This window comes from Dioscorea cayenensis, chromosome 19, assembly GCF_009730915.1.
Source record: "Dioscorea cayenensis subsp. rotundata cultivar TDr96_F1 chromosome 19, TDr96_F1_v2_PseudoChromosome.rev07_lg8_w22 25.fasta, whole genome shotgun sequence".
In the NCBI taxonomy this organism is placed as follows: domain Eukaryota; kingdom Viridiplantae; phylum Streptophyta; class Magnoliopsida; order Dioscoreales; family Dioscoreaceae; genus Dioscorea; species Dioscorea cayenensis.
In genome coordinates this window covers 18,234,463-18,306,551 of record NC_052489.1, presented here as the reverse complement: position 1 = coordinate 18,306,551, position 72,089 = coordinate 18,234,463, and the positions used below count along the sequence as shown (strand labels likewise).

The 72,089-nt window shown below is 34.1% G+C and overlaps 5 protein-coding genes and 1 non-coding gene across 10 annotated transcripts; 4 read left to right on the top strand and 2 right to left on the bottom strand.

Moving 5' to 3' along the window:
* The first annotated feature begins 1,322 nt into the window (after positions 1-1,322).
* LOC120250100 lies at positions 1,323-3,861 on the top strand. 2 transcript variants are annotated; one of them, XM_039258876.1, is made up of 4 exons: positions 1,323-1,520; positions 2,599-2,754; positions 3,029-3,247; positions 3,450-3,859. In XM_039258876.1, the coding sequence occupies exons 1-4, from the start codon at positions 1,341-1,343 to the stop codon at positions 3,792-3,794; spliced, it is 900 nt and encodes a 299-aa protein (XP_039114810.1). In that variant the 5' UTR covers positions 1,323-1,340; the 3' UTR covers positions 3,795-3,859. The 2 variants fall into 2 exon arrangements, with proteins under 2 accessions (XP_039114810.1, XP_039114811.1); XM_039258877.1 differs by lacking the exon at positions 2,599-2,754 and having other exon boundaries at positions 3,450-3,861.
* A 21,072-nt stretch (positions 3,862-24,933) lies between these two features.
* Positions 24,934-27,053, top strand: LOC120250651 (DEAD-box ATP-dependent RNA helicase 21-like). 3 transcript variants are annotated; one of them, XM_039259481.1, is made up of 2 exons: positions 24,934-25,984; positions 26,064-26,228. In XM_039259481.1, the coding sequence occupies exons 1-2, from the start codon at positions 24,999-25,001 to the stop codon at positions 26,077-26,079; spliced, it is 1,002 nt and encodes a 333-aa protein (XP_039115415.1). In that variant the 5' UTR covers positions 24,934-24,998; the 3' UTR covers positions 26,080-26,228. The 3 variants fall into 3 exon arrangements, with proteins under 3 accessions (XP_039115415.1, XP_039115413.1, XP_039115414.1); XM_039259479.1 differs by adding an exon at positions 26,922-27,053 and having other exon boundaries at positions 24,937-26,848; XM_039259480.1 differs by adding an exon at positions 26,926-27,053 and having other exon boundaries at positions 24,937-26,852.
* Positions 27,054-28,422: 1,369 nt separating this feature from the next.
* Positions 28,423-28,496, top strand: TRNAI-UAU. The gene has a single exon. It is a non-coding gene; the product is annotated as a tRNA-Ile (tRNA).
* A 12,583-nt stretch (positions 28,497-41,079) lies between these two features.
* Positions 41,080-47,440, top strand: LOC120249742 (DUF724 domain-containing protein 3-like). 2 transcript variants are annotated; one of them, XM_039258366.1, is made up of 6 exons: positions 41,080-41,758; positions 43,943-44,380; positions 45,154-45,771; positions 45,856-45,949; positions 46,033-46,194; positions 46,282-47,440. In XM_039258366.1, the coding sequence occupies exons 1-6, from the start codon at positions 41,330-41,332 to the stop codon at positions 47,181-47,183; spliced, it is 2,643 nt and encodes an 880-aa protein (XP_039114300.1). In that variant the 5' UTR covers positions 41,080-41,329; the 3' UTR covers positions 47,184-47,440. The 2 variants fall into 2 exon arrangements, with proteins under 2 accessions (XP_039114300.1, XP_039114299.1); XM_039258365.1 differs by having other exon boundaries at positions 46,270-47,440.
* Positions 47,441-48,253: 813 nt separating this feature from the next.
* LOC120250701 (zinc finger CCCH domain-containing protein 13) lies at positions 48,254-52,963 on the bottom strand. The gene is made up of 8 exons (XM_039259536.1): positions 52,337-52,963; positions 51,257-51,302; positions 50,639-50,688; positions 50,516-50,557; positions 49,844-49,957; positions 48,907-48,985; positions 48,632-48,703; positions 48,254-48,537 (listed from the first exon to the last, which is right to left on the bottom strand). The coding sequence occupies exons 1-8, from the start codon at positions 52,876-52,878 to the stop codon at positions 48,490-48,492; spliced, it is 993 nt and encodes a 330-aa protein (XP_039115470.1). The 5' UTR covers positions 52,879-52,963; the 3' UTR covers positions 48,254-48,489.
* Positions 52,964-60,903: 7,940 nt separating this feature from the next.
* On the bottom strand, positions 60,904-63,318 carry LOC120250649 (pentatricopeptide repeat-containing protein At4g21705, mitochondrial-like). Its single transcript, XM_039259476.1, has 2 exons — positions 62,985-63,318; positions 60,904-62,425 (listed from the first exon to the last, which is right to left on the bottom strand). The coding sequence occupies exons 1-2, from the start codon at positions 63,285-63,287 to the stop codon at positions 61,169-61,171; spliced, it is 1,560 nt and encodes a 519-aa protein (XP_039115410.1). The 5' UTR covers positions 63,288-63,318; the 3' UTR covers positions 60,904-61,168.
* Between the last annotated feature and the right edge of the window lie 8,771 nt (positions 63,319-72,089).

Here is a 72,089-nt window from a genome sequence, read left to right as displayed (position 1 = left end):
GATTACCTATTTTTGTTTTAAAAATTTATGGCAACAATCATCATTTTTTTTTAAAAAAAAAACAACATTTTTATGTTTTTAATTTTTTTAAAAACGTTTTCAAAACTCTTTCCCCACCATGAAACCCTTTCTCTTCTACTCATCTCTTACTCTCTCTCTCTCTCTCTCTCTCTCTTTCTACTCATCTCTTACCTCTCTCTCTCTCTCTCTCTCTCTCTCTTTTGCTGCTTTTAATTTTTACTTCCTTCTAATTTTTAATTTAAAAAAAATCAATTTTTTTTATAAATTAATACTAATCTTAAAAATATTTATAAAAATTTATTATTTGGGCTTGATATTTTATAAATTATTTTATATAGTATAAAAAAAATTATATTTCAGAAAGTATTTGTTGAAATTATTGTTTGACCCTTGCTTTTTATAAACTAGAATATAACATATAATATAACATATAATATTATATATATATAATTGTAAAATGTATTGTTTGAGTTATTGACTTGATATCAAAACAAAAATTATGATTATGTCTCTATATTACCTTTTCTCTCCTTTTATTTATTTTTTTAAATCGGATGGATCCAATTTGAATATATTTATATATTAAATTTTTTAGGAAAAATCCAAAAATATTTTTTAGTTTCAAATGATGCAATTTTTAGGAGATATTTTTATCCATACAACCCAGTTTATATTATTAATTTTATTTAATTATACAATCAAGCAAACTAATATGAAAAATAAAGTTTTTTTTTTAAAAAAGTTTCGTAATAATTTTGTATTAACCAAACTTGTTTTTGTTTTCAGCTTTTTAAAATATACAATCCAAACATGTTTTGTTTTTAAAAAATTAAAAACAAAACAGAAATAGAAAAAAAAAACAGAAACAGTGCCAAAGAACCTCTAAATATTTAGAATGTAAAAAAAGTATAAAATATAGTTTATTTATTTTTATTAGTAAGTAATTAATTGGAGGGTGTATATATAAATATATATTTGAAACTATTGCTATATATTTTCAGTGCTGTAATAAGTGGAAAAAAAATCATTTACAATAAATAAATCACTCTTTTTCTTATTAGAAAAAAAACCATGTTTTATAAAAAAAAAAAATTTATACATTAAAGATTATTTCTTATTGCTTATTGATTAAAATTATAACTCTTTAATCTGAAATGTACAAGGGTTTTTATTTCTATCAAGTATTATTTTTTTCAGATATGTTTTTTAATTGAATGTAAACCCGAATCCGATAAGCCCATTAACGGATGCAAAACCAAAGATCCATTAAAGGAGCTGGAGGTCCATCAATGGCGAAGGAGACGAGAAGCAGTGAGAGAATGACTTCAGCTCTTTGTTATCCAACGACCCTGCCCAAGCTCTGCAGGGAATTCACTTTGAACCCTAAATGCTCACAGTTTTCCCCTTCTTTCTTTCCCAAATCTAGGTTTCCGAGCAGCGCTTCTCTGTTCAGACCGTGTTGTTCTAGGAATGGCTGGGGTGGTGAGGATCCTTTTGAGGTATTTCCTTTCTATTCCTTCAATCCAATGTGCTCTTTGTTTTCTTTGTTTTAAAAATTTGGTTTTTATGCATTTTTCTGCGAACTATTGTAGTGAGGAATTAGGATATCTTTGCTCTGACGCCCTTTAGGTGTTTGGCTTCTTCATCCTTCAATACAATGTTTCCTTGTTATTATTATTATTTTTTAAAATTGGCTTATATATATATGTATATATCTTTAAATCTCTACAAAATGAGGCAAAGGTTATCACAAAAAAAAATGGTATAATTGAAAGTGAGTTCCTTTTTGTGTTGTTTTAGTTTTATTTTTTTGATGAAGTTTATGGCTTCTCACTGTGCATGTTGATGAAGTGAAATGGGAACTGTTGGTTATGTGCCAATTGCCCCCCAAAAAAAAAAAGAAATGATAGGAAATTCAAAGTATTATCAGTTTTCTGTATATGGTTTGATTGAGGTGCTGGCTTCTCAATTTGAATGTTTGAGTTCATTATAGTGGTTTAGATGGTGGACAATTTGAGAAGATAGTTTGGGTTGAAGAATGATAAAAAGTGTCATTCAACAAACGGAATTAGTTCACTAGCTATGAATGTAGACTATACTTACAACTAATCTTCACAGGTTACATTTTGATATGCTGCTACATAACAAAATTAATGTTTTCGAGTCTATCAAGGATCACTCTTCTTGCATTTCTTCAACTTGACTGTAACTTTCTTTGTCTTTATCTCTTTTTGTTATTCACTTGGGCATATTCATCTGATGCTTTTATGCTTCATATTTAAAATGGTGCTTATGACCCGATTTTTCTCAATAGAAGGATAGCTTGGTAAGATCAGGATTTAGGTTCAATCATAGTCCAAAGTAAATTTGCAGTCTTTATCAGTTAAATGAAACCCTTTTGTTCCTGTTGAATTTTTCTGACTTGCAGTAAAAGAAGCAATTAGTCTTTGATTTCTCATGAATGTGAAGATGGGTTTTCGTGTTGATGAGTAAATGAAATAGCTTTTGTTGCTAATTGAGATTATTTGAATTTTCTAAAAATCGATTGTGCTATTGACCTCTCAATTGATCAAACAGAACTTCTCAGTGCTGGAAACTGATACTCCATGGGATAGTGCTGACATGTGGAGTACATTAGCAGGATACATCTTCACCTTGCACGTCCCTCTTAGCTTTGGTGGAGTAGCCTTTGTGGCTAAAACACTCCGGCCTTTGCTTGACCCACTTACAATGGTAAAGAGCAAACTGAAGTAATTAAAGTATCTACTAGAATAGAATCAGGCTACTACCTTTGTCACTGCTTCAAGTCCATATTAGTAATAAATCATTCACATGCACATATGAAAGTACATTTAGATTTATCGGATGAATAGTTTGAGGAACTCTTATGAGAAATAAACATTATGCATGTTACTCTTAATATTTTGTAACAGAAGTTCCTCTAGAACTTTTATCAATTTTAAACTAATATAAGAGCATCATTTTATGTCGTGATTGTGTCATGCAGGCGTTGTCAATAATTGTAATCCAAATGATGGAATTGACAGGGGCAATGTTGCTATTAAGTTTTACTGCAAAGAAGGAATATCAGATTTCAAGCTTCTTCATTGGAAAGTTGTTTTCAGAAAAAAGAAGCTGGATTAAAGCTTCAGCAACAGGAGTAGTGTTTCTTATTGGTTTGATGTTCCTCACATCTAGCATTGCCGATAGTTTACTCGAAGCAAAGGTTAGTTATGTGTTATTATGTAATTTGTAAGATCTCTGAACACTAAGAATTATCGTAAATTCTAAGCCCAAATATTAGTTAAATGTATCTAAACCATAACATGTTGCCAATTAATTTACTGACTACATCAGCATAATATATTTCTTTTTGTCTTTTCAAATACAAGTACTTAATTTAAATTCTGAAGAATGATCTCATGCAGGAGGATGTAAATGACCCAATAATGAAGGAGATGTTCTTGGGCAGTCCATTATCCGAGATTGCAACAGTATCTCTCCTCTGCTTCACAACGCCATTGCTCGAGGAAACAATATACAGAGGATTTCTTCTCACTAGTCTTGCCAAGGAAATGAAATGGTGGCAAGCCATTATAATCAGTGCTTGTGTTTTCAGCATTGCTCACTTCTCCTTTGAGAGTTCTCTGCAACTTTTCCTTGTTGGCATTATTCTTGGTTTTGTTTATTGTTGGTCAGGAAACTTGGCTGCTCCTTTTCTTGTCCATTCTTTGTATAATGCTGCAGTTTTACTGCTTGATTACATGCTTTAGATTCTGAAACAGAGAGGATTAACCCCACATTAGGATTAACCCAAAATTATATGTAAATTTTTTTTTTTCATATATATACAAGGTTTGGTGGGTGAAAGTAAATAAATCTATCTATATAAAGGTTTTATAATTAATTAAATTTTAATGATAAAGGTATGTCAGAAAAGATATAGATATATATATATATATATATTTATTATTTATTTTAGGTTTTTAGTTCACCGGTATCTTCAGAATCCATGGATTCTAAATTAATCTGATTAAGGTATGCACAGCCCTATAAAGGTGAAAACTGGGACCTAAGTTTTTACCGCTTGATTAACTCTTGTTGGTAATTTTTAACATATGTTAGCAATGCAATTTCCTTTATAAATACGATTTTATATCTGTGTGTATAATGTCAAAAACATCTATATATTAATGAAAACCAAAGATCAAATCACAATAAAATTAAGAATAAAATTGAAACTTTTGTCCATCTTATGTAGTCCCTTGACGCCGGCAAAGCACACTCACCGAGATCTTACCTTCTTGCAAAGGCTTTGAAAACCCTACTCTCTCGTAAGAAAGCTAACAAAACAGTTGTAAAGCACCCTCTTCAAGCCCCGCCATTTTGTTGAAGGTCTCTGTTGGAGGCCCATGTATATTGGGCCCATTCTAGTTTTCAAAACATTCCTATATTGTTTAGTACCACATTGTTTATTTACAAGAATTTCACCCACTTTATATATACCACTATTCACTAGTCTTTGACTTTGGTTATGCTCTCTCACGTGCAGGCGCAGGGAATTCAAATTTCATAGGTGGATTCAAAATTTGTCTTGGAAATTCTAAACTCGTGTAGGCCCATGCGGACACGAATTGTTGTTGGACCTTTTCATTCGTCTCAGTCAGCCTTCCAAGTGGAACCATGGGTTATTTTTTAAATTTCTGTATATCAATGGTCAGATCAATTTAAATCCATTTAATTAATTATAACCAATATATTAGTTACTGATTTGCTTCTAGTGATTATTGATCTTAAAAATGCCTCATAATCTATTAAAGGTCATTATAATTAGCCTCTAATATATTATGAAATACTCTTAAATATGGTGTACGGATCCATATAAATTAATACAATAATTAATTGCATGAACATGCAACCATTGAGACAACATTTAAGACTTTCTACAGTTGATGATTTGTAAATAATGCAAGTAATCATGTAAATCCTGCACAAATTGATACACATGAATCCAAATAATCTTGCAAATACTTCAGATCTTTCAAATTGGTATGATACATACAAAGTTTAATTACCTTCAGATCTTGCAAATGGGTATGATACATATAAGGTTTAATTACCTTTAGATCTTGTAGATCCTTTGAATCTTGCAAATTGGTATTCTACATACAAGGTTTATACCTTCAGATCCTACAAATCCTTCGAATCGTGCAAATTGGTATGCTACATTCAAGGTTTAATTACCTTCAGATATTGTAGGATTGTAATTTCTGTCAACAAATCCTGAAATTGCCTCTTTCACATGACAGAATTTACAATCTTGCAAATCACATTCTTGCTCATTTGATCATCTAAAATAAACAAATTAAATTTCATTTTCATCTCTGTTCACCAATCCCACAACAGTGTGCAAAAGTAGTGCAAAATCAAACTTAACTTGCCTCTTTGACATGTAATTACCCACAAAAAAAAAAGGTTACAAAATCAACCGTTTTAACATCCACTTAACAACTAGATATTAATTTCATTGTTGACACAAAATATGAAAACTAACAAAACCCACCCTTAGATAAATGCTTCCTTCCTTCACAGTTGAAGATTTCTTTTAGATGCTTCAGTTGATGTGCTCTGTTGTGTTGTCAAGTCTAAAACTTCATCTGGGATAGAGACTTGGGGATTCCTTCTTCATTTTGGTCTTCTTTTGCAGCAAGCCTCCTATTTTTATGAGCCTAATCATCATAATGACCAAAGAGCATGTATGATTAACCTGAAAAATAAATGGTATACCATGCAATTGTTAAAATAAAAATAAATCTTACCATTAGTTCACTAACACTAACAAATGATGATCCATGTTCCACTTCCCTTCCAAGAATTACCTTCTCCAGTATGCCACTTCTACAACATACATGGAACAGTTATGATTAATTCAACAATAAAAACAAATTATGACAAAATTGCTTGCCTTCAAAACTCTAATTGGGCCATAAGTAGCTCAAATTCTTGATGATGTTGTCTTCTCTTTTAAGTTTCTTTTCTTCCCAGCATTTGTTGTATGTCAACTTGAACTGACATTTTCAGTGTTGCCTTGCACAAACACTGTCACACCCCAACCCTCGGGTCCACGGGACGCGACAATCGCCGCATCAATCCTGAGGAGGGACTCCCCAACTCTTAACCCTCGGGATGCAACAAGGCTGCTCAACAAACCTGGAATTCAACAATATATATCACAGATATAGAGTGGAGAAGCATAGTGATACACAGCGGAAGTAACAACAACAACAATGACAATGAGTACGGAAAATAGAAAGATGCACAAACATGCAGGAAAGCAACGGCGATGACAGCAAGTGCTCATACACAAAATGTTTAAGAGTCGTTTAAATACAAAACCATGCAACATAGTTTTCAACCTACTAGTGGATCCAAGACTCAAATAACATGTTCATAACCAAGATAGCATACATGAATTGATAGAGAAACATAGAAGGTAGGAAGGTAATAAATGCTCAGCACGCTGCCACATAGCTACACCTACTACCTGCAACAACCTGGGAAGAAGAAAGATGAATGAGCAACCATAATTACTCAGTGAAGAGGGGAGCAACCATATTTACTCAGTGAATAGGAAGGGGGGGAGGGGGGAGGGGGTTTAGCAGAACTCTACCAGAATATACCAAAATAATAAACATAAATCACCAAAATAATACTTTACTAATAACATAACTAGTTTGGAATATAATTGCATATAATAATCTTTAACACAATAAAGCAAAACAATAGAGTAAGGAAGGCTTTTTACCTTAACTAGGGTTTTACAACATCAAAACCACTAAAATACCGAACATCAAACAAATCTTTCACCATAAAACATAATCAAAACAATTCTAAATATAAGTATTAACAAACTAAATAAAATGTGTTTCAAAATAAATAAACGCAATACTCATGCCAAATCCAATATGTGGGAGAATGCCCTCCTAAGAGCGACAGCTGGGCTTCGCCTCACCACAAATTCAAGATAACACTATAAAAGAAACACAACAGGATAAATCTCAATCAGTTGCATGAAAACATCAACTCCATACAATACCCAACTCTCATCACACACTCAGCAAGCAATGGTCTAGAAAATTCTCTAAACCTTCGCCATGGTGGCGGCTAGGTCTAGAGCCATCAAGGTATTCATGCCCTTGATGTTGACTCATCGGTTCACCTATGGTGCCTCCGGCTCTCCAATAGCCGTCCAATCAGAGTCCTACGCCCCCTCCTAAAATGGACGAACAATGATCAATCAGTCTAGCACGTCACCTCAACAGGTTGGCCATGAAGAGCACCTACTCCAGTAGGATACAACCATATAATCTCAACAAAGCAAGAACAACTCCACACGGAGTGCAATAGTGAGCTTAATACTCAATACTCAAGAAACACAGCCATTTCCACAAGGAAATGATGAACATGCAAGCATCTCCAAAGATTTTAACACGAATCAACTCACGACATACAAATCAAATATCAGCCTAGAAATCTTTTCCTTTGAACACAAAATTTTGCATAAATGACCCATCAAGCAATAAACTCATTTTAAGGTAATAAAAATCTCTATTCAAACATAATAACCAACAAAATCTAACTAAAGTAAGATAGTATAAATATGCAAATAAACATTGGTATTCTTCTAATAGAATTATACTTAATAGTCCCACTCAGTAATTTGATGATTTTGCTTCTTTGAATGCTAATCCTCGGCTAGCTCTTTACCTCGAGCCAAAGCTTCACCTCTTTGCCAAAACACAACAAAAAAACACCAACAAATAAGAGTTAAACCAAGCAAACCACAACCAAGGAAACCCTAGATTTCTCTACCAGACAACCCTAATCAACTTAAGAGTTTGCTCAACTAACTCCTCAGGTTACTAAAGAAGTTCTAAAGGTTTAAGCTTCCCTCTAAGCCAAAGAAACTAAGAAAACAAAGAGAACTCATTGGTGCACAATTTTTATGGAAAACAAACAAGGGCATCATACTCTAATAACCTTCTACACAACAACAAAAAGATAGTGCAAGAATCAAAGCTCAAATATGCTCATTCTTCACAAGAACTAGGTTCACCTATCAAAGATGAAGAAAACAAGGAGAAAACAAGAAGGAATTGGGTGTTTACCTTGCTAGCTTCAAGAGAGAAAATAGAAGGAAAGATGGAGCTTCAATCTATTAAGGGGAGGAGCATCATTCAAGGCCTCCTTCTTCTCTAAGAGAAAAGTGAAAAGAGAATGAAAAGATAAGGCATGGCTTTGAAAAGACAACGCATGGTTGGAGGTATGGCAAAAAAAAAAGGATATGGAAAATGACCAAATTACCTTTCTAACTCCTAAGTATGCAATGGATGAAGATTCAACCTTCAACTTACTCACCAACAAGGGCAAAGCTAAACATGATGGAAAAGTAAAAGAAATCTAAAGGTTGTCTCTTACAAAATTTATAGGATGCATGAATGTCTAAAAAAACTGGGGTTAAATAGGGCAATGTACAACAACCACATTAATTTGATTATGAGTACTGAATTCAAAATACATTAAAGATATTATTAGCATACAACTTGTGTAGGCCTTTTGGGACACCTTGACTTGTTGTGGCCCTCCAAATGGCAAATGTCACATCTGAAGACTTTGTCAAACCTTAAATTTTTTTTTGTACTTTTGCTCTTGCCTTCCGAAGGTTCTCTCCTCTTCTTTTTCATAAGTCCACCATGTATCCTTTTTGCTATAGGAGGTAGCAATGGACCTTGTTCACTTGGTGGCCAGAACTTCTTGCCTCTCACAAGATTGATATTATGCCGGAATGCCTTCATATAGGTATCTTTCTTGAACCATTCAGATACATAAACAAGTGGGTTTGCCCCTTGGAATGCAATTACTGCTAGTGCATGCTAATAAGGGATGCCACTCTTGTCCTACCTTCCACAAGAGTAGCTATTGTGGTCTAACTTCACAACATAGGTCTCCCTCATCATTTGCACCACATCATCCCCAATAGACTTCATGTTCTGTAGCACCATTCCAATCAACCTACCACTTAGCACATTTATTCCTTTCTTTGTCAAGTTTGACAACTATGTTTTGCCCAACATCAAAGTTTCACTTCATAATATACTTCTTTTTGAAACAATCCTTTGCATAACATATCTCCTTATTTCTTTAAGCATAGCTATAACTGGTTTGATTATGGCCTCTACCATCACACCATTGAATGTCTCGCACATGTTGTTGTCGGGGACATCACTTTTGACAATATCATTAAAAAAGGCCATGCAAACCATTAACTCGTCATTTTTCTAGCAACTCATCTACATCCTTTCTCCTCCCTTCAGATTTTTCATGATTTCTAACTGTTTCTATATCAGCTCAAGTTTAGTGGTAAACCTAGCAGTGTTCCAGAATTGCATTTGAAGCTCTTTGCCAAGGTGTTGCCTTCCTCATTTTACATATAAATGTCTTGCACACCTATGATGCTCAATTAGTGGGAAGAGGTCATTAACAGCATGAATTAGACCCTGTAAAAAAACTCCAAGTTAGAACACAGACTTACTGGAAAAAATAATATTTGCAGAAATTTTTACTTGCCATCTGCATGTCACTAACTAGTGATCAGCCAAGTCCATCCCCAATGCAGAGATATGATTTAAGCTCCTGAAGAAACCATGTCCAGCTTAAGGTTGTTTCGTTCTCTGTAATTGCCCAAGCTATGGGGAAAATTTGGTTATTCCCATCCCTACCCATTGCTACCAAAAGCTGGCCCTTCATCAAAACTTTAAAAAACAACCATCAATTCCTATGATCCTCCTATATCCAGCAATAAAGCCTTTCCTAACTGCTGAAAGGCAGGCATACATCTTCTGGAACATGGGTATTGCATTTGGGCTTTGTCTTTTAGATATGACAATGGCATTATTGGTTCGATTTGTTGTCTTTAACTCCAAAACATAGCTATTCAGATCCTTGAAGTCCTTAATAAATTGATGCTCACTTTTCTAAAGAACTAAACTCCTATCATTTTTTCATGCTTTGTCTGTAATGAATACACCAAGCTTCTTTCTAACAAATGACTTCAGATACCTGGGCTTCATGATGGGTATAGCAGCTTCACATCACCAAATATTTTAACAACTGTCACGCCCCGAACCTAACCAGGCACGTGGCAACCGCCACGACGACAAGAAGTGGGTCCCACAACAGCCTCATCTTCAGGTCGCCGTAAAGCTTAATATAAACCTGTTATCACAATCACATAGCTAGATGACAAAATAATAATAAGATCACAATAGGGTTCCCTGATACTAGGGACCCTAAACACAAGTAGCATCAACAACAGTACAAATCAAGGTTTCAGATACAACCAGAAAATACAAATACATGAACAACATATAAAGGTCAAGTCTAGTGGATCCATAAATTTTACATGCATACTATAACAAACCTAAACAAGAAGTACAGATAAATCACTCTACTGCTGCACAGCGCAACTCTGTCCAACGTCGTAGTCTGAAAAGATAAAAGAAAGGGAGTGGTGAGTAACAGATGTTACCCAGTGAGTGGTGTCAGCATAGATGTAATAGAGTGATAAAGTATTTCAAATAGTAATTCACATGAATAGTAACATATAAAATCAATTCCAAGTATTCAACATATTAACAAATAACACAAGGTTCATCAAAAGCAAATAACATTTTAAAACACAATGAACATAGCTCCAAAATACAGGCTGGCCTAAAACAATTCCCACGCTAATCGTGGCCGCGACTAGCTATGAGACCACCAAGGAGTTTTTAAAACTTTTTAAAAATTTAAAAAGGTTGCCTTTCCTTGGTGTTGGCCACTGAGATCACCGTGTGGTGACCCCGGGTTTCTCACATAAAAGAACCCCCTGTCAATGGCTCCGCACACCTCTTGACCAGGATAAACCAGGGTTAACCACGCCGCCTCCCATCAGGCCGGACCGTGGAACCCCACACTGCAGTGTTGGACTAAAGTCTGCCGTCACCATCAAAACTGAATGCCACAATATAATTCTTTCCAATTTCCAATTAAGAGAATCTATCATACAATGTTTAAACCAGGAAATGTACATCAAACCATGTTCCATTTGCATATAAATATGAAAATATACATCAAACCATATTCCATTTGCATATAAATATGGAAATATACATCAAACCATATTCCATTTGCATATAAATACGGGAATGCAAGTAAACATGTTTCTTTCAAAATAAATAGGTATAAGCATTCTAGCTTTAACCATTTCAAGTAAATTCGTACTCAAAATATATATCAAGGAAACCAATTTATCATCAAATTTATGTGATAAAACACATGAAGAAATACTTTAGTACTCTTATTAAATCTATGCAATTATAAATTTAACCACTCACAGAACCAGTCGTCTCGTCCTGAGAAGCACTCACTGTTCGGCGAGTTCCTTCCCCTTAGAGGATGCTTCGCCACCTAAATACAAGCAGGAGATCCAAATTCTAATGAACATAAGAATGATGGCCAAAAGAAAATGCATGAAAATATAATTATATATGTCTAATACGAAACCTTAGGGTTTTAGAGTAAGACAACGTCATTTTGGATCCAAACGACATCAGAATGGAGTAAACCTAGTTCTAATGAGTTCAGGGCAAGGAGAGCTTCAATGTGGACTAAAGAAATACCAGAAAAGACTCAAAATTTTCGGTGTTACAGTAACTTCGAGGTTGCTACAGTAAAACCGAACCTTATACTATGGTTTTCTCCCAATTTACAACACTAAATCAAAAAATTTCTTCAACAACATTCTCATACATGGATCATAAATCATTGGCTTCAATTTGAGCCTATAAATCACCAAATACATGGAGAATTCAAAGTTTTTATATATTTCTAAAAACAAAGAAATACAGGAGAAATACAAAATAAAAATATTGGATCTAAGGCTTACCAGATTCAGGAGTGAGGGAAGATGGAGTTTGGTATTTGAGTTCGCCGGAAATTCTTGCCGGAAAAAAATTTCTTCTAATGTTAGGTTCAGCCGAATGAGAGGAAAACAAATGAGAGAAAGAAATGAGAGAAAGATGAGAGAGCCACGTTGCTCTCTTATCTTTAAATTCAGATTTTTTTTAAGAAAAGAAAATGGAAATGACCACAATGCCCTCAAGACTAGAAAAAGAAAGAAAAATGTCCAAATGACCGTTTTGCCCCTGGTTTTCGGCTGGTTTTCACACACAACCTACAGTGCAATCATGCAAAGATGCCACCATTACAAAATGACCATTTTACCCCTAATGCAAGCATAAAAATCTAAATAGGCCCGAGGTCTAAATCAGGACAAGGTACCACAACAACTACATGAGTTGTTACTCTTATATTTATGGTAGCCCTAGAAGATATGAATGTCCTGACACATAGTGTTTGATCATGTGCATTTTCTTTGTATTGCACCATAAGCACAAAATTAGCCAAGTGCAATCTTTTAAAAAGCACTTGGTTCTCACTCTTACTGCATCATTCTTCACATATTTGAACTCAAACCCTTTCCGGGCAGAAAATTCAACAAGAACATTCTTGAACAATTTCAACTTTAAAAACCCAAGGTCTAGGAAGAATTCTTGAAAAGGGGCATTAGGGTTATATTTTCTCTTACTTGACTGTCTTTTTGCATCATCTACGTTAACCCACCACTGGTATCAATGTAACTCCAAGGGTTTATTGACTGCATATAATTACTCTCATAACCAACACTTTTCCATCCTCACCCTCACAAGTTAGTATAGAATGTCCTACAATATTATCAAGCCTTTTTCTCCTCTATCTTCCTTATCACTTTTTGTCATCATCATCCTATATAGTTTTCTTCCATTTAACATATTTGCACACCTTATCCCTACCCTCATCCCTTTCCTCATCAACATCTGAATTGTAATTGATACATGGGACATCCAAAAGACTTTCCTCATCATCTTCATCATCTACACCAGATTCACTTTTACTATCACTCTCATAACCTCCTTCTCATTCAACTATACATCATTTTTAGAATCATACAATATACTTTCAGGTATACTCTTATCATGCTTATCCCTTGAAAATCCCACAAAAATATTTGTGGTACTATGTTCTCTTAATTGATCAGCCAATTCTATAATGTCTTCATCATCAACAACTAGCTTCAATGTACCCTTATTATCCTTAAAGAAAAGATTGGCAGACTTTGTGACTTTATAACCGAACTCCTTTAGATCTCCTAATAAATCCCAATAACATATTTAATCGAGGTCAACGACAAATTCAACCACTGATCCATTGATATATTTAATCTCAAGTTCCCTAATTAATGTTCCTCCGTGATGATACTTGACAATATACTCATCCCAAGTAGCCATGCTATCCTTCATAACAAAGAAATACAAAATAATTACTTGTTGGGAATTAAATTTATTGTAGTCACTGATAGCTAAGTCATAAATATGTAATGGCTCTGCATCCCTATAGCAAACTACACCTAAGTCATAAATATATGGTGGTCTTACCTCTTCAAACTAGAAGGACACCCAAGTCATAAATATATATTATGCTCTAGCCTCCTAGACCTAATGTTTTTGTAAAATAGCCACATATAGAAACCAACTTGTAATCATATGTTAAATGAGTTCTTTAGACAAAACCCACTATAATATAATAATTTATTATTTGTCGACATCAAATAGTTTACAATTGTTTGTAGCAATTATAGATTCATGGGTAGATGCATTGAACTAATTTAACAAAATAGGGACTTCGTAAAGTACATTGCAGAGTTGCAATGAAAGAGGATCCTAACATAGCATTTTCTAAGTATTTCCATTTTGATGTCTTGCAGAACTAAACCAAAGCCCGGTATTAGTCAATATATCATCACAAAACTATGGACTAATTACATTCAAACACAAAACATAAAGACAAAAAATATAACATGACACATATGACTTGTCCTTATCTCTGAATATATGGCAGAACTAAAATAAACCCCACATTATGATTATGTTATAGTCAATAAATTATCTCAAAACTTTAACGAAGTAGACTTATTAGATTCAAACACAAAACATAAAGGAAAAAAATATAATATTTGTCCCCATCTCTAAATGTCTGGTAGAACTAAAACAAATCTCACACAATAAAGTGAACACATCATCACAAAACTTCAGTAAAATCGATTAATTAAATTCATGCATAGAACATAAAGGAAAAATATAATGACAAATGAGATTTTTCACCAACTACAAGACAATTACTCAATACCGAAAAATTGGAATAGACTTCCTGGGACGATCAAGGGCTAGCTTCGCGGATCAAGGCCTTTGCAATAAGGTGGGATGTCAGTGAGTGTGCTTTGCTGGCGTTGAGGTTTAGACAATGTCAAGGGACTAGATGAGATGGTGGCATTAGGGGCTTGGCTGGGTTTAGGGATTTCACAGATGGAGGTGGATTTAGATTTAGAAAGACCAGATCTGAATCTGATATTTTATTATCACATATTTAATTAGTATTTTTATTTTTTATAATTAATATTTTAACAATATAATAAGATGCAAAAACCAACTATGAGAGTAATGTCGGACTCTCCGTGGACTAATATTTTCAATTTCAAAAAAATAGAGGGATGCAATAGACCCAAAAAATAATAGAGACACTCAAAGGGGTGAAACCATGCAATTAGAGGGGACTAAACTAAAATTATACCTTAATTTTTCAATCTACATATGCCTTCACCTTATTTAAGCTGAAGTTCAAATTCTCCTCTTTATGAAAGACAAAAACATTCTATACAAAAGATCTAGTGCTAATTGACAAAGAGATTGTTGGCTATACAAGCAAATTATATCGATTACATTTTTCGTCAAATCTTCTATTTTTTCCATATCTATACTATATATTAATTCTATCCCTTGATGATGTTAGGATCCAACACGTGGAGCATCCTTTTTTTTATTTTTTATATGGAAAATGAGCTTTAGCCATTAAAGATTATTCATAAATATCCACTTCCCTTGACATCATCTCTCTCTCTCTCTCTCTCTCTCTCTCTCTCTCTCTCTATCTATATATATATATATATATATAATGATTTCAAGCATTATGGCTCTTTTGCCCCTAGAAAAAAAATCCTCTCAATCCGCTCGTAACTCTGCCAATCTCTAGCGGGGAGGCGTGCTTGCAGAGCTTCATTCAAATGACGAGGCCTTTGCAGGACGTGATCCAGACCTTCATTAGCATCACCGGCTCCACCGAGGCCGCCTCTATCCAGAAACTTTAGGTGAAACCACCCGCCAATCCTTTTTTTTTCTTTTTCTTTGGAATTAGGGCTTGGTATTGTCTTTGCCTTGTGTTGCTCTCTGTTTATGTTTCGATTAAGAAATTTGTTAGTTTATTTTGTGTATTCTGATAGATTTTTATTGTGGTTTTGCTTTTGGTGATATAGAGAGGAGAGCCTGGATTATGGTGGCAAATCTTGACCATGAATAGCCACTGATGTCTGGAGCTATGGGTTTGGATGTGCATTGGGGATTTTTTACTGTTGGATCGTTTATGGAACTTTATCGCCTGCTTCACTCTCCATTCCACACTCAACAACCTCTCCCTTGCCCAGATTTCCTCTGTCATCGCTAAAAAAAAAAAGCTTCATTGAGGAGTGGCTCACTAGAGTGGCCGTCTACACACTCAGTAACTTTGCTGGTGAGTTTATGCTGGTGTCCATTGCGGGGTCGGGGAAATCTGTCGGTTTTTTTTTTTTGAGAGGAGGATGCTCTGCCATTGCTTGATCAGATAAAGTTGATGAATAGCGACATGAAGTAGGGGTCCAAAGTTGTCGATGTTGGCCTGAATAAGGTTTGGAGAATGAACCGATTAGATAGATAGCTAAAATGTCCTTATTTTGAAGGTTTAAAAAAAATAATTTTTAGGTGTGGTTTAAGTGTTAATAGTTGATATATTTACTGTGATTTTCTGGTTTTTTTTTTATTCTTCAAATATTAGAAGGGATCTTGATTTAGTTTATGTTCATTAGTATCAGTTGTTTCCAATAACTAGACATGGTTGTTTATCACTGTAATTGTATTCTTTACAAGTTGATGAGAATGGCTGAATTAGATGAGTAGCTAAAAGTTCTTATTTTCATGCCAAAAGAATATTTGTTTTTGAAAAATGTATACTTTTGTTATTGTTCTAAATGTTGGAATGTTGTCTTAGCGTGTGACTAAATTGTTAATCATTGTTAAGTTACAGCAAGGAGTGGATCTGTGTTCTATTTAAATGTTTAACAGCTTTGTATGCTCCGTGAAAGGTAAAATCAATGATTAAGTCTAAATTAAGTACTTCTAATTCTTGCTTTAATTTGAAGCTTTGTGTTTTAGAAAGAGATCCTTGATTATTATTTATTTACAAAGTCACTAAAATTTTTGGTTATTTCTTGGTTTTGAAGATTAAAATAGTTGCTTTTATTGTTGTAAATTCAAGAGCATAATAATATACATATTTTCTTAATTTTGATGGTTCAACCATTAAAAGATCATGGCTAAATATCCACTTCAAAACAAATTTGGTATATACAGGGGCGGAACCATGGGGCTAGCAGGGGCTGAAGCCCCCCTGATGCCGGAGACACCACTTTTTACACAATATAAGATTTTATGGTTTTAGTTTTCTATACTAAAACTAATGTAAAATACACTATTTAGACATACAAAATTATGCAATGTAGTTGTACTTGCGTGGTTAGTGGGTCCAGGCATAAAGCTTGCGATCCTAACCCACCCAAGTTCAAATCCTCCTTGGTGCATGTATTTTTTTCACATTTTATTTTTTTAATTTAAAAATTACTAGGATTTCAAAATTTTAATAAAAAATTAAAAAAAACTTATATAAAAATTTTAGTAATTTAAAAAATTTTAAATTGATCATTAGACCTAGCAAATATATTATAACATATATACAAGTATATTTTTAAAAAATATAAACTTGAGATGTATTCTCATTAGTTGAATTATTGAAAATCTCATATATTTGCTATTGATAATAACAAAAAATTAAATTATACCTTATGTTTTTTTAATGTGTATTCAATTTTTTATTATATTAGCACATTATCTTCATTTAAAATAATTATTTTGTGAATTATTTTGTGAATTATTCTTTATTTTTTATTTTTTATTTTTTATGTTTGCCTTAGAGCTTCAGCCACTCCTAGCATCGAGTGCTGGTTCCGTCCTGGATATATATGATGTTAGGGTCCAACATATAGCACACTTTTAATTTTTTCTTTTAATGGAAAATGAGCTTCAACCATTAAAAGATCATTCATAAATTAGTTATATATATATATATATATATTATAACCCATATATATTAATAGATTTTTAGTCTTTTGTTAATTTTAGTTTTTATACAATATTTGTAGATACAGAGAATAATCAATGCCTTTACTTTTAAGTTTCCAAAATATATGACAATAAAAAACAGTATTATGTGAAATGCTCTTCCGCATCCCTTTAAAAGCACACCTAAAGTATTGTAAGAATAAAGTTAAAAAGATTTTAAAAATATAATTAGATTAAATTGATAACATAAATTATAATAATTAGTTAAAATAATTTGATTGTTGAAATACAAAGAATGTCCAATGGGAAGAAAAGGAAACTAAATAAAAGAATATATATATATATATATTATAAAAATATAATATAAATGAAACATATAGAGCATGTTAATTATGCTAAGCTTATAGCTCTATAGGTCCATGTTAGTATTAATTAGTTTCATTAATAAGACATGTAGCAAATCAACATTTGACTTGATTAATTTGTCTTCACAAGACATGATGTGAAATGTCTCCATGAATTGGCACTAATAATCAACCCAATGTGGCCTTACCTTATTGCATCGACTAGCTTTAATTTTTTTTTTAGGTTGGATCTAGAGAATGGTAATTGTTTTATTAAAAGATGGTCAGTGCAATGATCATGCCGCACTTCTATCTTTCATGTATGGAGTGTCACAATCAGTGATTTACATGCAAAACAAGGTCCAAAGATAGAGGTTAATTAATATGTTTAGGGTGTCTTTAATATAGGTTTAAAAAGTCAACAACTATTTGAATTATTTAACTTAAACTTAAACCTGTGATTAAACAATGTTTTTTTTTTTTTTTAAAAGGCTTACAGCTTTTGAAATCTTTCTATATATGGAATGAAAGAATCCACATCACTTTGCAATGAACTTTTAAAAATGTAATAAGCCAGGTATGTATATATTCTTAGTTAGTTTGAAATGTTGCATTTATAATATCTAATGTTATGTTTGGATTTTTTAAAAAAATATATATAGTTTAAACATGAACATCAAACTAACTAACTATATATATATATATATATAGTTAGTTAGTTTTAAATTTCATAAAATAAAATCTGAGCTTATATTTGGTTTTGTATAGGAATAATTTGTTGATTTAAAAAAAAAAATAGTTTAAAAGTAAACATATTATTTTTATTTTTTATGTAAAAAACCTAAATAAAAAAAATTCTTCTACTTTATTATTATCTTTCATTTATATTTGTTTATGATATTATGATAATTAAATTTTTTTTTTGCAGATTAAATTTAAAAAAATGGAAAATCAAGAACCTGTCGTTGTTACCTCGCAATTTAAAGTAATGTTGAAGGAAATACTTGAAAAATTAAAATTACCACCACCAAGTTATGAATTTGAGAAAAGTGGGCCAAATCATGGACCAAGTTTTGTAGTAAAAGTGAAATTTGAAAATAGCTTGGAAAACATAAGCAATCTAGCTTTAAGGTGCATTTACAGAAAGAAGCGGAAAATGAAGCAGTTTTATGGCTATAAGGCATCTTCAGAGTATTTAGTATATTGTCATTAAAGATATAAGTAAAAGAGAATTATATGGACTTAAATATGAAATGGAGAATTTGAAAGATGCGAATGAGAACTTGACAGTTAAACTTTCTAAATTTACTGATGAGATGGAGGAGATGAAGATCAAGATAAAAAAAGATGCTTCAAAACAATCGGGGAGTAATGAAGATTTACTTATTAATCATCCTAAAAGAGGAACACTAACGATTCTTAATTTCTCTCCTGGTTTTGGTTAAAGAATTGTCTTTATGTGTTAAATAAATAAAAAATATTTTTTGCTATATTTCAATAAATGGTCTCCATTGTTTATATATATACATCTTTTTTTTAAAAAAAATGATGATATTAATTATTATTATTATTAAAATAAAGGACCTTATTAATAATATATGTAATTAGTTATAATAAAAAAAATAACTAATAAACAACATTTTATAAGTAAACTAAATTTATTAAATATTAAGTAAATAAGTTATTTTCTAACATTTAAATATTGATAATATAAAACTTATTCATAAATATTATACAGTAATATGTATATAATATATGCATATCATAAATTTATTATATTACTATTAAATATATATTTATATAATTTCATTAATATCCATATTACAATTAGTTTTTATATACTCTTCATAGTAAATAAACTATATAACATATTAAAAAAAATATAATAGTACAATTACAAATTTAACAATATTAATATTTATTGGTAATATTATATATTAATGACTCATAATATAATATTAATATATATAGTCTTAAGAGTGTATATTTTTATGACTCCAGCATATTAATAAACATCATTATAAGCTTTTATTCTCTATTAATTTTTTTTATAAGAATGGATAAACTGGTGGATAACATCAATCTAAACAAGGAATTGTTTCAAATGACACCCAGTAAACAATTATTAAAACAACCGATAATTGTCCATGTCTTATCTCATTGGCCATGTCTAATTAGTCAATTATGGCTCAACAGACAAAAAACTGGGGGTTATTGTTGTAACTCTGGTTACTAACCATGATCCTGGGGTTATTGTTTTAAATATTTATTTTAAATTTCAATTTTTTAAAATATATTATGAAATAAATTTATTAATAATATTTAAGATTTTATTTAATAAATATGTTTTAATGAAACATATAAATGTAAATAGTTAATAAATTAGATGAAATGCTTGCGGGCCATTTTATAGTATAATTATTATGGGATATAGTTTAATGAGGAAGAGTTTAATGGATTGATTAGGTGAACTTTAAGGTAGTCTAACGATTAAAGATAGGTAGAATTGCCAAAAAAAAACCCCAAACTTTGCCATATTGCAAAAAAAACCCCTATAGTTTTGCAATCCCCAAAACCCCTTCCTTTTACACTCCATGATTTTCAAACCCCCAAAGTACGTAACGGCATTAAACAGAGTGTTTTTTAAATTTTATGGACAAAAATGCCCTTGAACGGGAAGTCGTGGCTGCACCCATTTCGGCGGTGTGAGAGGAAGTGGGTGTGTTTTTTTTAGGGCTACAGCTGCTTGTCTTCTCTCAACTCGCGTCTCCAGCTCTTCCCTTTCCACCGGCGTCTCGAAGGAGAAGTCCCGCGCAAGTATTCGGCATTTCATCAATTTGCAATCTAAGGTATTGATTATGGTTTTTTGTTAACTATTCTGTTACGAAGAGACATTTTTCGGTTTTGTTTTGTGATTTTGTTTTTCTTGGAAGACATTGAAGCCTGCATGGGGATTTATCGGCTGGGGTTTTGTTAGTCTGCAGGGAGATCTCTCGGCTATGGTTTTTGTTTTGTTTTATATTTTCGTCTGTGTACACGATCAAAATGGTTTTTTGATTGTTGTGATTTGTGTAATGTTTATAATCTATGTTTACCCTTTCGGTTGATATGGTTGCAGTTGTAAAAATGAGGTCTCCGTTTAAATAATGAGCTTTTACCGTTTAAGTTTTGTTGTCTCCGTTTAACTATTTGTATCTCTGTTTAATAATATAGGTCTCTGTTTAACAAATGATATCAATGTTTAAGAATTGAGAGTTTACCGTTTAACAACTTAAATTTCCCGCTGAAGAATTCCCGCTGAAGCATTCGGCATTTCATCAGCTCCCAGTCTAAGGTATTGAAACTCTCTATTTAAAATAACAAAGTCTCTATTTAAAAAAAATAAAGTTTCTGTTTAAAATACCGTTTAAGTATCAGTTTCTCCCTTTAACTTGATTTTTCTCTGTTTAAATTTCATTTTCTCAGTTTAACATTTTCTTATTGTATTATATCAACTTAATTACAATGTAATGTACCTAAAATACAAATCTCTGATAAAAATAGAATGTTCACTTAAGACAATATATATACAACATTCATTTTCTTATTCAATATCAACTTACTTAAAATAAAAATCTCTGATAACATTCATTCCCTTTAACTTTATTTTGCTCTGTTTAAATTTTATTTTCTCAGTTTAACATTTTCTTATGAAGTATCAACGTAATTACAATGAAATGTACTTAAAATACAAATCTCTGATAAAAATACATTTAATATAATACAATACAACATTCATTTTATTATTAAATATCAGCGTAATTACAATGACCTTTACTTAAAATACAAATCTCTGATAAAAATAGAATGTAAGACAATACAAAAATTCTCTTTTTAAGCTTCAAACTCTCCGTTTAACGCACGACGTAACCATCACGGGCCTCGGAATCGTCCAAGTACACCTTTGAATAGGGTGTCCACAACACTCGCTCCAGTCAGACCACATTTTTTTATAGATCAAGTTCTTTTTAAAGGATATGTGATGAACCTTCTTTTGGTAATCATACGCAATCAACTTGTAAGTGAAACCTTCTTTTCTTGACCCAAGGCGAAATGCACTTCCGTCAGTGCTTACCCGTAGAGCAAGAAGGCGAGCATTTCGCCTTGGGCAAAAAAAAAAAAAGTTTTCACCTACAGGTTGTTTACGGATGACAAGAGGAAAACAATCATGACACATCCTGTAAAAAGTCTATGTTCGAAAAAATGTGGTTTGAATGGAGCGAATGTCGTGAACACCAAATGTTCGACTCGACAGGATGACCATCACACAAGAAGAAGAGGAAGAGGAAGAGGAGTGGTTGCGCCAGTAGAGTATGTTCAACGAAATGGTTCTTCCTTCCCATTTATACTGTGAAATCCAACAGCCTACTGCCGCTTCGGCTTCCGATTTTTATGTGCGACGGGAGTGGAAACGCTTGGGTAACCGAGAGTGCATTAATTACGCTTGGGGAACCGCTGGCACCATCGCGTTGTATATTTTAAGAGGATAAAAATATAATTTAAACGATAAAAAAATAAATTTAAACAGAGAAGCCAATATTTAAACGGTAACAGATGTATTTAAATATAAAGTTCAATATTTAAACAATACTAAGAAGTATATACACAATGCCTACTCGGCAACAGATTCATTGCACGAACTGGGATTGTGACCGGAAGCGTGGCAATGGCTACAACGCAACTTGCGGACCGGAAGCGTGGCAATGGCTACAACGCAACTCACCGTCCTCGGATGCTTACGAGTCGATCCTCTTTCGTCTAGGACGCCCAGGTTGCCTTCTCGTCACAGGCATCGGTCTCGTTGTCGACGACACCGAAGGCGACGTGGAAAAAACCGTTATTTCCAGTAGGATACGATGCCACATCATCGGTCTCCTTGTCGACGACACTGTATTCGACGTGAGAAGTTAAACAATAAGTTAATAAGTTAAACGGAGATAATATTGTTTAAATGGAAACTTGATAAATTTAAACATAGACAGGGATAATTAAACAATAATTAGCTTCTACAACTATATAAACATAAACGAGAAGAAATTTACAACGAGCAAAACTCGTTTTCAGTAGGATACGATGCCACATCATCTGTCTCAACAACAAAATCAACAACAGTACATTTGAAGATGGAGTGCACGTGACGTATGAGACAAACCGTTTTATGTCCATTCGGGTGTGATAAACTTCACCCTGACACGGGAAATATTGGGACCCCATTGCGCACATATTTCAGCTAACACTGATTCCCAAGAAGTCAGCGCCGTGAATATTAGCACTCGACCCTCCCTGTTGTATCTAGCAATAGCACAAAAACTCTCCATAATTTAATCGGAAGAGCTAAAATTGAGTACACCAAATGAGAAGAAGAAAAAGAAGAACAAGAACAAGAAGAACAAGATATGAGCCTTCTAAACTTTGTTTGAGAAAAAGCAAGCAGGAGGCAAACAAAATTGGAAAACTATACATAAAGTTCGGACATGATATGATTGGGTGCCATTTTTCCCTCCTTTTGCAAGGGCAAAAAAGAAATTCCATATTATGGACCGACTTCAACTTACCGGCAGGGGTTAAAGGGAATGTAAAATATAACGGAGGGTTGTCCGGGGTGTGCAAAAGTTGGAGGGGGTTTTTGGGAAGTTTTGAAAATGACGATGGGTGAACAGTAATATTCCCTTAAAGATATCATTATATTTAATTGCTTTGAAGACACAATTATATCTTTTTAAAGAGAGTTTGGTATTAGATGATATTTGTATGTGTATTTTAAAAGCTTAAAAGTAAATACATTAATCATCAAATATTGACGCAATAGATTTATTAAATATGTATGTATATATATTATTTACATAAAAAAAAACCCAAACCAACCATTTATATATATATATATATATATATAAATGCATTTGTGCGGCATTTGTGGCTATTCCAACAAAAAAAAAAAGTTATCTAATAGAACTAGAGTGATCTTTCCATACAACACTCCATCATCACTCTCCTAGATCTAACGTGGTATATAATCCCTCCAATATTTGCAAATTTTAATCCATCCAAGATCCCATTTTGCTCATCCTTCCTTATAAATATTGTTTAAATGTCAAGCAATTTTTTTTTGGAAATCAAAATGCATATAATTCTTGCAACTTTATTATATTTATTTCTCCCACTTATATTATGATATAGTTTTCATCTTTGTGCATTTTATTGTATTATATTATTGACAAACTTTATAATATTTAATCAATATTGCTATGTAAAAACTTTGTATGTGTTTATCTTAAAATAAAATTCATGTTAAATGTTATTATTAAACCCTATCTATCTTTAATTTACTTAATTTATTAAAAAATGTTAATATATTTATAAAACCAACTATTGATATATTTACGTATACTTGAAGTGTAAGTGCGGGCCCACCCTATTAGTATGTATATACATATAACTTTTTTTAAAAAATTTTTATAGGATATAAATAATTATTTTATAAGGAACAAAAATTTAAATATTTAAATGGTATAATCGAAATGACCCTTTAGTCCTCCTATTTTTGTCCTTGTGGGATCTCTCTATTATCCAGTTTGGTTCAATGTAGTCCCTGACCCTAATCCCTTCCGTTGGCGAGGCTTGTGTGGCATTCCAAACGAGTAAAATAATAATAAAAAAATAATAAAATTAAAAAAAGGTATAATACCATGGATAGTCCTTCTATTATTTTGAAATAACATTTTAGTCCCTCTATTTATTTTTTGCCCTTAAAATTAATGCCACGTCAGTAGCAGTGACAGGAAAAGAGACAGACGTTAGGGTCAGGGACTACATTGACCTAAACTGAATAACATAGAAATCCTATAAGAGCAAAAAAAAAAAATAATAATAGAGGGACTAGAAAGTTATTTTGATATAACATAGGGACTAAATAGGGTATTATACCTATTTTAAATACTCACAAGTACAATATGCTTATTCCGATTCCGAATTAGATTCAAACTCCTCATATATATATATATATATATATATTTTGATAACAAACCTAACTTCCCTTCTATTTATTCACATCTTACCCTCCTTATTATAAATAATAATAATAATAATAATAATAATAATAATAATAATAATAATAAATCCCTGAGCCTACATCCAGGTCCACCCACCGCCTTCAAAGTTCAAACCATCAAAATTCTCGTTTCAAGAAACACAAACAATGAAGCGTTCCATCCACGATCTCCAACCAAATCAAAATCCCCCCGATTTCAAGCCCGTCTTCGTCTCCAAATCCCACCGCCAAACCCTACCCATCCTCCCCCGCCGACCTTCGTCATCCATTGATGCCGGCAACCATGACCTCAAAGATGACGCCGGGAACCGCGATCGTGTTCGGGAGAAGGAATTGGAAGCTATCAGAGAGCAGTTCTTTGGATCCTCAAAGAAAAAGCGCGTGTTGAGCAAGCCTGGTCCGCTGAACTCCCACTGGGATGACACTGATGATACCTCGGGCGATGTCGACGTTCTCTGCCGCGTTAACCCTCTTTGCGGCAGTGGATTCATCGCTGGGATTGACCGCCGCGAGCAGAGGAAGCTTGCTGCTCGCCAGAAGAAGGAGGCGATTGCCCAGATCCGGTATGATGCGTTTGATATGCGGGTTGAGCGGCATTGGTCGGAGAAAAGGCTGGAGGAGATGACTGAGAGGGATTGGCGCATCTTCAGAGAAGATTATGGCATCTCCTATAAGGGTTCCAAGATCCCACCGCCGATGCGTGGCTGGGGCGAGAGCCGGTTGAGCCCCGAGCTCCTCAAGGCTGTGGAGAGGGCTGGTTTCAAGACCCCTTCGCCGATCCAGATGGCGGCCATCCCGTTGGGGCTGGAGCAGCGCGACGTGATTGGGATTGCCGAGACGGGGTCTGGAAAAACTGCAGCTTTTGTCCTCCCTATGCTTGTTTACATCTCCAAGTTACCGCCGATGAATGAGGACAGTGAGGCTGAGGGTCCTTATGCCCTGGTCCTTGCTCCTACTCGCGAACTTGCTCTGCAGATTGAGGAGGAGACTGTGAAGCTTGCTCGATATTTGGGGATCAATGTGGTCTCTATTGTTGGTGGACAGTCCATTGAAGAACAAGGATTCAAGCTGAGGCAGGGCTGTGAAGTTGTTGTTGCCACACCGGGCCGGCTTCTTGATTGTTTGGAGAGGAGGTATGTTGTGCTTAACCAATGCAATTATGTTGTGCTTGATGAAGCTGATCGCATGATCGATATGGGTTTTGGGGAGCAGGTTGCTGGTGTTTTAGATGCTATGCCTTGCAGTAACATGAAGCTGGAGAATGAGGATGAACAACTACATGATAAGAGGATTTATCGGACAACTTACATGTTCAGTGCGACCATGTCATCTGCTGTGGAGCGACTTGCTAAGAAGTACCTGCGGAATCCTGTTGTTGTCGTAATTGGCACAGCTGGAAAAGCCACTGACTTGATCACCCAGCGTGTTTTTATGCTCAAGGAATCTGAGAAGCTTCCGAGGCTTCAGAAGCTTCTTGATGATCTTGGAGACAAGACTGCCATTGTGTTCTGCAATACAAGAAAGTCTGTGGATTTGTTGGCTAAGAAGTTGGATAGATTGGGATATAATGTGACCACATTGCGTGGAGGGAAGTCCCAGGAGCAGAGAGAGACCAGTCTCAAGGGCTTTAGGAGCAGGAAGTTTAATGTTCTTGTTGCCACGGATGTTGCAGGACGTGGCATTGATATTCCAGATGTCGCTCATGTCATTAACTATGAAATGCCTGGGAGTATTGACATGTATACACATCGAATTGGACGAACAGGTCGAGCTGGGAAGACTGGTGTTGCAACCACATTTTTGACTCTTCAGGATTATGAAGTCTTCTATGACCTGAAGCAGATGCTCATACAGAGCAATAGCTTGGTGCCTCCAGAACTTGCAAGGCATGAGGCCTCAAAGTTCAAGCCTGGGACCATTCCTGACAGGCCTCCAAGACGAAATGACACTGTCTATGCGCATTGAATTGATTGAAACCAGTGAGTCATCTTGATTTCCTTTGAGAATTGATTGTAAAAATATAGATTCTAGACTGAATTTGTTAAGGTCTGTTAACTTGTGCATAATTTTCTTTTGGTGAAGCTGCCTGATAATAATAAAGAATCCTGAATGTTTCATATGGTTATTTGAGAATATTTATTGGTAATAATAACTTTTTTTTGTTCATATATTGTCTGCATAATTTGGTTCCACTAGAAATTTTTAATTTGGATTGTCTTCTGTGTTGTTCTACTTATGCATTATTTGCATGTATTGGCTCCTTCAAGAATGTCTGATTTGGTTCATTTCTCATGCTGAGCTTTGTACCTTTTGAGTTCTGACAAAGACTCCATCTTATTCATTAATTGGTTATTTTGGTTCCTTGATAAAGTCTAATTAGATTTTTCCACTTAATGCTGTTCTTATACCGTACATGTCTTATTTACTTTGAGTGATGAATCTATAGGGATGATCATAACCGCAGATTAAAACGATATTTGATGTAGTGGATTAGAGATGTGCTGTTTTACAACCTTTTGAAAGATGGCATTTCTGAGATACCGGCATGAGATTATTGGATTCTATTCAAGTGTGAATACTCTTGATCAATTACTTTTCTTGTTTTCCTACATTTTAGATGTGGACTAAGCTAATTAGTTCATTATTTATTTAACACTGTAATGTTGGCAAGGAGATTGCTATAGGTAGATTACACTGAATAAGCATGAACACTGTAATATGTTGTTCTCTTCATACACCATCCAATTTTTAATGGAAAAATGGGTTGATGGTGCATGTTGGGCCAGCAAGATGAGAATGATAGGTTAAGGAAATTTCGCTTCTCAAACCACTACCTTGATTAGGTTTGGCAATCATTTTCAAACAAGTATCAATAGTTCCCATTTGGCAATCATAATTTTTGGTTATTATTGGGCTTGTATACATATTCAAATAATCTTTGAACTCATCTGGGCATTACTTGAATCAACACTCAAAATGCCAGGTCCCCATTGTTTCTGTTCCTACCTTATATTGGGAGCACACATTGTTTAGGTTTCTGCAACCAAGTTTATAGCTTGTCATAATGATGTGAGTTTATAGATTTGCTGAATCAGTACAACAGAGGTAAGGAACACACACACACACACACACACCCCTCTAATATTGTTTTTCATTCAATTGGCAGAAGGTATTGTTATTATCACTCTTCAAGGTTAATCAATCCCTCATAGTGTAATTTGTACTATATAATGTTGTATTTTGTGATATTACCTGTAAAACAATAACAATAAATTGTCTTCTTTCTTTCCTAGCCATTGGAGTTGCATTGAAGAACATACTACTCACTTTACCATGCTTTTTGTGAGAAAATAAATTACAAGAGATAACGTGAAAACAAATATTGAAAAAAGTGGACTATATTCAATACTAATAATTAGTTGATGGATAGTTGTCCATTAAGGCTGCAGAATCCGTTAACATTCAACTTAACAATTGTTTTGTTTTGCTATGTTTTATGGTATGTGTTTGTGGAAGTGTGCGTAGTTAAATTATTTAAATATTCATTATTCTGGAAAAAGATAGAGAAAATGGTCCCGTAGCTCAGTTGGTTAGAGCGTTGGTCTTATGAGCCGAAGGTCGCGGGTTCGAGCCCCGCCGGGACCATTATGTGTTCACCAATTGTTTCGAGAACCCATGACGTTACTCTTGTAAAACTTTTTGTGTAAATAAAACTTTCTTAATTGTTTCGTGATATATAAATTTGGGAGATAGCATTTACAGGAAAATAGTTTAGTTTCTATGGAGTTGTGACAACATGAGACGTGAGAGTTGCTGTTGAGTTTTAACCCATTTGGTGGGCTACCAACAAAGAGAAATAAAGCTTGGGCTTGGCCCAATTTAAGAAAAAAAAAATGAAGCTATACAAGTGGAGGGCATGAAGGTAATATTATAGGGTGAAATTCTCTCATTCTTTTGGGGTGGGTGACTGTGCAACATGTGAGGGAGAGAGAGAGCTACTACCAAGAACCCAAAAAAGGAGAGAAAGGTAAGAGAGAGAGCTAGGATAAGTAGATTGGATGGCCAAATATCGTCGGATCTCACTCAAACTCCGGGAGGAGATTTTTTGCAAGAAGTCCTACTTATTGATTTGGTTTGATTTTTCCTTTACCTTTATTTGTTGGTTGTTATCCATCCTTGGTGATGATGATGGTGGTAATGTCATACAAAAACCTTTCTAATGAATGTTGTTGCCTTAATGCATGTAAACCTCTAGTTAGCTAGAGAGGAACCATTGTAACTCATTATTGACATAGTGAATACATGTTTAAGAGGCTCTAAGAAATCCTATGGGTTTTCCCTAGGGTTTTCCACGCTAAAATTGTGTTCTTGCATTATTGTATATTTGTTTATCTTATTCTAACAAGAATTGAGGGGCTTGGTAGTTTGTTATGTTTATTTTGTAGCTTTAAAGGGTTGTAAAAGATTTGGGAAAACATTTGAAGCCTCAAGGAAGCTCTACAAGGTTGTTTGCAGTCTATGCGGGCAGTATATGGGCCGCACAAGATCGGCAGTGAAGTTTGCGGGCGATTTGCGGCCGCATGACCCCGCACATGAACAATGATTTTGCTACATTGCGATGAACAGTACTTGACCGGTAAAACCACTATAGTGCAAGCCTGCGCCCGCATACAGAGCGCACGTGAACAGTAAAATCGCTACATTGCAGTGACAGTGAAATTGCTATAGTGACTTTTGCAGACTTTTTCACTGTTGCATTACCAAAAAACCCCCAACAGTTGCTTATGGGGGATGATTGGTTCGGAAGTGCTACACCAAAGTGGCCGAAGTCTAGAAGTGCCACTTCAGTGAAAGTAAAAAGTTTAGGTGAAGTTCCCAGTGTGTTTGGTTGTAGTGGGAAGTGTGAGAACAATGACCAGTTTTTGTGTTTGGATAATTAAAGTCAAAATCTGGAATTTGTCACTTCGGGAGTTCATGGTGTTTGGTTTGCACAGAAGTGGGGATCCAATCACCACTTCAGTATATGGTGAGCTTACTCCTTAAACTTTGTTGGGGAGTGCTTTAGAGTTGAATCTTTTAACTTTTTTTTTTTTTAATTTTGTCATTGATTTAAATTTTAAAAACTTATCTAAATTTTAACTAAGTTTTTGTTCTTCCGGTTGAAGTTGCATAAGATGGAGCTTTTTGTGCTTTAACAAGTATTATTTCATCATATAATGAAAACATACATTAGTTGTGCACTAGATCAAACTTAATGATTCCTCACAATGTAATAGATTACTAACAATCTAACTCAAGTGGCTGCACTGTGGAATCACATAAGACACAAATGTAAAAAGCTACACAAACATAATAGATACAACTTTAATATTTCATTGAAAAACAACATTGATGGAGTTTTTTTTGTACATGATCAACTATTACAATATACAACCAACCCAATAGTATGTAGTTTCTGAAAGACTTAAGAAAATACACAAAAAATTGAAACCACCCCCAAGTAATCAATCAACGACTTCTGAAACATTTATTTCCTAGCAAATAGTATCTAAAGTATGATTCAATAAACAACTGATTGCTTGTTTCTGCTGATACAACTGATATCGCCGGACTACTTGCACAGTCCTCACGCTTGCCATCAAGCTCCATTTCATTTTCTCATCATGGCTTAGGTGACAGAACATATTCATATAACACGTCATTGGCATTACAGGTTCCCATATATACTTCTTAAAGCAAAAGTTCAAAAAAAAAAGAAGAAAACCAAACACACAGAATAACTGCAAATGTGCAGAAGAAAACATCTAAGTCACTCGCCAATGAGATCATGTACAACATGTGCAAAGAACAACAGAAGATAAAATACAAGGAATTAAGCAGGCCCATGCCATTGACTGCTTGTCACTGGCAATGAGTTGGCTACGGTGGAGGTATTGAATACCCATCATCCCACCACGCTCATTCCCAACAACAATATCAAACAGATGACATACCCTTGACCCACTTACCACAATTGGTTATGCTTTCTGGTTGCAATGCATTTCCCCGCTAGTGCATCCAAATATTTGAAAATTGATATAAACATAAAAGAAACCAATGCCTCAGTGCACAATGTTTATGGTGTCATCACCACAGCCATAATACCAATTCCTGCAAAAATTACACAGACAAGGTGAGATCATAATACCAATTTATTTGCATGTACAAAAACAAAATTCTTGTTAACAATATACAGAGCATGCAACTCACTAAAGGGTAATAAATTGATAACATTCTGTCAGAGCTTGGAAATAGACAAACAACAGACATCAACACATTATAATAAATAATTGTAAACATAGACAGAATATGAAACTAACAGTAAATGAGAACACAGTGCATACCCACAAAACCTAGTGAGATACACATCCGATAAGAGGCAGAAAATCTAATGAAAACATGAACATAAAGTTAAACATGCATAATACTGCATAGTCCACAGTTCATAACTGCTACGCTCTACATGCGACAGACATGGAGCCCAATCACAAAACATGAGTAGAAAACTCAACAAAAGAGGGCACACATGAATGTTCAGTGGCATGTATGCAATGCAAGAAATGCATGGTGCAAAAATTTAAAGCATGGATGTAGATAAACCATAAAAGCAGTCAGCAAAAAAAATAAAATTTAGGTCCATCACTTGTCCAAACATCTAAAACCCCCAAAGTAGTCTTCAAGCTTGCAGCTTGAAGCAACCATCACGGGTGTCGCATCGCAATCTTCTTTGCCATGAACCTACGGGCATCATTTTCCCTCTCCATGAGGTGATTAAACACCTGATCAAGAATTTGATCACTGAATCCTTCAACCTCCATTACCTTGCCATACAAAATCTCTGACTAATGGGTTGGGCACCTTATTGGGGAGGCCATTTCCCCAACAACATTGACTAACTCAGCCATCATGGAATTGTTTTTAGATCCCTTGGCTCGTTGTGCCATCCAAAAGACCAATGCAGTCCTACATAACAAACAAATTTTTTTTTAGTGAAACCTTAACTTTATGAGTGACTTACTAGTAGAAGTTATTATTAGTATTATCTAAGTTTACCTTGAAGAAGGGATACCAATTAGGGTTGTTTTCTATCTCAGGGTGCTAGGTGCCGATAGGGAGCTGAACAAAATCGTCACGCAATGCGCACACTACACACAATACATTAGTAAAGTACCTGCTAATTGTTTCCCCTAACCAAAGGAACTCTATGCGCATGGTCCTATTCTTCGTGTTGTGACCAACAATGTGTAGAAATATGGCATGTTGTTCTTCGACCGAGACATGTCTCATGTCAACAAAGAGGTGGGTGTCATGTATAACAGAAGCCAAATGCATGAAAGGGCCTACATCCATCCTAAGATAGCTAACACAATAGTCTCGACCACCCCTAAAGATACGATTGATGTGCCTCTTCCTAGTTAGGTCTATAAATAATGAAGGAATATGACACCTTATTATCCTAGGTAAGTTTAATTATTCAAATAAAATTGTAACAATGACAACACCTGTTGTAAAAGCTGCTGTGAGGGGCCTCATGTGCTCATGTAATAGGCAACTATCCATCTACACATTTTATGAAAAAGTATGATTCATCGTATTATGTAACAGAATTAAAAAGATATGGTGTAACTTGTACTGGCCAAGTTGAACATGGTACAAGATAACGGGGTTGCAAATTAAATAATGCATTCAATATTGCATAGCATCAGTGTATCACAAGCACACACATACAATGTAATTAAGGATGACATGTATGACATGAAACATCAGCATAATTCACAAGAATTTTGCAATCAACAACAACTAACAAAGTAAGCATAATTCACAAGTAAATGAAGAATTAAAAAGAATTGGTAGACATCAACATTAATCTCGACAAACTGTTAAGAATTTAATTGCAAAGATAACATATAATCATCACCAACAAAATAAACATAATTGGTAGATATATACATTGAAAAAAGAGGATAACAGACATATCCAACAATTTAAGCAAAAGTGATAGGTAAATAGTTTGGAGGAAAACCAGATATATATCACCCACAAAGTCTACAATTCTTGTGTTGTATGTAGTCTTCATGAAGAGCATATAAAGTAACTAACAATCTAAACATAATTGGTAAGTCTATAGATTGTAGAAAGAGAACAATAACATATCTAACAAACCAAGTATAATTGACAGTTATACAGTTTGCAGAATTTTGTAGACAACAATAACCAACAAAATAAGCATAGCATGAAAAAGTTTGGAAATATATCATTCACTATCATAACCAACAGACTCTATGAGATTGTCAGGTATTTAATTTATAGGAAAAGCATATAAACATAACTTAAAAATATGTAGTTCGCAACAAAAGAAAAAAAAAACATATCAAACATATCAACAAAAGAAAAAAAACATATCAAACATATCAAACATATCATCAACTAACTCAATAGAATTGACAAGTATGATGCAGGTAGAGCATATAAACACAACCAACAATGTAAGCATAATTGGTAGATATATAGTTGCCATTAAAAGATCAAAAACATATCCATAAAACAAAGCATAATTGACAATTATATAGTGTTAGTGCAAAAGCACTTTAATTTGCATGATTTGACACCAAGTCAAGGTGACGTGGCATAATTGATGACATGGCAAGGAGTCTTGGCTTGGAGGCAAATATCTTGGGAGATATTGGTGGAGCTATTTTTGGTATGTGTTACAACATGAAGGCAAGATCTTACCAAGACCATATTTAAAGAGATTTGATTGAAGTCTAAATATGGATGAAGCTTAATTGAAAAAATACCTATCAATGGTATGATTGAAGGCTATTGAAGATACGATATGAAGAACCTTAATAAGTATGATTGAAGACATACCTATTTTTGGCATAATTGACATGATTGATTGAAGATCTTTCTTGGAAAGATTTGAAGGCCAAACTTGGATGAATTGAAGATCAAGTTTGGAAAGTTTCGTGAAGATGCACAAATACGTGCGCCCCTAACGAGGGGACTGCTTGGTGAGGAACTGAAGAGGTAGGCTAGTTTCTGGTGGTCGGGATAGGGAGATTGGGCTACACCAACTCGGACTAAGCATGACTGGGAGGGTGATGGGTCTTAAGGTCATTCACAACGTAACCAAAACTCAGTCAAGTCAGCAGTCAAGGCCATGTTGTAAGTTGTGTTATAACAAGAGTTCAACAGCTAATTTTGGAAGGTTCTAAAGTTAGTGGCTGCGGAGATTCTAAAAAAGGTATGTACTATATTTGGGACATTGAGGTGTCTATATAAGCTACCTTGTTCTAAGATTGGGTGTGACACCGAAGTGAGAGAAAGTGTGGGCACTAGATAATCTAGAGAGAGTAGTGATCTTTATTTGTGAGAGTGAATGACAAAGTGTTTTGTGTTCAATTATTTTCACCTCTTTTAATGGATTGTTTATCTCCGAGCTTGCACCCCCAGACATAGGCGAGTGGACGTTGAACTGGGTTACCAATTTTGTGTGTCTCCTTTCTGTTTGGTTTGTGTGAGTTTTCAATGAATGTTTGAGTGTTCTCTAAACCACAAACCACACCGGCGGAACTAACATATAGATTGTATAATTTTGCATATGACAACCACCAACAAATAAGCATAATTAAAGGAAGAATAGTTTGCAAAAAGAACATTGATTAACATCACCAACGAACACTAGGAAATTAGTCTGCGAGAAGAGCATGTAAAAATTGCTAAGAATGTAAACATAACTACAAGTTGTATAGTTTGCAGCAATAGAACAAAAATGTATACTCTGAAGAAAAGCTAGTAAAACAATGATAATCGCCAAAAACAATTCACAGGTATATAGATTATTACAGAGTAGATAAACATTACTAGCAACCAACATTCTAGTCATAATTATTGGACCACACATAATGAAATAAACAAACAACAACAATGACACACGGACAACATACCAATTCCATTATGTAGCAGCTGTAAAATAACCCCCATGTATGAAGAGTGTCTAAAATCAACAGATAAAAAAAGTCATGGAAAAAATAGAATGGCCTTGGATCTGGTCAAAAGTAAGAATCATGAAATAGCATTCTTGAATAAAAACGAAAGAGCAATGACCGTAAACAGAAGAACAACAACATCCAAAAAATAAAAACAAAAAATAGAACGCCTTGGATTTGGTCATTTCTAAGACAAACAGAACTTAGGGATGAAACATAAGTCAGGGGAACCTAAAACAAAAAGAACCCCATCTAAGAAGAAGAACAAAGCATTAGAAAACTAACCAAAAACCAAAGAACAAACGATAGTAAGAAAAAAAAAAAAGAATAACCTTGGATCATGAGTTTGGAAAAGAAACAAAACTCAGGGAAACTACAACTAAAAACCTAATGAAAAAACCCTAAAAACAACCTGAAAAACAAACCAAACCCTACACACAAATTCAAGGAAAACAACCTGAAAAACAACTTGAGAAACAAACCAAACCCTCTACACACGGATTCAAGGAAAACAACCTAAAAAAATACCAAACCCTACACACGGATTCAAGGAAAGCAACCTGAAAAACAAACGGTAACAAACCACAACTATAAACCAGATGAAAACCCCCTAAAAACAGCAAGATCATGGAAACTCTGGAGAGGATGGGAACGCTATCTTCCAAACCCCGTAAAGAAAGGAACAAACCTTGTGCAATTACTGATCTACAACATGAGGAGGACGCCTTAACGTCCCGAGAAGAGACGCCCAAGAGATTTACAAGGGGCAATGGGTGAAGAACCCTAGCAAGAGTCTAGGAGAGAAAGGGAGACGGTGGCAAAACCCTAATGAAAATCGAGAAACCAGATGAAGTGGTGGTGATAATAGCGAGGTCACGTAGGCGCACATGGGGGAGTGCGAGTTTAGCATGTTATAGAAAAAGCACCAAACTCTGACTTAGGAGTTTTTCTCAGGGAAGTGGAAAGCTTGAAGTGAAGGTATTTGTAAGTGTCACATCACCACTTCACCCATGACTTTAGCGAACCAAACACATGGAAGTTAAGCCGAAGTGAGGACTTTGGTCACTTCACCCCAAAAAGAAGTAAACCAAACATGCCCTTATACTCTAGAATATTTATGCTATGTTTGGATGAATTTTTTAATTTAATATAGGTAAAGGAAGAATTAACTCTGTCTCTCTGAAATTTTTCAAAATCTCATTTTTTCTGACCCATGATTTGGAGTTCCAGGATGGAGAACTCCTAAAAATTTTATAATTTTTTAAAAAGACTTTAATATCCTCATTTTTTAAATTAATTACATAACATCAATTTATAAAGTTCTTTCATTTTTTTTTTCAATCTAATTTTATAATTTATAGAGTTCAACTGGCACCAATCATCTTGTCTAAAAAATAAGATTCTTTCACCTTATTTTTGACTCTTGATTCAATTGTTATTGTTAATTCTACATATTTTGCATCGATTTGATCTTGTGTTTTTTTATCTTTCTCTCTCTACTTATAGATGTATATCACACATCTATATTGTCTTGAACATTGCTATATCACTAGATTTCTCCTTGTTTAGGCTTTCATTATTATATTATTTTTGTTATTATGTGTTTTTTAATTGTTTATGGTTAGCATCCCGTAATTCTCATATGTTAGGGATTTTGTTTTGCTTGCTAATGTGCTTAATTTCTTATAGAAAATATACAAAATCGTAGATTTAATGAATTTACGCCACACCCATCGCACCATCGTGGATCCTTATTACTATGTATTTATTTTTAGTTTGTTTATTTGTTTATTTGCTTGTTTGTGTTCTTTTGGTCAATAAAAAAAAGAAATATTATCCAATTAAAAGTCCAACTGATCAGCACATGTATCTTGCAAATATATGGAAGATCTATCTCTAAATATTAATCTGAATTATTCATAAATTTTAATGATGACAATTGATACAAAAAGAATCATATAATACCCGCAATTATGGAGTATTAATTTTAATATTTATAAAAAAAACCTACTTAAACTATGGATTTATTTGAGATATTGATAATCCATGTATTTCAATAGAAATAATTAATTTTTTATTTACTAATAAAGGTATAAATAGTAAATCATATTATTATATATTTTTTCAATTCCTTTCTTTTCCTTTCCCCTCCTTAACCAAACAAGCTTTATCAAATAACCCTCTTTTCCTTTCCTTTCATAAAAATTGACTATCCAAACATCCTTTCTCTTACTTTCAGTCCCATTTTTTTCCTTTACTTTCTCTTCTTCTTTTGAATCAAAATACTATGTTAGAGTGTGTTTGGTTCCCCGAAGTGGTTAAACTGGGATTTGATGAGACAGATCTAGGCGTTTGGTTCTTTGAAGTGGTGACCGAAGTGTGAAGTGGATCTTCCAAAAACACACACACACACACACACACACACACACACTCACTCACTCACTCACTCTCACTCTCTCTCTCTCTCTCTCTCTCTCTCTCTCTCTCTCTCTCTCTCTCTAACCATTTCACTTCGCCCAAAAAAGGTCAAAGTGGGATTTTGGCAAAATTCATTAATGTGGCTAAAAGTCCCACTTCGACTACGTGATATCACATGGGTGACATCCGATCACCACTTCCAAGTTCTCTCCCCAATGTATCAGGGTTTTCCTCGCAAATATCGCCCCTTTCTAGCCTAGACTTCTAGGCCTCTCTTCAACGAGAAATCACCCTTTCTTGCTCTGTGTTGGTGGCTTCCTCACTGCAACGTCTTCCCCCACTTGCATTACCGTCTTCTTTTCTTGTTGGCATCGAGCTAAAGTGCATTTTGGTAAGATTTCCCCTTTTTTTCTTTGTCCACTCATCAACATGGTGTGCAATGTGCGCGTTTTTTCTTTAAGGATTGGTTGATTGAGTTCTTTTGTTTTGATCGTGATTTTCACATCATCTTTGCTATTTCTTCATAATCCTAATGGTTTCTTGAAGTTTTTTTACGGTATTTTTAATTTGGGTTTTCTCCTGGCATGTGTTGTGTGCTTCTAATTTTAATATGCATTGTTCTTAGTGGGTTCATATCTTCATTATTCCCTAGCAGATGGTGTTTTTCCTCATTGCAATCCCTTGTTTTTAATAGGGTTTGATATGATATTCTATTCATACATGCATGATGTGTAGTTACTCTCCTTTTGGCTTTCTTCTCATGTTGGTGATAATTTGTTGTGTATTTATAGCATTTTTATTTCTTTCTTTTGTCTACTTTATGCACTCACCCATTACTTAGGTTATTATGTAATTATAATAATATTATGTTTTTATTTTGTACAGTTACCTTTTGGTTTATGCTTTTGCTGCATTCATTAGTCTTATGTGATGATAGGATTGACATATTCTTCATGTCGTTTATTTTAAAACTTTATTCATTGCTTAGTTTTTAAGTGTGATTATGGTATTGTTATGTTTTACTTATTTATTCATTCCTTAATTTTAGGTTTGTTTTAACTATCTAGCTACTTAATTCTTAAGATGGATCTGAAATTCTATTCATACATGCATAATGTGCAATTACTCTCTTTTTGTTTTTCTTCTCATGTTGGTGATTATTTGTTGTGTGATTATAGCATTTTTATTTCTTTTTGTTGTTTACTTTATTAATTCACCCATTGCTTTGGTTATCAAGTGATTATAGCAATATATTATGATCTTATTATGTATACTTACTTTTCATTTATGTTTTTGTTGCATTCACTGGTCTTATGTGATGATAGGATTATCATATTCTTCACTCGATTTACTTTATGTTGGTATTCATTGCTTAGGTTCTAAGTCTGATTATAACATTATTGTGTTCTACTTATTTATTCATTCCTTATTTGTTAATTTCGTTTTAACCATGTAGTTGTGCAAATCTTATGTTAGTTCATACATGCATGATGTGCAATTATTCTCTCTTTCGCCTTTTTTCTTCATGTTGGTGATTATTTGTTATGTGATAATAGCATTTTTATTTTTATTTTTCTATTGTTTACTTTATGAATTCACCCATTGCTTAGGTTCTAAGTCTGGTTATATCCTTGTTGTGCTCTACTTATTCATTCATTCCTTAATTTTAGCTTTATTTTAACTATCTAGCTGCACAATTCTTATGGTGGATCTTAAATTATGTTCATAGATGCATGATGTGCAGTTACTCTATTTCTGGTTTCTTCTCATGTTGGTGATTATTTGTTGTGTGATTATAGCATTTTTATTTTCTATCTAATGTTTACTTTATTGATTCACCTTTTTTTTTTTTAAGGTTATTATGTGATTATAACAATATTATGTTCTTATTATGTGTGCTTACTTGTTGTTTATGTTTTTGCTGCATTCATTATTCTTATGTGATGATATAATTGTCATATTATTCACGTAGATTACTTTATATTGCTATTCATTGCTTAGATTCTAAATTATTACATGTTTTATATTTTTATACTATGCATACTTACATGTGTTCTTTCATTTATATAACATTGATGTCTGGGACGATAGTTAAGATATTATTTTTGTTTTTTGGATTTTTTGTTTTTGTTTTACTAAGTAGGTAAAAGGATTATGTACATTGTAGTGGAATTGAATTACATGCCCTAATATAGTGAATATGGATAGTTGGGCACTAGGTGAGCGTGCTAGACCCCTCGTTGTGGCATTCACCACAATTATCATCATTGTTGCATTCATCATTGAAGAAATGCATATAACTAGGACTTCAAGATGTGTCGAGCCTTCAATGTTTTGGTACCTAACTAGGAAACAACAAATGAACCGCATACTAAGGAGTGCCAATATTACTGCATGAGTTATCTTAGAAAGGATGTAGAGAAGCAATTTGCAATTTGCAATTTTCCTCCATATAGTTGGTCATAACACGAAGAATAGAACTGTATGAGTGGAATTACTTTGATCGGGAAAAACTATCAGAAGATATTTTGACAACATCATTTGTGCTGTTTTGCGCAATACGTGATAACTTCGTTCTACCCCTAACAGCAGCTGCCACCTAGACATAAAGAATAACCCTAGCTAGTACCTATTTTTCAAAAATAAGAAAAAAATCTAACTAAATAGTAAATTTTTAATTTTCCATAATCCAATTTGAAAAACTTAGGGGTTGTTTGGTGTTGTTGCTAATTCTTGTTTTTTGTTTTCAATTTCTTCTTTTGGAAACAAAACTAAGAAAATATGTTTGACATCTTGTTTTGTTTTAAAAAATTTTGGCAACAATCCTCATGTTTCTAAAAAAATTGGAAACAACATTTTTATATTTTCAACTTTTTTTGGAATCGGCTTCAAAACTCTTTATCCCATTATGAAACTCTTCCTCTTCTACTCCTTTCTCTCCTTTTAATTTTTAATTTTTAAAAATATCATTTTTTTACAAATTAATAGTAATAATTTAAAAAAATATATTTTTTTAAAAAATATTAATAAAAATATATTATTTGGGCTTGATATTTTATAAATTAGTTTATACAGTATAAAAATTATATTTTTAGAAAGTATTTGTGAAAATTATTGTTTCCCTTGATTTTTATAAACTAGGGTATAACATATAAAATACATATATATATACATATTAAATTTTTTAAGACAAACCCCAAAATATTTTTTAGTTTCAAATAGTACAATTTTGATGAGATATTTTTTACCTATACAATAATCTATGTTATTAATTTTATTAAATAATATAATCAATCAAACTAATATGAAAAATAAAATTCTATAAAAAATTTTAAAAATATGAATTAAAAAAATAATAAAAAAAGTCATAATAATTTTGTGCTAATCAACGTGTTTTTATTTCAGCTTTCTAAATTCAAAATAAATATTGTGTCCAAACATATTTTTGTGTTTCAAAAAATTTAAAGATAAGAGATCAAAACATAACTTTTTAAAACTGAGTGAAAAAAAAAAACAAAAAACATTTGGTTGTTTACTTAAAAATAAATCAAACTACTTCTAGACTATTGCAGATTTCTCCAAAATGGTTAAAAACTTTTAATCAGCTTCCCCCCAAAAAAAAGTTAAAAACTTGCTCATAAACCTACCTACTCGGCTCTAATTATCCCTTTAAAAAAATTCATCACATATTAATCAATAACTATTTCCAAGCAGAACCAAAAAAATAAAATAACATTAATCACAAAAAAAAGTGAACAGCTGGGAGTGACTGCGGTAGGTTGAATTTATCCACACCCACATTTGTCTTTTCCAACCACGCTTTAAGATTCGTGAAACCCAGATCAACAACACATGCGGTAATCTCACCTTACCGGTGACCATATCCCACCACCTCCATCCATTTCCCGAGAAGAAGCACCAGCACAGTGTTGCTTCAGTATTCGCTCTTACTATCTCTCTTTTTCCCATCAATACATCCATCGCTTCCCTTGAAACCCTAGCTGAGAAGAGCCGTGCCTTTTCCCGGTAATGGGGTTCGATCGCTCCGGCGGCTTCAAGGTTGGCGAAGAGGTCGAGGTGAGTTGCGACGACGAGGGTTTTCATGGTGCCTGGTACGAGGCCACGGTGGCTCGCCGATTGAACGGAAGCCGCCGCTTGTCGATCATCTACACCTCGCTTCTCTCTGATACTGATCCATCACAGCGGCTCCAAGAGTCGGTGGACCTCACCCATGTCCGACCTCGCCCGCCACGGCTGAGGAAGCGGGCGTTCGAGGTGTTTCAGCTCGTGGAGGGGTATCACAGGGATGGATGGTGGCCGGGAGTGGTGGCTGGGGTTCGTGGGAAACAGTGCTTGGTTTCCTTTCCGAGCACGAAGGAGGAGCTCGAGTTCCCGGCGTCCAAAATCCGGCCACGGCTCAACTGGTTCAAAGGCCGGTGGATCACCGCCGGCGACGAGGTTTGCTTCCTGTGGATCTTTTACGTTCTGCCCCCTTTCATATATCATTTTTTATTTTCACAAAGTTTGAGATTTTTACCTTTTGTTTTTGCCGTAGTTTTTATTGGTTAAATATCAATATTAATTAACCTCGTAATTCTGGGATTTTCAAGGGGGGATAATGTAAAGTACATTTCCTTTCTTTTCTTTTATTTTCTTTTGTGGTGTTGTGGTGGTGGTTGTGTGGATTCCTTGGGAAACGAAGCAGTGGGTAGTGGAAATTAGTGAACTTTTTGGGAAACATGGGAAAGGATAGGGAAACCTTGGTCATTGTACCAGATATTTAGCTTTTCTTTTCCTAAATATATACATTTAATAAATATATATATATATATATAGTTTCCAAGCAATAGGAATAAAAAGGCTTTTTTTGGGCTTTAAAATTGAACTTTGAAGAGCTTATATGATAGTTTGTAGGGGTTTTGGTACATTATAAGGTGTTGCTAGCCGTGAAAATGTAACTAATAGAATTTAATATTTTAGGTATAAAACTACTACTATATCAGGTACAAAAATTGATATTGTATCATAGTGTCCAGGAATGGTAGAATTCAGCAGGTTTGTGAATCATAAATGGGTCTGTATTGATTACTGAAGGGATCTGCTTGAATGAACACGGACCTGAGCACAATTAATAAAATGGGTCAAAAACACAAAGATAATGACACTAATACGATTAGTAAACATAAACACAATTAAATATGATCAACTGATTAAACATGAAAAAAAATCATAAACATAGTTTAGGAAAAGAAATATTAAATGTTGTTATATCAAATGGAAAATAAAATACATATTTTATTTGTTTATTATCAATAATAAAAAATTAATATGGTGTCATACTCAACAACACACCACTTCAATCAAATTTCCAAGTAATTCTCAATACATGGTTGTTAAGCAGGTCATAAACAAGGTATATACAGGTTGGCATGATTATTAAAAAGGTTAGGCTGGCCATAAAGGGCTTAAACGGGTTGACATGATTACAATATAAAACACAATTAGTTCAAACTCATATGTATTTCAATCTACTTCATAACATGGGACATAGAATATTTATTTTAGAGAAAACTGCGTGCTAGAAGTAACTGAAAATACCCTTTGTGAACATGTGTGCTAGTACAAAACGCTTGTGTTTGCTTATATACTGTAAAATCCACTTAAAAACCTTATAAATTGGTATATTTACCTTAGCATTTATCTTGTTGTTACTATAGTGGAGGATTTTTTGGTTTATATATATATATATATATATATGAGTTTACTTATGGTCATGAGTATACAAGGAAGTAGGAATGATTTGTTTGGAGGGTTTTATAAGCAAATGTGGCTTTTATAAAGGTGTAACTTCGATCACCTATTCTTGTAGAAGTAGACCAACCAAAGTCTTGACTTGTACAAGTGAACTAGGGCTCACCTTTTTTTTTTCTTAACAAAAATAAATATGTTTAAAGATAAAAGAAATAAGAAATAAAGTGCAAAAAGTAAACTTGAAGAGTTGTTACTATATTCTGATGACTGGATTAGGTGAGATTTAGTATGATCTTTATTTTTACATTGAAGTTTATAGAAAAGTTTCTTTAATTAATAAACTAAAACATAGTGAAGAGAGGGAAATAATATGAATATAAATAGGGAAGGCAGTGCATGCTCTTTGGAACTGCAACAAACAAGTCCCAATGCGAAGCATAAACGAACGTCTGGTGATTCTAGTGGCAGTTGATCTCAAGAGCCACTATAAGCTATTGGGATATCCCCTCCTATTCGCCAAATCTCTGTTTCCCATGGTGGACTGTGCTGAGTCAAACTGAGTTGGACCTAGTTAACAAGTTCTTGACTGACTCCATGGACTTGATCCTGAATCAGTCATAATTTGAGGTAGCCAGATTCGGCTCGAACTATCTCTAAAAAGTCTTGATTCAACAAACCACAATACAATTATACAAACAAACAAATCTTTTAATTTTCTTATTAGTTTTTCATGGAGCGGATATTACATCTAGTAAGAAAAGGGAAAATCTTGTGGTTAGTCACTGAAAAATGATCTTTGTTTTGAATGATAGCATTGCTGTGTTTGAGTGAGAAGAACTCTCTGTATAGCATCACTTGATGCTTTAGCTTTGCTTCATCTTCTTCATGCAGGGTTGCCTGGAGGATAAATTCAGTGTTGGAGCTCAAGTGGAGGTTACCCGAGACAAGGAGATTTATGGAGCTGCATGGTTTCCTGGGAGAGTTGTTAAGGTGGTTGGTGATACCTATTTCTTGGTGGAGTATGAAAATCTGAGGCCAAATGATAATACATGTACTAAGGGTAATGAGCCTCTGAGAGAAATTGTTGATGATCAATACATGAGACCTTCTCCTCCTGATACTGCCTACGTAAAGGATTTCTGTATTCAAGATGAAGTGGAAGTCTTGGTTTGTGGAAGGTGGTTGGCTGGGGTTATCTCTAAGATCATACTTTTTGGGTCCAAATACATTGTCAAGCTTAAGTACCAAGACTTGGAGGACGGGTTTGATATCTCTGAGCTGAGGCTTCATTATGACTGGACTGATGGACAGTGGATTTGTACTTCTATGGTATGCAATGTTGTCTTGTATTTTCTTTTTATGATATGGTTTGACTGTGTCTCAGGCTTGCAAAATTCTTCACTAGGATCCTTTGCATCAATCAATGTGATATTATGTACTTCAAATTTGGAATCTTTTCCCTTGTGAACATTGGACACATTTTTACTTGATAATTTTGTTATCAAAATGAAATCCTCTGAACTTTCTATCTAGGCTCTCTGTTTTGCAATCAACTTCAGATGTTTAGATCATGTTATCAAGTTTTTGTGTATAAATGTCTAGAATCATAGACTGTTGATTTATGGTTTTTGAAAATGATTGGCGCAATATTTGTTCACCTATTGAATAGCTGAACTGCTTCTTTGTCTTTGTAAAGTTTTCGGAGTTAACCATTGAAAAATGATGAATGTTGTTTGAAATAGCCAAATAGTGTTGCAGCACTTATTTCATCAAAAATGTCACATCTGTGCTTTGATAAATACGATATAAGGGTGTATATGACCCTAAGTTCCCAAATCATGTTTATGATGGGTTTACGACAATGATGAGGGCATTGCTGTGAAAATTATGATTTGTAGAGGCACTGTCAGTTGCATGCCTTTAAGCATACAATTGAGTTACGCTGTTAGTTTAAGAAGACCTTGTAATATCAGATTCTGATTTCAAGACAGACATCTGTGGAATGAAGATATTTCTGCTATTTTCTTCTTTATAAATTATTGATTTCTATGCATCGATATTTACCGACTGGTAACTATAATAATGATGTTTAAATGTTTCAGCGCAACCGGGGAAAATCAGTTGTTGCTGGTAAAACCATGTCAGTTGATGGTAGACAGAAATCAGGAGTTGAAGGATCTTTTCCACAAGTTCAAATTAATGGAATCATTGCCAATGAATCAAGTGAACCACTCTCACATAATATGATCCCGGCATGCAAAGGAAAACGAACATCAAGACAGAAACAAGTGTCCAATTCATGTTCTAGAAAGAGAACAGAAACAGAACCAGAGTTGGACATTGTGATGCCAAAGCGAAATAAGTTAGATGGATCAGGCAGTGAAGATCTGTGCGAGGATCCTCAACCTCATAGAAACTCAAACGAGGAAGAGACTACACTTGTAGAAATCATGGAAGAGCAATGCCATTCTGAGAGCTATTTACAAGGGAAGAGCACAACTACAACACAATTGGCATCGGAATCACCTCCCGACACTTCAGAAGACCTCCTTTATGAACAATTCAAGCGTAACTTATATGAAGTAACTGGTACCCCTGATCTCTCAACTGCTGACATGGGAAACCATGAAAACAGTAACGGTGCTAACATAAACACCACAAAGCGAATCAAGAAGATTGCTGTTCGAAATTCTAGCCGATTAAGGAAAACTCTTGATCTTGTAAGGCTTCTTGCACATCAGGCACAATTAAAATTGTTATTGCTAACTCCCTGTCTTTATATTTTATTGAACTTATGATGCCAGGATGTCTTAGACGAACCAACAGAAGAGGAAAGAATTGAGACCACTGGCACACCACTAAAAAAATTCGCCACTCTTGAAAATGTGTCTGTAGCATGTACGTAGGATACTATGGATTGAGATAAAACATATCGCGATATATTTTTCTTTATCTTAGTTTAATATTTTGATAATTTGCAGGTGAACAGGAGCATATAAAAAAATCTGCTGAGGTAGTTGTTGAAAGTGAGAACGGAAGGAAAGAGGTTGCACTCCCTTCTCCAAATCCACCCAGTTACTTGAACAATGAGATGGAGTCAGTTATGAGAAATGAGTTTCCCACACCAGTTGGAGATATTATTGGTAAGTATGTCTTCCTCTATGTTAAACCTTGTATCATTATAAGCATCTCAAATCATCTGACTGGCCTTTGATAAGGTGATCCATCAGAAACTTATGTGAGCGCTGAACGGATCAATCGGAGACTGAAAATATTGGATACTTGGACACTACCAAAGAAGGATTATCACGCAGCACCTTGTTTGAACCATTCTACCAGATCCAAACCAAGAGAATCAACGGAAAATTCCCCTCAGTGTGATTTCAATGAGGCTGTAATTGAAGTTCCTTTGGATGAAGACAGCTCTAATATTCATCAAGAGCCTATGACTAACTGGTTAGCTTTGAAGCAAACCTCTGTTGACAAAAATGGGGCTTCAGGGAAGTTCTTGGCTAATAATTCAGCTGGCAAGGGACATACGCTGCCATTTGAGAAGAACGAGGTCATGTGGAAACCATTTGAATCTCTGGAAATCTTTCATATGATGCCCCAACAGCCACATTTCCGGGCTTTAGAGCAGTACTGTGAGGAGTTCCGTGAAGGAATGGCAATTGGTTTTATGGTGACTTTTGCCAACTTGATCAATGACCTTGCTAAGTTACGCATCACTGATTCTACTGAAGTTTTTCTGGCTAAGTTAAAGGCTCTTCCGCGGTTAGAAGCAAATGGTTTTGATGTCCAATGCCTCCGTTCCCGCATAGAAAAACTGCTAAAAATAAAATGTGAACAAAACCAACATGAAATGAAGAGAGCTTCATTGGATGAACAGATCTCAGAGCGGAACAACGAGAATACTCAGTACAATACCATGATCGCTGGATTGGACAAGAACATAGCGGACGTGGAGAAAACCCTCGCACATTTACATGAGAAGCGCTCGTCAACAATCATGCTAAAAAAAACAAATGACTCCGAGATTGTGAACATGCAGAAAGACCTTCGGTCAACAGAGGAAGCTTTTCTTTCTTCTGAACATGATTTCCATGCTACTCTAGTTGCACCATGGTGGTAACAGCAAGTCTACAGTTAACCATATGGCTCCTATTTTGGGTGTATTTATGAGATTTCCACTGGTGGTAATGCTGGCTATGTGATTTATCTATCTGTTATTTTGGTTAGAGAATGAATAGGTTGTGTTAATATGTTATTAGAAAGACAGTGTTACTTTTCTTTGAACTTGGTTTGCAAACTACTGCACCACTACTAATGCCTATGTTTAACTTATGTTGACGTCTATTGTTAAACTTTTTCTGAGTCTGCCTTCTGTTATATGGTTGTGAGTAGTCATTTTTGAGTTTCCAAATCATGGTTCAGCCCTGCCGAATGGCCAACAGTTATTCTAATTTTGAAAAAAAAAAAATATTTCGTTTATTTATCTAGATGCTGTTTCTGGCTGTTTATGTGAGACAGGCATTATGATTTTTTGGGTTTAATTATGTAACTGCAAGTTGGTATGTTTCTCTAAAGAACTTGTTTTTTTATTCCTATTTGTCCTTCTTGATGCTTGATCCTCGAAAGTTCTAAAAGGAAAATTATGGTTTAGTTTAAGGTGTGTGTTGATTATTTTACTGGGGGTTTAAATGACCCTTAACAGAAATTAAAGTCCAAGAGGATAAAGATTAACGAAAAAGAAAACAATCAAAACAAAAATGAGGGATTCTCTCAAACGTTCCCTCTAACAAGTAAGATGATTCTTATAGTTTGCTTTAATAGCATGAAGGATTTGTTTTGAGTAGCATTTGGTTGATGAAGCTTGAAGTGCATTCAAGTCTAGATCCAGAACCAGATACAAGTTGGTTGAGATACAGGATTCATATGATCAAGATCAATCAAGAGAATTGTTTACTGAAATAGTCTTTTTTTTTTCCTTTCTAGTTATAACTAAACACAGGAACTTGACCAGCTCTTAATTATAATCAATCTTAATTTGTGAAGAAAATATAGACTATTCAAAGAATGGTAAAGCTTAGAATTCATTTTAACACCGTTAAGACAGGTATTCAATTGAACGACAAAAAGTACTAGTTTTATGATCATCAACTTCTCTTATCCCCGCTCACTGTTCAGTGCTGTGCATGCAAATACTCAAAACCAACCAACAAATTTCTTAAATACCAAACATAGTTCATAACTGTGATAATAATATTTAGATATATTTCTCATAAACAAAGATGAGTTACTGTTAACAGATTACAAAATCCCCAATAGCCAATGCTCACGACAACGACGAGCTCGCTCAGATCATATGGGTTCAAAGTGCATACCTCGAATACTTGGGTGAAATGATGTTACTTGTACTAGCTTATATATATGATCTTTCACATAGCAACATCTGGATCTAATCTTCTCTGGATTGCATTGGCAGCCTAGTATTAAACAAGAGGATAAAAGTTTCAAGAATTCCTTCTGATCAAACAGCCAAAAACTTAAGAGATTATATAAATAAGAACCAAGGCACACCTCAAGATTTCCGACCCTGTATTGATAGACCATCTCTTCCCGCAATCGGGCTTGCTCCTTCATTGCTTGTGCCTAACAAATTAAATGAAGTGAAAATCATATCTTCCACAGAAATGCTCCAAGAAATATCAGTTCTCATATATTTAATGTTTTTCTCTCCTGAAAACATGAACTTCGTATATAGATATAAATATGACAATATATATATATATATATCTATATGTCATTTGGAATCTTAAATGAAATAGGAGAGAGTGATCCTGAACAAAGTTTACCATTCCACTTTGCATATTATGCTTCAAAACTTCTATTTCTTCTTCCTTTTGCTTCTCACGGGCTCTTAGCAATTCTTGCCTGCAAGCAATTTTAGCTCCAACATAATACTTTTGAATATGGGAAAAGACAGACAGTAGGGCACCAACCTAAGAAATTGAGGTATACAACTTCTCTAAATGGCAATAGCACATCACCAGAATGTTCAGTGTTAATATTTAGAATTCAGTTTTTTCTATTTAAATTTCATCAAGTCTATCAATCAGTTGTTTCTTTGTTTTCTCTACGGCAATGGAACATGCTGAAGTGAAGGTTACATTTTGCAGAGGAAACATCAATCATTAATTAAAATCATGGCCTTTAAAAGAATGCACATAGTAAGCTATCTGAAAAGCATTAACCAAACATCACAAAATAGTTGCCATCAATAAGCAAACTCATCAAACATTCAAATATTTGAATCCAGACACAAAACTGTAATTCTTACATGAGCAGCAAAACCTATGCAGTTAAACTACCTAATATAAGTCACCCAATGACCATAGAATACTTGATGTCACGGTAGGTAAAACTTGATTAGCTATCTATATGCATTTCAATGTCAAATTGAAAAGGAATAGAATATTCGCTAGCGAAAGGTCGGGGACCAATTAAAATGGATCAATAGTGATGGGATGAGAAAAAGAAGCAGTCACTATTAGTGACTTGATATGGAGTGGTTGAAGAGCCCTGACGAGCCAATAATGTCTCAAATTTCAAGCATCAAATCCTGCAGACCTAAGTGATCATTAATTATGATCAAGTGGCAACTAAAAATAATAATAAGACACTTTCATACTGGGAAGAATTTGCAAATGTTCTTTTAATATATTTCAGTTTACTAAGAATGACAAGTACAATATGCTGATTTGAGAGGGAAGATCACAAAGAATTACATACCGGCGTTGTTCCTCATCATTGAAAACTGTGCGCTCTGCCACTGATTCCTTCTTATAACCTTTTTTTATTTCTTTCTCCATCTTATGCTTGTGGTAGGCATCTAAATCATAATATCTGCAAGCACAGCAAGCAGATATTGTCAAAGAAGATATGCTTACACAACTTTTAATATACAGCATAGAATATTCATCACATTGTATGTCCTGTAGTTTGCAGGGAAAACAGCAAAAGGTAGTAGAACCACATTCAAACTTTATATTATAACAAAAATTGAATTGCATAGGAAGCAAGAGGGTGGTTAGTTGGAAGAATTGGTAACATGTAGCAAAGCTAAAAGAAATTATCTCAGTAACACTCATGAAAAGAAATTTCCCAAAAAAAATATAGGAAAAGAAAATAATCCGCCATGGCTGTACAAGATCCTGCACATTCTATAAGATTAAGAAAGCCAACTGATAAGAATAATTATTGGCAAAGTCTACTTCCTAAAAAGAAGATTGGATGGAAAAGGTGTAGCCTGTTGCGAGATACTGTTGGAAGGCATGGAAGGGTCATGAGCCATCAAGAGAGAAAGAAAAATAATGTACCCAAAAACCAGATGAAAGCCATGAATGCAAATTCATTCATTAAAAGAGACAGGTTTGAATGGCAAGCATGAAAATATGGCCTTACTTTTTTGATGGAAAAGTTGCAGTATTATGATCCTCCATGAATCTGTTTACATATCAATAACAGCTTCAGTATCGGAATGGTACCTAGGAAAATAAATGCAAAATTCTCAACCATGTGTCTTACTCTTTAAACATTTGCTTCTCCTCCCAATTGGCTAATGATTCCAAGTTTACCTGCAGTTTTAACCTGATAGTGTTACAATCCCCAATTCAGCATGATAAGGAGCACAAAAATGGTATGGCCAAAAGAATATTTTTCGTGTTGTTTGACAAATCCAAATAATGTACCAGAATACAAGATATATAAAAAATCGATGCCTACATGATAGTTTGTTGAAGACATTTGATATATGATATTAATTTACAAAATCACCAAAAAATCACTAGAAGCAAAAATGATAACTAAAGATTTAAAGACTGCATAACCTACAAATAAAACTAAAACCTAAGAACTAACAGAGAACAATTTCAAGCATTTTCAAGGCTCAATAGGCATCAATTTTTCCAAACACGACATTAGCACAATTATGAGGTCAATATATTTGGGATGATTTTCAAGAGAGAACATATATGCATATAAATACTAGCTTTTCCTTCCAAGGAAAGATCAAAACACACAACAAAGTTATGTTTGACAACACTCTGTCCATTGCAGTTGGGAAAAAGATCTATGAGATATCCATTTCCTCAAATAGGAAAAATAAGGCTTACTCATCTGCAGGAATTTGATTAATGAAATTACCTTTTTAACCTCAGCTAACCATGCAGTGAACTCTGGCCGTTTATTCCTAAAAACAGGTAGAGAAAAAAAGGGTAAATGCTAATATAAATGCCCAATTTTTTGTAAAAAAAGGGAGGCAAAATATTAGCCATCAAGGCAAGGCTGCTCATGGCATTTAGCTCCATAGAAGATGCAAAACACAGACATTTTTTTTACCTTTACAATAGAACGTAATTGCAACAAAAATATGAATGGAGTTACATATTAGGTATGGATGAGTTGTAAGGACAAGACAATCTCCACCTAAAGAACTCGCTCATTTCACTGAAACATGTAAAAGCTTTATATTCACTTAACATTGCAAGTTGATAGAACAAACATTAATGCAACAAGCAAACAACAAAAAAGTGAAAAACACCTAAAAAAAAAATCAAGTTTGTAGATTTATACCACAGCAAGAGGTCTCCCAGAAAGACAACCAATGAAAAATGGAACAATTAAAAACAGTTTTAAGCTAGGCCAAACTGACCACAGTAAAAAATACAAAGACCTGATTGAAGTTTTAGACATTTATATCACATCAAGAGGTAGCACAATATGGCAATAGCAAACATAATATTTTCAAGCATGACCAAGATAATCAAAGTGAGAAACATATTGTTAGTTAGCAAGACAGGTTCAAACATGACCAAGCTGATGAGAGTTTCCAAGTTCACAAAAAGATTCAGAGAGGTACCACAAGCTATTGTTTTTCAGGCATGCGCAACCCAATCAAAGTCAGAATTCAAAGAGCCTACTCAATTTTGAACCTTGCTGGAGTCAATCAAAGTAAAACTACAATGAAAAGCAGTTCCAAACATGACCAAGCTAATGAGGCTTCCTAAGTTTGCAAAAAAAAAAATATAAATTTTGCACTTTTACACCACTCCAAAAGGCACCACAATGAAACAACCGACAAAAAAAAAAGAACAAATAGAACAGTTTCAAGAGTTCTCCAGCAAATCAAAACAAAAATTCAAGCACCCGATTCAACAATTAAAAAGACAATTTTAATTCATAAAACATAGTTGGATTGTTAAAAAGACATACACAAACACTCACCACATATCGGTTTCTTTGATAACGCCATACTTCCCCCATGAATTCGTGACCGCCCCCGTCTTTCCCATACTCTTCTCTTTGTTCTTCTTCCTCTTATCTTTGTCTGCCTTCTTCCTTCTCTTCTCCTCCTTGTCTCTCTTCCTCTTCTTCTCCTTCCTCCTCTTTCTCTCCTTCTCATGCTCCCTCTCCCTCCTCCTTCTCTCCTTCCTCTTCCTCCGCCTCAACTCATCCTCACTCTCCGACCCCAACTCATCTCCACCATCCAACTCCTCCGATTCTGAATCCGTATACGAATCATAAGAAGATGACCACTCTTCCGATTCACTGGAATCTCTTCTTCCCCGACGAGAGCTACGGCTCCTCCGTTTCTTCTTATTCTTCTTCTTCTTCAACTTCCGGTCTTCCTCGGAATCACTAGAACCGCCATCACTACTGCTCTCATCCTTCTTCCTCTTCAATTTCCTATGCCGATCCCTCTTCGATTCTTCTCTTCGATCCTCTTCTCCTTGTTCGTCGATCGGTCCATTCCGATCCTTCGCCATTTTTCTAGGGTTCGAAGGACCTGGCGATCTCCGGCGACGCAATGAGAATTAAAAGCTCAATTCGAAGGATGTTTATCAGATACCAAGTGACACCAAGCCGGTGATTGTCACCGTCTCGAGATCAGCATTCGTGATGGTTTACTTCGATTTTTTCATATATACCCCTACCAAATTTTATAATATTATATTTTAATCCTTGTGAAATTTTAATTTGCGTTGATACCCTCATAAGTTTCAAATTCTTCAATACATAAAAGTAAAGGTAGAATACCCTATTTAGTCCCTCTAATATACTTTGGTCTCTCTAATATAATTTATCTTTGGGAGGTTCCTCTATTTTAATATTTGGGAAATGTAAGTCCCTCCCTCAAACAAACATTCAATTTTCCGTCTGAAGTACTGACGTGGCGATATTAACTTCAAGATATTAATAAAAAACTCCTTCGTGGGATGATTTGAACCCGATACCTAAAATAGTAGAGGGTGTCCTCATCCTCGTCCCCATCATCTTCACCCGAGAGCTGTCGTCTTCCTTGTTTCCATTCCCCAGAGGCTCTCACAATAACCCTCCCTTCCTCGAGCTTCTCACCGCTGGCAAACTCCCCACCACCACCAGCCATAGCCACTGGTGAAGCTTCACAAATCATTGTCACCAACTCTCAATCTCTCCACAACCGTAAGTGAAAGTTGACGTTCAAGCTCTACAATTCCTCCAATACTCTCAGTGGACCAGTCCCCTCTCACATCAAGTGCCTAGGTCTATGTTTTTTTCTCCTTGAATTCTTGTTCATGTCTCTGTTTTTTTTATTTTTGTGCTTGTCATCATGTTTATTATGTGCTATTTATACCTGTGTTTGTCTGGTACATGAATTTTAGGTTTGATTGTCTTTATAGCAGTGTGAAGTATGAGTAGTTATGCTCTTTGCTTTTAGGGAAGCAATTTAGGGCTTCGGTCTTTATGTCTGAGTTAGGATTTACAACCCATGATTTGTGTTAGTTTTTTTGCTGACATGCTGTTATTATAATGAGGACCACCCTTGTTTTTTTATGCCAAAACTTACATTAACCTGCTTTTCTGGCCTCAGGTTGTAATTTTTTCTAGGTTGGTAGGACCAAAATACATATAATAGAGGTGTAAATGTTCAATATGTGTAAGAGTTTGTACTCAATTAATTCATGAAACTTGTAGTATATGCTGGCCCACTCTATAATGTTGGTCAACCAAGTGCTAAATTCTAGTAGAGCTTTTAGTTCTATTTAAATTTAATTACCTTATGCAATTATTGGTCTACTTAGGTGTGGTACCACATTACACTAAATCTCCTCTAATGTAAGAGAGACATGATATTGGGTATTATAGAGTAGTTGGCTGCTCTACAAATAATTATAGTATACTTATTACTTTGGAATTACTTGTTAGGGTTATGTAGCATAACATGGCTGAATGTGCTAAATATATTGTTAAATACCATCATGGAGGATTATTGGTAAGAGAAGAGGGGCCTAAATATGTCAATGGGGAGGTGAAAGAATATGCAGTGGACCTAGATAAAATTTGCTATTTTGATTTGCTAGGAGACCTCCAAGAATTGGGTTATGACATTAAAACACTTTGGAATTATTTTACATGGATTACAATGGCACACTAAATAGTATCTTTGATGACAATGGGGTGATAGGGTTAGCTAACTAACTGAGGAAAAAAATGACAATAGAAGTTTTTGTGGAGTCACTAGGTGTTCATCATGGGAATATTCTACCAGAAGGATTATTTGGGGGTTCTACCAACACAAACGAGATGCAAATCAAGGACACTATTGTTGTTGATGATGAGAATTTTTTTTTTTGGGGGGGGGGTGATGACATACACCAGAACAATAAGAACAATGATAGTGGGAGGGAGTCAGACAATGATGATGTTAAAATGTTTGTTGATGTGCCATTTGTAGATGATAATTCTAAGTTGATGCAGAGAGGAGGCTAAGACAAAAATCAGTGAATATGTCCAACTTAAGGTTACCTTGCTAGATGATGCTATTTAGGATGATGGAGATGAAGACCGAACAATAAGAACAATGATAGTGGGAGGGAGTCGAGACAATGATGATGTTAAAATGTTTGTTGATGTGCCATTTTGTAGATGATAATTCTAAGTTGATGCGAGAGAGGAGGCTAAGACAAAAATCAGTGAATATGTCCAACTTAAGGTTACCTTGCTAGATGATGCTATTTAGGATGATGGAGATGAAGACCAGAACAATAAGAACAATGATAGTGGGAGGGAGTCAAACAATGATGATGTTAAAATGTTTGTTGATGTGCCATTTGTAGATGATAATTCTAAGTTGATGCAGAGAGGAGGCTAAGACAAAAATCAGTGAATATGTCCAACTTAAGGTTACCTTGCTAGATGATGCTATTTAGGATGATAGAGATGAAGACCAGAACAATAAGAACAATGATAGTGGGAGGGAGTCAGACAATGATGATGTTAAAATGTTTGTTGATGTGCCATTTGTAGATGATAATTCTAAGTTGATGCAGAGAGGAGGCTAAGACAAAAATCAGTGAATATGTCCAACTTAAGGTTACCTTGCTAGATGATGCTATTTAGGATGATGGAGATGAAGACATTGATGAAGAGGATGATCCAAATGGAGATGTAGGTGGGGGAGAAACCAACCAAGCTGACTGCACACATGACAAAAATCAGGTGCTGCCTAGTAGTGATATTGGGAAAGTCACACGGTATGAAAGTGGATATATTTCCTCATCAGATCCAAGGAGTTATGTTGAGACAAGTAAGGGATTATATGCTAATGATGTAAGGAGGCACAGTTCTAGTAGAAAGACTTATGATCCTAACACAGCTTTGGAAGATTTTTTCTTGGATTTAAGATTTAAAGATCTAAAGGCATTTAAGAAGGAGATAGTTGATTTCTCAAATAAGAAATATTTTGAGTTCAAATACATTAAAAATGATGCAAAGAGGGTTAGAGCTGTATGTTCTGCGAAAGGTTGCAAATGGCTGATTCTTTGCTCATGTGCAGTGCTAGGAAATTTTTTACATTGAAGCATTACATCTCAGAGCACTCTTGTTTGCTTGGTCACACTAAGAACAGAAGAGTTACAACCCTTGTCATTGCTAGAAAATTTGGAGATATAATAGCTTCCATGACATTTATCAAACCAAGGCATTTGAGGGCAATGGTGAGAAGGGAATTGGGTGTTTTCATCAATAGTAAGGTTTGTAGGAATGCCAAAGCTCTAGTCCTGTCTAGTCCTGAAAAAAAATTAAAGAACAATTTATAGAAGAATTCAAGGTGCTAAATAACTATGCAATGGAGTTGAAGGAAACAAATCCCAGGAGTTCTGCAGAAGTTATTTCCGAAAGAAAAAAAAATCCAGATGAGATGCCAACTTTCCAAAAAATTTATGTATGTCTATCAGCTCCAAGGGAAGGGTTTATTAGAGGATGTAGGAGGCTCATAGGCCTTGCTGGATGTTTCTTGAAGGGTTTAATAAAAGGCCAATTGTTGGTAACCGTTGGAAGGGATGGGAATAACCAGATGTTCCCAATAGCATGGGCGATTGTGCAGAAGGAGACAACAGAGTGAAGGCATTGGGTGGACAATTATAAGTGACATGAAGAAGGTAATAATCATTAATTTTTTTTATTCTACAGATGTGAATTTTAATTTGATGAAATGCAATTCTTTTTTTTTATGTAGGGCTTAATACATGCAGTCAATGAGGTGCTACCCTTCATTGAACACAGAATGTGTGCAAGACACATTTTGCAAGGTGCGGTAAAAAGCATCATGGGAAGGAGCTGCAGTGCCAGTTTTGGAGGGTTTCTAGATCCACCAACCAGTCTGAGGTGAAAATACATCTAGATGACATGACTAAGTTAGATGGTGGAGACCATGTTGTGAAAGACTTGCTAGATAAATAGCTAATTTCAGGTTGGTGTCAAGCTTACTTTAATGATATTGTAAAATGTGATGTTATAGACAATAATATGTCTGAAACATTTAATGGGGTTATTCTAGAATCTAAGAGTGAACCCATTATTACTATGTTAGAGGACATTATACAATATATCATGACAAGGATAGTTGTTAAGAGGGAGTATGTTAGGAAATGGACAAGTGGCTATGGGCCAAATATAGTTGCCAAAGTTAACAAAGAAAGAAAAATTAGTACAAAATGGCATGTAGAGTGGAATAGGGCTTCAAGTCATGAGGTGTACTGGGACAACCTAGTTTTACATGTAAGGGATGCATATGTTGTCAACCTAGCGGATCACAGCTGAACATGTGGAAAGTGGAACAAATCAGGAATTCCATGCCAATATGCAATGACTGCCATAGCTTTCAATGGTACAGATACAATGGACTATATTTTTGGATGGTATAGAAAAGAATTATACCTGAGGGCCTATTAATTTGCTGTGAACCTAGTTAGAGGCAGGGCATTTTGGGCAACCAGTGAAGCAGGTCCTTTACTGCCTTCTATTGCTAAGAGGATGCCTAGAAGACCACCAAAAAAAAAAGAGGGAGCCACTTGAAGTTGAAAACAAAAGCAAGAAAAGATTGACTAGGGCAGGCAGGATTTTCAAATGTAGGCTATGCAAAAAGGAAGGGCATAATATGAGAGGTTGTCCACATGGAGCCAAGGACTCCGTAAATCTTCTTATTATCCTATTCTCAGTCTAATTGTTACATGAATTCTTATTTTTATTGTGCATTTATAGGTTACCACAACTTCATATGTCCTACTACTACTACTACTACTTCATTTGCGCTAGCAAGAGTTCTAAGGGTAAGTTTTAACACATTAGTTCAACCTTTTATTCTTGTAATAAATTCAATACAAATAGTACTGAATTCTATCTTGAATTTTATGCCATTATGCCTAGGGTGTTCACACTGGTGAAGTTATAGTTGGAAGGGAAAACCAGAACTTTTCTTCCTTCATCATTGCAAATGAATTAATGGTATATATGAGCATATAATTGTATGACTATTTATATGTGTTTATGCCTTTACACTCATGGTTGACATTCTTTTATGGGTTACTATCCAGGCAAGAAGGAATGACAGGGTTGCTGGGAAGAAAAAGCCAAAACAGGCTGCAGATTTAAGCCAGCAAAGCACTTCAATTATAAGTGAAGCACCAGATTTCTTAACATAGCAAAGTACATCAAATTCATCATCTGGAGGAAATCTTGAAGCTTGCTAAAAGAAGCTGGAAAAATTTGAAGCTGGAGGAGCTGGGAACAAATCTGAAGCTAGAGGAGATTGGAAGAATTCTGTAGCAGCTAGAGAACATGAAAAAAACTCTTACTATTGATGTTTATTATGTAGTATCTAGAGTGAACTTTATATGACATTTTTGGAAAACTTGGAAAAATTATGGACAACCTGGAAAATCCTAATATATATGAAATTTTTGGATATCATCACAAAATGTTTGTAGAAAAGGATGTGTACAAAACCTTATCAAATTTCAATATGATATTATTATGTTTGAAAATTAATACTATGGATGTTTGCAATATATGATGTTTGCAATTAATTTATGGAAAGTTAGTCTAGACCAAAATCTGAAGACACAATGGCATGATTATGTAAATTCATAATTGTACAATAAAACTGGAACTTCTCAATATATACATATACATACATACATACATACATACATACATACATAAATTCATCAAAATTTGTATTTTGTCTGCAATTAAATTGATAGGGCATGATTAATAGTTGGAGAACAAAATTTGAAGTTAAAAGGGCTGCGAATTGCAATCAAATTGTGTCAAATCAACAATCTTATTTTCCGCAAATTGTTTTTTTCCTTCAACTCCATTTACATTCAAGCATTACATGCCAAAGCTTTAAAAGTTCTTCGATTACAACTAGCGAGCATTTCATCTCCAAATTGCATCAAATCAAAGTTGGCCGGCAATTCTCAAGCACTTCATGAGAGGGGATTGAAGCTTCATCGATGATTGTGGCTGCTGCTGGTGGGGAGTTAGCCAGCGGTTTGATGATGCTTGGGTAAGCTTCGGGAACCCGTGTATCCAAGTGAGAAGCTCAAGGGAGGGAGGGTTTGTTGTGGGAGCTCTCGGGGATGGAGAGAAGGAAGACGAGGGCAGGGTTCTTTGGTGAAGATGACGAGGACGAACCCATTAAGACGAGACACCCATGTAGCTTGAGGAAGGTATTGAGTTCGAATCCGAAGAGGATCCAAACATGTTAGAGAAACCTTAATATCCCCTTAATCAGCCACGAAAGAGTTTTTTTTTATTAATATCTTGAAGTTAATATCGCCACGTCAGCGCTTTAGGTGGAAAATTGAATGTCCGTTTGAGGAAGGGACTTACATTTTCCAAATGTTAAAATAGAGGGACCTTTCAGGGACAAATTATATTAGAGGGATCAAATGGACAGATTGGCTATATTAGAGGGACTAAATAGGGTATTTCACCAAAAGTTAAAGGATTTGTCCATTTGATTATGGCAACAACATCAGCGGCATAATCCTATATTTGATATTTATTGGACAGTACAAAGTTTTTATACGATTTTATATTTAATTTATTTAAATAAAAAAAATAAAAAAAATTATAAAATTACTGTAATATCTTTTTACTATTCTATGAAATTTTGTAATAAAAAATTCGTATAAAATTTTATAAACATCCAATTAAATTTCACACAGATCAAACAACATAACAACAATCTAAAAAATTAAGTAATTAGATTTGTATCTAAACGCAAAACATAATTTAAAAAACTTTAGATCCATATCCAATCAATGGTCGTTAAAATCCTAATCCAAATAAATAAATAAATAAATAAATAAATAAATAAATAAATAAATAAATAAATAAATAATTCATACCATCCAATTGCTCTGGAATAAAGAACTTGAGAAAAATACAAAAAAAAACTTCCATCTTTGTCCAAAATGAAACAAAAACCTAATTACATCAAATAAGATCAAAGGGACCGAAAAGGATGTTATATAACTTCTTCGAGTAATTGTATGTGCATATTGTAGTAGGTGAACAACGGTCCACTGCAACTCTGTCATAAATGCTTTGGTGATTACCACGTAGGTTCATTTCCACGTTGTGAAAACTAATCCTTTTGCAATATATTAGTATAATTTTAAATAGAGATAATTTTGTTATTAAATTGTCTTTTGATAACAATAAAAGTTGTCTTTTGATAAAACTGGTGTAATTTTTTTAAAAGATTTAATGTTTGGGTTTTTTTTTAATTTTTTTAATTTATTTTTTTTGATAAATTTGTGACAAGCATGTTTTTATTACGTAGAAAACCACTAGGCTATACTTTGTATCTTTATTTATTTATTTTAACAATGATTAAAAAAAAACTTTCTTCTGCAGTTGTGCCCCCAACCTACAAAAACAGGCCACAACACAACACAAATTTAACCTTTCTTGGATGCCTGAATTTCACACCACTTGATGTGATGAATAAAATAATCATATAATACGTAAAATATAATACGTAAAATGATTAAAACATCATTTTTTGTTTTGAATTTTCTCAATAAAATCTTTAAGATTATAAAAATATATATCAAGTTACAAAATTTTAAATTTCCTCACAAATGTCCTTAAAATTTTGAAAACTTACCTATAAGATAAACTGGGAGTTTTGTTTATAAAAGAGAAATTACTTTGGCCATGGAAGTGAAGTGCAAATTATTATTTTATTTATTTGGTAGAAGGATCTGATGCACATGGGTGTACAAGAAAATATTAAATTTTTAAAGGGTATAATAAAATAAATTTTCAAAATTTTTAAAGGTATACCATGAAAGATTGAATTGTTTCCGGGATCATACAGCATTTGATGTTTTCATCAGGGACAACACAGGATTTGAGATATTGAACCTTGTCGGTGCAACAAGCATAACTATTTGCAAAGTGAGCAAATTTTGAAGTAAATATGGATTTGAAAATATGGAAAATTTGGTTGAAATTTATTAAGATAAAATCAAAGCAAAACAGTTTGATCAAGCTAAAGCAGTTGTAATAACACATTTTCCTCATCTTAAAATCTTACAGCATCCTAGTAAAGTTGTAAACAGACTTCTTGTACAAGGATGATAGCATAATCAGCACAAATTAAAGTTCCTGCAAATGAATTATAAGTTTTTCAGAAACCACACTTGTCATCAGAAAACCATAGATTTACAGGAGCCATTTGTTGCATGTTTTGCAGAAGATCCATCAAATAAGCCTTAGTTAAATTGCGAGTGTGACAGGGTTAGATTTTGAGCTTAAGATCTCCTTCGTCTCTTCATTCTCGTCAATTCCATCGGCTTTCATATTCTTCAGAATCTCTTTTACCGGTTTCCCACATCTAACATTTGTCCTGATCAGTGTATGATACATAGTCCTGTTCATCGGACATGCAATTTTCAATAGATTAACAAACGTTTCAACATCATCAGGAGCACCTTCATACCCGAGCCAATGCAGTATGTCATCAATCACATGGTCCTTCGGCTCCCACCCAGCATTTGGAGCATACATACAAAGAGCATTTTTCATGCATTCATATGCCTTGCTCGTCTCCCCATTGGTTGCATATCCTGCTGCAACAATTCCCCAACTACTTGCAGGTGGTTGCTTGCCTTTCTTCAGAAAGTCATCAAGAAGTTCTTCAGCTTTCTCTATCAACCCTTTGTTGCGGTATCCTATGAGGAGAACATTAGGGACTCGAAAATCACATGCATTTCCGGATGTCTCCCACTCTTTCAACAAAATTTCGGCTTCCAGTAGGTCCCCAAGCTTCACCATTGTCCCAATCATTGTTGTATAATCCCTGTTGATAAGCTTAACACCATTCAATTTCTGAATTTCCCATATCCTCTTTATGTCTGATTTCATTTCAAGATTGCCATAAAGAGAGACCAGATGGTTGTAGCATAGCCCATTCCGTTTCTCCAGCCTCTCTTCGTATTTTTTCAAGATAGCAATGGCCTTCTCACGGAGACCTGCTTTTATGTAAATATTTGCTACAACTGAGTATGTATTCCAGTCAACAACAATTTGAGGCTGATGCTCCATTTCCTCAAACAGCTTCTCCATGCCATTAATATCAGATCTAGTACCATAAGAATTGATGCAGATTCTATAGCTGAAATTATCAGGCAGGACACCATTTTCCTTCATTTCAGCCAGCACCGAAGGAACCTTTTCATGCTGACCAGTGTTTGTATAGAGACACATGATATCATTGTAAGTGAGAGCCGAGGTAGCCAGTCCCATTTCTTTCATCTTTTGCAAATGGGACAAAGATTTCTCAACTAAACACTCTCTCACATAACAGTTCAGAAGTGCACCGTATGTCTTCTCCGTCTTGTCCCTCTCATGCATGCCATTGAAGTAACTCTCTGCAGAGGCTAATCCCCGGACCCTCCCAATCAAATCCAATACCACAGCATGGTCTCCTGGTGTAAATGGTACATGACCTTTGTCTTTCATCCACTCGGAAACCTGATTTAATATGCGACAACTTCAACAAATAAGAAAGCGTAAACTGCAAAAAAAATCACTAACTTTCAAAGATCTTTGAGCACTAACTTTCAAAACACAAACTCATAAGCATTGAAAACAAAGGTTATGGTAAATCCTTTCAAGAGGAATAAATATGCAAACACTTGCCACAATAACAATCATTCAATACTAAAAAGGCATACACTTTACTAACAACTGAACCTATTCATGATACAAGAGTTGGAAAGCCAATCTTTAGAATCTCCAACCACTACCTCACATCCAAAACACAAACACTTGGCCTCCATAATTCACTGAAAATCAAAAGCTAAACATTACAGCAAACCCAGTGTTTGTTCTCTAAGAATAGTGTAAACACTTGAACATTTATCAACAATGGAAACCATAATTTTGAGAATTTCCAACCACTTCTTCACATTCAAAACACAAGCACTTGACCACAAGAAACCACAAAACATTAAAAATCAAAATTTCCCAATGCTTGTTTTCTTAGAGGAATAAACACAAACACCAGAGACGCAACTCATTAGAGACGAACCTCGAGAGCATTACTGAACCTCCGGCGCTTTCGTAGGTCACGGACGAGCTCTCGGAGCTCCACTGGCCTAGTTCGGTTCCCATTATTGACCCATCGATCAAGCTCGGTGGCCATGTTGTTGCTTGGGTGGCCAAGAGGGTAGATCACCGACGCCAGCGTCAGGCGGCGGTTCTTGGTTTGCCCGCTGCAGTAAGGCCTGATCAGGAGAGAAGGAAACGAGGCCTCAGCTTCGCATATTCGAAGTCCGGCATGGATGAGCCGTTTCAAGGAGTCTGCGTGGCGGAAGAGAGCAGAGGACCCCATTGAAGAGGATGAAGGCTGAGAAGGTTTTGGAAAACTCAAAAACCGAACGATCAGGGTTTAAAAAGGGGTTTATTTTTTATTTTTTTTTTGGCTTGCATGCCCCTCCCAACATGAAAAATGACTTGTATGTACATATAAAAATGATATTTATCTATGCAACTTATTTGATCATTAAAAATCAACTGCAAATTTTTTCGAAAAAAATACATTATTTTTAACAGTTTATGTATTTTGACAAAATAAACGAGTAATGCTATTCCAACCGAAATACAAGACCAAACTATGTACCACCACTTTTTTCTTTCCTAATCAGTTTATAAAAACTCGAACTGATTTAAGAAAAAACACAAGAGAGGTCCAAGTAGTCTCCCTCTCTTATCCTCGGATTCCTCTCCTCCTTCTCAAATGTCAGCAGATTGATTGCAAGAGAACTTTTCATAAAGAACCATGCCGAAGTTGCATGCATGGAAATCTTTTGATCAAGCCTGTAAATGTTGCAACCCATCGTATTGCAATTTTCTGTTGAAAATTATGTACAAGTTCTATCATTCTATATCCTCCTATGTAATGTGACAAATTTTGCCTCCAAGCAAACTTTGTAAAACCACATTCGCTATTCTAAAAATGTTTATGAGGATTATAAGGATCACCAAGGCCTGTTATAGCGAAAATGGGGCCCTAGGCAAAATCATAATTTTTTTTTAATTTTTTCATTAAATAATAAATTACATAATAAAAATAAAAAATATAAATTACCATTAATAATTAAGATAAATAAAATATTAACCTGGAAAAAATCTTGAGATATCCTTCTAGTCATTTGTTTAATTAGCTGCAATGCATAAAAAAAAGAAGAGAAAATCAATTAAAGTTCACTTTTCTTGTCTTTTAAGATGCAAAATTATCAATTAAATTTTGATGTTCTAGTTGTGATAGCAAAATTTTATCAATAGAAATGATGGTCAATCCATTTAATCTTTCTTGTGACATAGTTGACCTTAAAAATGATTTTATTAACTTTAATTTTGAAAAACTTCTTTCTGTTAAAGCAATAGTAATAAGTATAGTTAATATTCTATAAGCAATTCAAGCATTTGGAAATGAGTTTGATGTTTGTTTAAAATTAAGAACATACAGTGGTGATTGTGTCTCCTTTTGGAAAACTTCTTTCAAAACTTATAACTCAGAAAATAAATCCAAGCCATAAATATCAAAAGATGTGTCTTGTTTTAAAAAAACCTTCAAGATTGAGACAACATACCTTCAATTGATTATCATCTAAAATCTTTAACTTTTTGTAAATCATGCAGAAAACCAAAGACATCTTCCTATATTTTGAATTGTTCAAATTTACTCTTAAAAGAAGAAATTGCTTGATCAATTACACGAGTAAAACAATTAGTTATAAAATCATCTTTTGGCAAATGTGTTACCTCATTAGTATCATTTTTCTCAAATTGTTTTTTTCTATGAATAATTCTTTTTTTTACGAAATACAGGTTGTATATTCATTTGAATAGTTATTTCTTTAGCTGAAATTAATGTTGTTGCAAATCTATCTTCTCTATAATTTTTAAGAAATGCAAGAAAAACTTTTAATTGATTAATAGTAATATCAATTTGCATGTCTTTGGCTTGTAAGATTTTACTAACAATATTAACAACAAATAACAAATCATACCAAATAACCATGCCCACCAAATATTCAAAGTTTTCAAGCTTGTATATAGCCAAACAATTAGCTTCACTATTTGTTTTGGGATCATCACTAACTTTTGCTAACTCAAGTAAAGCATCTCTTATTTCAGGAGCTTGAAACCTAATTGCTTTCACACTTTCAATACGACTCTCCCAACGAGGTTGTGATAGTGGCTTAACAGTTAAACTAGGAACATGATCTTTTAAAATTTTTCTTTTTTTTTTTCGTGGAAGAGGAAAAAATTGAATAAATACGTTGTAAAACTCCGAAAAATATAATATCTTTTGGACAACAATTAGCCATATCAGAAAGTAACAAATTAAGTTAATGACAACCACATGGTGTATAAAAAGCTTTAGAATTGATATCAAGCATTCGTTTTTGTACACCTTGATGTTTTCCCTCATGTTAGACCCATTATCGTATCCTTGTCCCCTTATATCATTAATATTAAGATCAAGCTTTTTCATTATATTCATGAGTTCCTCAAAAATTCCTTTTCTAGTTGTATCATCCACTTTTAAAAATTCTATAAAATATTCTTCTATTTTAATTTGAACTGATGAAACATATACACAACTTAATATGAGAGACATTTGCTCTTGATGACTTACATCAGGAGTGCAATCAAGTATATTATATAAATATTTTGCTTGTCTAATTTTATTCACAATTGTCATTTTTATTTCATTTGATAATAAATCAATCAATTCATTTTGTATTTTATGCCCAAGATAATGATCATGTATTTCATTAGCTTGAATACATCTAACATGCTCTTGCATCACTGGATCAAATTTTGCAATCATTTCAATAAAACTTAAAAAAATTACATTACTATCCTCATAAATTTTTTCATTTGACCCTCAGAATGCCAAATTATTTTTTGCTAGAGTTTTCACAACCGCAATAATTCTCAATAATACATTTCTCCAATGTTCTTTTTCTCTATTGATTTGATCTTGCAATTTTTTATCAATTGTTTTTTTCCTTTTGTAATCTTACCTCTAATTCTATTGAAGCAGTCATATGAATAATATGTTCATTAGATGTTTCATGTTGCTTGAGTCTAGCACTAAGATTTTTCCAATCATTGCAACCATCATTAACTAGTTGAGAACTTAATAAATTTGAAAATAACTTGCAACAAAAACAAAATTCTTTATCTAATTTCTTTGAATAAATTAGCCATTTTCTATCATGTCTTTCTCCACTTAGCAATTTTCGAGTGTAATGTATAATAGAAAAATGTCGAGAGTTCTCATCTTTCGAAAAATCTGTATTACTAGTTATATCTCTAATAGGTCGCTTTTTTAACAATTAAATCTCTCAAGTTAGAATTAACATTCTTCCAATTTCCTAAATTATATAAATCTAATTCTATTTGTGAAGATAGTTCATTTTGACATTCATTATTTTCCATATGAAATGTTATTTCTTCATTCTTTTCACTAGAAATTGAAGGACTCTCAATATTGTCACTATTGTGAAGATTTTATTCTTTGCATGTTTCCTCTACATCCAACACATTATAATGAATTGATTTATTTTCTAAATTTTCATTACATGTAATATTTTGTTTACTACTAGTAACAAATTTTTCAAGTGCACCTTTTTGAGATTGAATTAACTCGTCTATTTTCTTTCTTATTTTTCCGTTTCTCATATCCAAAATCATATTTTTTAGCAGACATTCTAACAAAAATAAATAATAAAAGATAACAAAAGTAATAAAATTATGAAAAAAGAAAAAGAAACAACTGAATGAAGTAACACTTTTTTTAATCGTTCGACAATCCCTGTAAAAAAATAAAAATAAAACCAATTAACTACTTGACATAGTAAAAATAAGAAACAATGCATATAAAATATAAACAATATTTAAATTAAATAAAATTGAAACAATACCTCTTTTCCTTGTAGAAATTGATATTGATTACAATTGATGAAAATGTTTGATTGAGATTGATAACACTATGAAATATAAGGATTTCGACACCAAGAGCAAATAAGGTTTTTTTTTTTTTTAAACAATGGTATGTTTAACCCCTTAAATAGAAGTGGAGAGGCTTTGTTTCGTTGTTTTTGTTTTTTGTTTAAATACAACAATAACATTAGAATAGTAACATTAGATTCAAGTCCCAATATTAACTTTATTAATATATTATAGAGCCATCATAAATAACATAAAACCAAATTTATTATAAAATTTATAGTTTGGAAAAACTTAAAGATCATAACTATATTGTAACGTTAGAACCAAGTGGTCCAAGTCCCAATATTAACTTCATTAATCCATTAATAGATTATAATGCAACCAAATTTATTACATCTTGATATATCATGAATCAATTAAGATAAATTTTATAGTTTAAAAAAATTTTAAATTTCAAGATCATAACTATGTGGATAGATATTAGATAATAATAAATAAAATTTTTAAATATAATTAAAAAAATTATGGGGCCCTATTATAAGAATAAAATTTATCAGATATTAATCATAAATTAAATTTTATTATTTAAAAATAGTTAAAATTTCATGAGATAAGATAATAATAATTAATAAGTTTAAATATATATTTTTTTAAAAAAAATAAAAATCTTGGGCCCCTAGAAAATCTAGGGGCCCTAGGCATTGGCCTTGGTCGCCTATGGCTAGGGCCGGGCCTAGGATCACTAAACATTCAATAAGGCAAGTATTGAATCAAAGGCAAGCATGCCACAATAATCATATCATCAAAAAAATGTCTATCCAAAAACTTTTTCCTTCTGCTTCAAATGGTGACAAGATACAAATGTAATGAAATCTCAATGTAAACAACATGAAAAGAGTCGGCTATCTTTCTCAAATCCTTATAATGTCTATTAGAGCTAGGCTCTATATTTGGCATCATTTGACATATGTCAATAGTGAAGTGGCAATTGAAGATGATGTGACAAAGCGTGATGACGTGACAACAATGATAAGGTAGCATGATGATGTGGCAACTCAAGATGATGTGACTAGAGATGACATGAAGATATTAAGCTATCTTTGGAGGAGTTATTTTTAGCAAGACAAATCAACTTGGAGGATCTCTCTTGAAGTGCAAGCAATGACCATATGTAGACATATCTATATTTGGCAAGTGAATCAAGCTTAGGAGATCAACTACATAGAAACCAAGATTTCATTAAAGCTAAGGTAACAAAAGCTATATGGAGGCATAAATCATAAAAATCCTAGTAACCAACCTATGATAAGGCTAATTGAAAATTGAAGCTATTTATGGGCCGAGCTATTTGAAGACACAACTATTCATGTGGAGAATATTAAAAAACTAAGCTTGGATGAATAGAAGATCAAGTTTGGTAACAAAGAAGATTGCGAAGACCAAACTTGGATGAATGAAGATCAAGTTTGGAAACTTGAAGATTGAAGATCATGTTTGGAAAGATCATAAAAACTAAACTTGGATGACTTGGAGATCAAGTTTAATAAAAGATTTGAAATCATTAAAGATCCTTTAAAGACTATCTTTGGTATGATAGAGACGGCCATGATGGTGAGACCCTTGTGAGAGTATTGCTGATAAGGACGTGAGGAGGCAAGCTAGTTGCTTGCAGGTCAAAATCAGGAGGATTTGACTAAATCAACGCAGACTTGGATACAGTTAGGAGGACTGGAGGCGTCTGGAGGTCGCATTATAACGGAAGCTGTAACGTAGTCAAGGTTAGCAGGTGGGCCACATTGCAAGCATGGTTATAACAGAAGTTACAATGTCTAAGTTTGGAATGTATCTAATTTAGTAGCCGCGGAGATTCTAAAAGAGGAAGGTGCTATATGTGGGATATTGAGACATCTATATAAGAGAATATACTTTGAGATTCAGGATAAGCCACCAGAGAGACCCAAGTGTGTGGGTAAGAAATAGTGGGCATCAGGGAAAGCCATTCTATTCCAATAATATATACAGTCATCCTCATATTCGTTTAAATGTCTAGAATTTCACATATAAACCAATATCATAGATAGCCTTCAAATAAATTAAAATATCAATTTAATACGATATAACCATGAAACCATATGTGACATATCATTCTGTCCACGTCTAGGAAAAATATATGGATCTTAGAATAAAAACCATCTAGGACAAATATATGGATCTTAGAATAAAAACCACTTTCATAGTCACCACTGCCAAAAACATAAGAACAGAGCTTCTTAAATCATTCCAATTCTATAATATAGGTATAATCATAACCATATTCATTCATACTTTCATGGTTTCACATAAAAACTAATACCATTGGAAACCATTCCACTAATTGATTCAAACATTGATTTAATGTGATAAAGCCGTAAAATAGTTTCAACAAATGATTAAACATTTAAATATCCTATTACAATTGTGCATTCAACTTAGCCCACTCATAAACTTAGGCAAGAAAATACCCTGCGAGAGATACTCCTTCGCCAATTTCTTGGTTCGAGCTGAGCTTTCACCACCTAACCAAAACACAACCACACGCACCCCCAAAAGCCAACAAGAAGAATAAGCAAGAGAAATTACAAGTGAAACCCTAAGCTTAACCATACAATTCAACCCTAAACTGGTCCTAGGATTGGATCACATTGGGTTTCAAGGTTTCCAAGGAGTTCCTAAGGGTTCTTGGCTTTAATCAAAACCATGAAAACAAGGAAACAAGCAAGTTCTAATGGTATTATAGTATAGCTATAGTAATCCCGATTTCAAGGAAGAAGAAGGTCCATGGATTCTACAAGATTGAAGGAATACAAAGCAAGGCATACACTCCTCTCAAGTTCCAACAACAATAAGCAAGAAGAACAACAAGAATCAAACTCACAATCCTAACCCTAGATCCACCATTCATCTAACACAAGAATTAAAGAGTGAAAATGTTGACCTCTTAGTTCAAAGAGCAAGGAATGATGGATCTTCAAGGCTACAACAATCTCCTCTCAAGCATTGAAGCACTAAACATACAAGAAACAGGACAAGAATCAAGGTCATTACAAACAACCCTATATCCTACACTCTCACCCAAACACAATGGAGAAACAAGGAGAGAGTATGAAGGATAAAGGTGTTTACTTTGCTAAACTCAAGGGAGAAGGAAGGAATGAAGCTTGAAGCTTCAATCCACCAAAGGAAATAGAGGATCATCCAAGGTTCTCTCATCCTCCAAGAGATAGCCAAGAGATAGCCAAGAGATGGCCAAGAGAATGAGAGGAAAAGAGAGGAAGAAAGACATATAAAGGGTTTAGGGTTGAAAAGACACAAATGCCCTAACTCACGTGTCGTGTGGCTTTGCGTGCAGCCGCATGGCCCCTTGGAAGTATGGGTAAACAGTTCCTGCACGAAAATTTAACAAAGTACTGGTCACAGTAATGTAGCACATTACTATTTATATATACGGTTTGCATACTGCCGCACACCAACCCGCACACGCTCTCGTCAACCCTGCACGGCCTCTTGTGCTATTGTAAGACCTCTATATGACTACACAACTCAAATAGATGCAAAAAACAACCCTTCATATGCGTGTGTGGGCACGAGTTCGCACACGCGAGTTGGAAACAATGCCAACTTGGCTCTCGTGCACTCCAAACCACTAGATAAGCCTTATTGAGGCAAATACAAAAAGAACTCGACCAAAAGTTTGAGTCAACATACAAAAAAAGGCCAAAACACCATACTTATAACGTGTCTATAATTCATCTTATTGCAAAAAATAATATTTGCCTCAATAAACTTTGATTGGTGTATAGGACTAAATGATCTCATCCATTCTTGTTGAAGATGACAAAATTCAATTAAAGTATAGCCACTCTAGTTACTCAAATATCAAGCAATAAGATGAAAAAAATGAAGTAAGAAAAAACAAATCCATAAGTTACCATTGTGTTTCTTAGCAATTAATACAAGGTGGCTTTATTTGTGTTAATTTTCTGTCATTTGAACTCTTCAAGGTTATTATTTAATTTCAATAAAGATATGTAATTTATTTGTTTCATTTTCTAATTGATCTATAAAGGATAAATATTTTTTATTACTTTAACTCCATTTGACTCAAAATTATCTTTTTTAGTTTTAATGAAAGTAATATTGTTTAATTATATTATTTTCTATGAATATTAATATCAAATCCTTAGTCACTCATTTTGATTGGAGAATTAAAAAATAATTGAAGAGATTACCATGCATCATCCGTATACATTATCAATAAATTCATTAATTATATCATTTCAATATATCCATATATTGGGGGAGTATTTTTTTATTATTATTTTTAAACTTCAAATTTGCTCTTTAAAAAAGTTGTTCAAATCATTCAAATTGTCAAGAATGGGAGAACCAATATTAATTTTTCAGAATTTAAATTAAGTATGTTGTTTTTAAAGTTTGACTAATAATATACTTCATTAAGTTTCACCAATTGCGCAAGTGATAGTGAATGAGTGAGTGAGTGAATAAGAGAGAGAGAGATAGAGAGAGACGCGAGAAGAAAATAACATGTGAACTCGTATCTCTATTTTGTTAGATTTATTCTCTACTGCAGGTGTCATTGCAAGAACTGCCTTCCATAGCTTGTAAGACAAAATCTCATCTCCCCGCATCTTATCATGGTCTACTCAAGTGTCTAATCACCATTGGTTAATTTGAGAGCTGAACGAAGAGTATTGATTTATAGACTTAGCTGTTACCTAGCATACTATTATTGCTGGCTGGAGGGACATCGATGTGGATTACCCCAAAGGATTTTTTTTTTTACCATTGTGACCCACCCTAACATAACTTTTACTAGTGTTATGTCAATGCTATGCATGGGAGAGATGAACATATATAAGGTATAATTGGGAGGTGATTGTTGTGTGTTAGGGTTTGGGGTTTTGTTTCTATATGATTTCTTTGGTGAGATGATAATTAGGGGTTCGTGGGTGTGCTTATTGATAAATTGTTGCAGGATTTGGGAAAACGAAGTGGAATTATTCTAGGGATTTTGATTCGAAGAAGGCTCCATATGAGCTTTTTTTTTAATTATTTTTTATGGTTTAGATTCTTATGATTAGTTTGCTTGATTTCAAGATTTATTTTT

What these genes read in the sequence shown, in the direction of transcription:
- LOC120250649 (XM_039259476.1), bottom strand. Translation starts at nt 63,287, where the DNA reads ATGGGGTCCTCTGCTCTCTTCCGCCACGCAGACTCCTTGAAACGGCTC. An exon ending in GGTTCAGTAATGCTCTCGAG is followed by an intron (nt 62,426 to 62,984) that starts GTTCGTCTCTAA and finishes ATATTAAATCAG; the next exon opens with GTTTCCGAGTGGATGAAAGA.
- LOC120249742 (XM_039258365.1), top strand. Translation starts at nt 41,330, where the DNA reads ATGGGGTTCGATCGCTCCGGCGGCTTCAAGGTTGGCGAAGAGGTCGAG. An exon ending in GGATCACCGCCGGCGACGAG is followed by an intron (nt 41,759 to 43,942) that starts GTTTGCTTCCTG and finishes TTCTTCATGCAG; the next exon opens with GGTTGCCTGGAGGATAAATT. An exon ending in AGTGGATTTGTACTTCTATG is followed by an intron (nt 44,381 to 45,153) that starts GTATGCAATGTT and finishes TAAATGTTTCAG; the next exon opens with CGCAACCGGGGAAAATCAGT.
- LOC120250100 (XM_039258876.1), top strand. Translation starts at nt 1,341, where the DNA reads ATGACTTCAGCTCTTTGTTATCCAACGACCCTGCCCAAGCTCTGCAGG. An exon ending in GTGGTGAGGATCCTTTTGAG is followed by an intron (nt 1,521 to 2,598) that starts GTATTTCCTTTC and finishes TTGATCAAACAG; the next exon opens with AACTTCTCAGTGCTGGAAAC. An exon ending in TGCTTGACCCACTTACAATG is followed by an intron (nt 2,755 to 3,028) that starts GTAAAGAGCAAA and finishes TGTGTCATGCAG; the next exon opens with GCGTTGTCAATAATTGTAAT.
- LOC120250651 (XM_039259479.1), top strand. Translation starts at nt 24,999, where the DNA reads ATGAAGCGTTCCATCCACGATCTCCAACCAAATCAAAATCCCCCCGAT.
- LOC120250701 (XM_039259536.1), bottom strand. Translation starts at nt 52,878, where the DNA reads ATGGCGAAGGATCGGAATGGACCGATCGACGAACAAGGAGAAGAGGAT. An exon ending in AATGATGAGGAACAACGCCG is followed by an intron (nt 48,986 to 49,843) that starts GTATGTAATTCT and finishes AATTGCTTGCAG; the next exon opens with GCAAGAATTGCTAAGAGCCC. An exon ending in ATAATATGCAAAGTGGAATG is followed by an intron (nt 48,704 to 48,906) that starts GTAAACTTTGTT and finishes TTAATTTGTTAG; the next exon opens with GCACAAGCAATGAAGGAGCA.